The sequence below is a fragment of the Carya illinoinensis genome, chromosome 5 (genome assembly GCF_018687715.1).
Source record: "Carya illinoinensis cultivar Pawnee chromosome 5, C.illinoinensisPawnee_v1, whole genome shotgun sequence".
NCBI classification, from domain to species: domain Eukaryota; kingdom Viridiplantae; phylum Streptophyta; class Magnoliopsida; order Fagales; family Juglandaceae; genus Carya; species Carya illinoinensis.
The window spans coordinates 19,428,696-19,500,784 of NC_056756.1; the positions used below are offsets into that span (position 1 = coordinate 19,428,696).

A 72,089-nucleotide genomic window follows, 5' to 3' on the forward strand; every position below is an offset into this window, starting at 1 on the left:
GCTTGGTTAGCTAACAAATCCGGGAGGATGTTGAGGTTGCAACACATTCTTGGTATTTCCATATGAAAGATTCTCATGATTTCTAAGCCCTGGATGATAGTAATTTGGCATAGGATTACCACGATAATTGTAGTTCCGATTGTTGACATATTGAACTTGTTCTTGACTCGCCTCATTGCTTGGAACTATCATGCTTGTGGATGCAACATATTCTGTACTTTGTGGTATCCTTTTGTGTTGTCAAGGCTGAAATCTGATGAGATAGAGTAGCTACTTGAGCGGAAAGAGCTGCTATCGGCTTCAAGTCATGAATTCCAGCAACCTTCTTAGCCAAAGTCCTCTCAGTTGGCCATTGATAGTTGTTTGAGGCCATTTCCTCCAAAAGTGCAGTAGCACCTTCAGCTGTCTTCGACATCAGAGTTCCACCAGAAGCAGCATCAACTATAGTTCGAGTTTGCCCATTTAACCCATTATAGAACATTTGAACTTGCAACCAATCTGGCAATCCATGTTGTGGGCAACGTCGAACCAAGTCTTTATACCTCTCTCATGCTTCATAGAGTGACTCAAAATCATTTTGCTTGAATTGGCCAATCTCACTCCTGAGTTGGGCTGTTTTTGCAGGAGGAAAGAATTTAGCAAGAAACCTCTCAGCCATGTCCTGCCAACTAACAATGCTTCCCGGTTGTAGAGATTGTAGCCAACCTCTAGCCTTGTCCCTCAAAGAGAAAGGAAACAATCTCAGTCTAATGGTGTCTTCAGTAACACCATTGATCTTCACAGTGTCACAAATCTCCAAAAACATAGCCAAATGAATATTGGGATCATCCAGTGGCGATCCGCTGAATTGAGCCTGCTGCACCATGCTAATCAAAGCTGGTTTGAGCTCAAAGTTGTTGGCATTGATTGGCTGGCGCATTATGCTCGAGTAATTTCCATTCACAACTGGCCGCACATAGTCCTTCAAGGTGCGTGGTAGTACCTCACGATCTTCTTCAGCCATAGCTAGTATCTTATTTCTTCTTAGTGATCTAAGAGTTCTTTCAATCTCCGGATCAACAGGAATAATGTCACGAGATCTAGTACGGCGCATCCAATGTCAAAGACACACCTGTAGAACAAATTAAAACAAAATTCTAAATTAAAACCAAGATTACTTTGTATCGATATTAACAAAAAGAATAAGAATAAACCAATCCCCGGCAACGGCGCCAAAAACTTGACCGGTGCAAAACTGCAAGTGTACAGTATCGTAGTTTTATAATAAAGTGGTAAGGAGAGTATCGTCCTCAGGGATTGGTACCTTACTCTTGCTAAATACCAAAATTATACTAATCTCAATTTTATCTAGAGGAATCGCTAAGGTTTTTGTAGTTGCAAATAAAACTAGATCAACTCAAAGAGAAATAAGCAAAGAAAATAAAACTGACTTTCAAAGATCAAATTCAATAGGGAAGAAAACTTCTAGGAAATCGATTTCACCATAATTCTTCACTATGCTTTTCTCATCCAGCTAATTTAACTTAAACCTCTTTTGTCTATTAGCAAATCTCTAATTCATCCAAAAACCTCTTTCGATAGTCAATTGGAAGTGATTCTAGTTTATCAATTCACACAAGAGTATGCAAATTAAATAATCAAGAACGCAATAAGACCAATGATTTAATTACTACACAGGTTCATACAAGTCTTTCGATCTCTATACTTACCTATGCTGAAATATCCAAGATCTACCCTATGATTCCCTCTTTCGATAGCAAATCACAAGATTAATAATCATCTAATCAATGGCCAGTTAATTAGAAGCATTAAACTCAGAATAAATCAGATAAACAAAGAGAGAATTGCATTAAATTAGCATGGACAAACAAGCATAGTTCGGAAATAGGTTACATTGTTTTTCTAGAATAAAGAAAATTTAGCTCATGCTAGAAATGGAATTCAACATAAACGAATTCACCATAATTTTTCTGAGAAGATGGGAAGAAGAAAATAAACACTGAAAAATCCTCCTTGCAGCCTCAACTCGTCGTCAAAAGCTCAAGGGAACGATTCAACGCTTTTCTCTCGTCCGTGCTCGTGTATGAATCCAACGTACGTGCAATAAATTGGAATTCCGTCTCCAAAACAAATGATTCGAATCCCTCTAGCTATGTTTTTCTCTCTCAAAGAGTGTTCTCCAGTCAAAAACTCGCGGCTCTAGAGTGAAAAATGGCTTTTATATGGTCCCACGGCGGAAAACCTAAAATCTGTCAAAATACGATGTTCGCTCGAGCGGGGTGTCGAGCGCGCGTCGAGCGTTCGACTCTGCCTGATTTCGCTCGAGCGTCCTATCGAGCGCACATCAAGCGTTCGACTCTGCCTGATTTCGCTCGAGTGGCCAATGTCTCTGCTCAAGCGATCTTCGTTTTTCAGCAACCCGCTCGAGCTCCCTATCGAGCGGCAGTCGAGCGTTTGAATCTGCCTGAATTCGCTCGAGCGGCCAAAAGCCTCCGCTCGAGCGAACTTGTAAAATCTGCAATATGAAATTTTGCAAGTCATCAAATTTCCTCTTTCTTTTCTCAACTGACATTTTGGATGTAGTAGTAGAACACCTCATATTACCCCTTAACTTCATTTTCCACTTTAGTAAAGAATATGTAGAAGTATGATTAGATTCAACCATTTTTGCTTTCATCTCCATTTGACAATCATCCAATTGGAAAACAAGAAGATCCATTGGACCATTTTCCACTGCAGAAGACTTTCCTTTCAGATTCTCATGAGAGAAATCAACATTACTCTCATGAGATTCCCTTATTGGAACAACACCTTGTCTGTTAGGAGAATTAACATCAACCACTTGGTTGTATCCAAAGGTATTCTCACTAATCATTTCAGTAACATTCAGTTGTTTGTCAATCCTATATTAGAAGATCCTATTGAATGAATACCCACAAATTTACCAATTCTAGCACGTTGAAAGCTACTAGAGGCTCTTAACCAAGAGCCATAGTGTTGAAATGATGATAATCCTTCAGACTTGAAACTCCTTTACTTGGTCAAACCACTCCAACATGTGTAATTCTTCCATATTGGAAATAGAACCTAGGCAATCGTTCATACTTAAAAGAGACAAAGATAGTTTTTTCATCCAACAAGATCATCTTCCCCCTTATTAAAGGTTGCAGTACATCCAGTTCAACAAGAACATGCATGAATTTGCCCCATCCATGACCCTTAGAGTAAGATTCCACATGCAACATTTTGCCTATGGACTTACCCAGTTTAGACCCAATGTTAGAATTCATACATCCAAAAGGCAGATTGTGCAATTGTATCCAAATATAAGTATGAGAAAACAAGATATCTTTGGGAGGAGTAATCCTATCAAACCACTTCAAACATATCAAATATTGATTAAATAACCACGGTTGGCCATCCCAGATATGAGATAATTCACCCTTAGACAAATTCAACAATGAAAATATTTATACCCACTTCCACAATGTTAAAAGCAACTCCAGTTTTCCAAAGTTTTAACATTGTATTTTTGAAAGCTTCATAGTTGATACGTTTCTCAGCCATTATCTTCCCAATTAAACAAAATTTTTCACGTTCAAATGTAGATTGTATGTCATCCCAAATAATCAAAAGTTCACTTTTTTCCGATTCTATAAGGCATAGTTTATCCCACAATTGAGTGATTTCGTCCGCCATCATCCTAGAACAGTTCACCTTTTTCTGATTCTATGAGGCATAGTTTATTCCACAATTGAGTGATTTCTTCCGCCATCATCCCAAAACACACCAAGCTATATAAATAAAAATCACAAACAAAGAAAAAAAAAAACAAAGATCATGCACATAGCAAACTAGATATTCCACCAAATTGTGAAAGAAAACAAATTCCTTCTCATTCAATCTTGAGAAGAAGACCCTTCACGAAAATAACTATCCCCTTGATCACCAGAGTATTTCTATAACTGTTGTATTGTCAATATATATTAGAACTTATATAGTTAAATTCAGTACTATACTAATATGAGCTAATTATTATAAAATAATATACTTATACTGTAATATAAATAGATTAATAGTTTAGTGTATGTAAATATCATGATATTACTACAATATATAATCAATTATATAAATAAGTTAACACTAGTATAGAAATATGTCTACTATAAAAATAAGTTATAAATAAGTTAGACACTCGTATAATATAACAACGTAATACTAATATATAATAATATGTGATTAGACACTATAGTATAAGTCTAGTATGAAAATATTTAGACACTAGTATAAAAACAAGTTAGAAATAAGTTAGATACTAGTATAATATAACATGTAATATTATAGTAAATAACATTTAATTAGATACTAGAAATAGAATGTAATACTATAATATAATAACATGTAATTAGATACTATAGTATAAGTCTAATATAAATTATGAATGATAGGATATCAAGAATAGTAGCCTAAAGGGCCAACTGAATAAGTTTAATTTCTTTATATATAGCCATATATGAGTTCCCTCAAAATTTTCCCACAACAAAAACGGGTCTTCCAAACTCGAGCGCCAACTTCAATTTTTGTCAAATTTTCAGAAAACTTGAATTTTCCTCTCACTGCTAATTAACCAACCCACTGCAACTTGTCCATCCCTCCCAACCAACGTAAAACCACGGAAACAACCCACCTCAAATATTTGTACACCCACACATCTAATTTCCGTCAAAAAAACTAAGTTGGCGCCTTTAGCTCACCTTAAATTTTTATAAAATTTAAATTTCCCTCCCTAGTGTATACGGTGTTACACGCTGCAAACATTCCTCTTGATCTTATTCCTTCTTTTTGCATCTAGGTTTCAAAGTATCAGCCTAGGAGTTACCAGCACCACACATGCCTTCTCCTGGTCTCCACACCGTTCGAAACCAGCCTCCATCTATGATGCTCTGTTTTGCTGCCCAAAAACAGAGCTTTTTGATTGAAAACGCACTGCCCTGAAGCCACTGGCCCGCTGGTTGCTGCTGCTGCAAACGACGCCTCTGACGACAGTAGAATATGATGCTCATGCAACTTGATGGGGGGAAGATGAAGTGGCATGGGTAGGTACGTACGTACGTATGTGCTTGCCTAATCAATCTCACTTGCGAGTTGCACCTTCTTTCAATTTTTGAATCTGATCAATTTGAATGCATGGCCAAGGTACGGTAGCCAATAAAATAAATGCATATGCATGTCCCCTTTAAATTGTGCACCTTTTTCTTTTAAGCATTGCACCAAAAGATCATGATGAGTACTATATGTGTTGATTTATTGTGTTACGTCTTTGCAACGAAACTGAAGACTAGTACTTTTGGTTGATTCACGAGAAAGAATTCTTAAAAAACTCCCTTACAAACTGTCATAATAACTTTATTATGTGATACTTACGTACATTACATTGAAAATTTTTTAGTTTTACTGTAAAATAGATAAGGACGGAATAAAAAATTATATAAATTGTATTTTATAGGGACAACTTTATAAATAGTATTTTACTTTTATTTAAAGTAGAACGGATTATTAATTGAAGTTCTTGCATGTGAAACGTAGAGGGAATGAGGGTGAGGCAACTTGGACTCTAAGGTATGATGTGGCTACTATTATAATTAGAGGAATGATATTTGCAGATTTAAGGTGTATAAATCCTACACATTCATTTTTAAAAAAGTAAATAAATCTAGAATTTACATGAAAAAATTATTTTTTAATGAAAGATCCTTTTTTTTTTTTCAAATTGACTCTAATTGAATACGTGCAAGAAACTTGAGATGTACTGAGGATCATATATATATAGTGGATGCAGACTCATAATGGATGCAGACTCATGAGGTTTCCTAATTTAGTACAAATAAATTGCTTAAATTTATTCGACCTTTTTGGTATTTGGTAAATGGATAAATAGCCAACTTGTAATCCAGAATGACGAGATTGGAAAATCTTTTGCTTATCCAAAGTTAAAAATAATATTGTTTTGGTCATTCCTACCTACTTTTCTTTTGAATAAGATATCATATCTTGTTGCACCTTTAGCTTTCTCTTTTTTGGTTTATTTTGCCAACTTTTGCAGTAGACCTGTACGTGGGGTCAAAAGAATTTGCATTTTCTATGTTTTCCTTTTCTGTTTTTTCTTTTTGGCTTTTTCCACAAGGTTTCTAGCTTCACATTTCTACTTCTTTCTGTCTTTGTGATCTATCCAAGTCCTTCTAACTTTTCTAAACATCATTTTTGTGCTCCCGTCGCTCCAAATTATCAGCTTACAACCTAATATAATTTGATCCAGTGATTTTGCACTTAATTTGTACTCAAAAACTGATACAGCATATTCGAAATACTTTGATTTGATTGTCAATAATTTTGTACAACTCACCTTTTTTTATCGATCTTTGCGGTTGAAATTAAATGAGCGCAATTTGTCAGATTTTTATAATTAAAGGATAAATGGTTTTAGTTTTAATACTTGATATATATGTAAATATAAAATATTTGAGATGTAAGTTTTACCATGTTTTTCTTTATAAATGACATCTAAATCTTCAGATGTATAGAGTTTTCCTCAACCGCATATAAGTAGATCAACAGAAGTAAACACTATTTTTGTTTTAAAGGAAAAACACTATTACATCCCACATCAAATTATATTAGGTTGTAAGCTGATAATTTGATCTTATATAGATCTAGCTAACATCTCTAATTTGGTTATTTTATTTCATATCTTTATTTCTGTGTGTGGTCTAATTTGTTGCATGTTGCAAGTTCTTTTTTTATTTCTTCATGGTAGTCTTTTATTTGGATTGGTTTTGGTTTGTTTTGTTTTGTATTCTCACTCAGTTCAATAGTGATTTTTTGGGGATGGTTAGTCGGTTTTTTTATTCCTAGGTTTTTTATTATTTGCTCCATTGTATAATCCAAGAGTCAAGATGTAATCACAATTTTCTTCCATCATAAGCCTATAATGTATTTTCACTTAATAAGTTTCTTTTTGCAGAAGAAAAATATCTTTATTGAAAATGTTTTCATCTATTTTTGGGTTTATTTTTTTCATACAAGGGGTGAGGATTTTGAATTCAAATTTTTCATTTAAAAAATTAAGTTATATGCCTATAGGTCTGCGTAAAAAATTTCCATATTTAAATGAATGCAGTTGTGATTTATTCCTGCAGACCGTCTGCGTAAAAAATTTTCAAGTGCATGGTCTTGTTTTACCACTATCAGATCTATTTCTCTACTTGTTTCCGAACTGTCATACCAACATACAAATATATTTGCGTATGGTGAGAGGCCAAAATTCTTGGCTTTAATTATATATATATATATATATATATATATATTCATATTTTTAGAATTTTTGGGGTCACATATATATTTATTTATGCATATATATAAAAATATTATTTCTTGGCTCTTAGAGAACATTGTTTTCGGATTTAATAAAATAATAATTAAGATATCTTTATTTTTCTTATTTTTGTGGAGATTCAAAGATTTTAAATGGAGTAGTTAGAAGAGCTTTTTCACATTTTAAGGAATTAGGATAAGTAGCAATTTATATTTTTCTAGAGGGCTAAAGAGTTTTTTATTTTTATTTTTATTATTATTTTTGTAAGTTTCGATTCGAGCTAAAGAGTTTTAGACAGAATTAGAACTTTAGCTTTAAGGGGCCAAACACACAGTACATATATATTCATAGTTAACTTTAAAAAAAATAAAGGATATCATATTCTCCTTATGGAGGAACTAATTGAAGGTAATTTATATAGAGTAAAAAGTTCAAAAATAGAATATGGACATTATAAATATATCACAATGACAAATTACAGAGATTATTTTAACTTTTAACACTTATATATACACACAGAGTATATATATATTTATTTATATATATTGCAATCGCAAATCTGTTTTACAGCAATATTAAATGTAACAATTGGAAAATAATTCACTTGGAAATAAAGATGTTAAGGGAGAATATATAGAAAATAATTGCAAGGCTTTTTATTTACGAGAGAGAGAGAGAGAGAGAGAGAGAGAGAGAGAGAGAGAGAGAGAGAGAGAGAGAGAGAGAGAGAGAGAGAGAGAGAGAGAGAGAGGGAACCCTACATGCGTGTGGATGCGCATGTACTCCTTAGAATTGTAAATATCATTTGTCTTTACATGCTATGAGACATTTGGGTTTTGGGGGAACAAGATCTTCAGTTTATTTTAATGTCTATATATAAACAATTTAATTTGTGATGAATTAAATTGTGACATTAATGGATTCAGTGGCTTCTCATTTCCTCTACTACTATGTGGCCTTTCCCTATGATTCATTACCATGGTGTTATTGTTGTGGCTTAATTTGTGATATGAAGGGATTGCATTTTGATGCTTCTCCAGATTTTCCCTCCTTCGGTTTGTACTCATTTCTTTATTTATTTAATTTGCAGAATGCACTCACTTTGTCCAGCTGTGTGGTCAAAGCATAGACAAGGGATTGAAAAAAATGTAAAAGGAAGATTACATAACTCGTTGTGTAGTTATCAAGTAACATGGAGGTTAAAAATATTACTCCTATGATTATCACATCTTGTTTCAATATGTATTATTTCTTTAAAACATATTATTCTCTCTATTAATTTAGTATGACTTTTTGATATTTTCCAAGCTCAACAATTGCACCACAATTTCAAAGAACTATTGGATAAATGTGAAGAACTACCTATGAAAGAAATGCTCCTAAAGCTAATGACAAACAAAACGTGAAGAAGAAGAATTATCCATGGGGAACTTTTATGTGTTTTGATTTGTAATTTTTTTATTATATGAATAGTGGCCCATTATATCATATTTATTATTAATTAATATATTATATATTTTTTATTGTGGGATATCATATTATTGGTATGTCTTAAATTTTGTTAATTAATGCAAAGCACTGGTAATATATTTGTAGTGGTGTTTATATTAATGTCATTAATTTAAAAAATGTGCCGGCATTTATAATAAATTGCAATACAAAAAAGAAAACTCATGGTGGCGTTTAGATAAACACCGTTAATAAATTCAATTTGCCGCTAACGTATTATTAGTGGCTTTTTAATAAATGTCGCTAATTTATATAATGCGCTGGCAACGTAATATGGCGACGTTTATGTTAACGCCGTTATTTTAAAAATTGGCGTTGTTTAGATAAACGTCGTTAATAAATTTGACAAAATACTATTAGTGGCATTTAAAGAAATGCCGCCAAATTATATGACGAGCTGGTAGTTTACTTGTAGCGGCGTTTAGATAACCGCCATTAAATTAGGTCATTGGTGGCGTTAAGATAAACGCCATTAAAGTATTCAATGTGCCGCTGCCAACATATTATTAGTGGCATTTAAATAAATGTCGCCAATTTATATGATGCGTCGACAAATTAATAGTAGTGGCATTTCTCGTAACGCCGCTATTTTAAAAAGTAGTGGCGGTCATATAAACGCCGTTAACAAATTCAATGTACTGCCGCCAATTTACTATTAATGGCATTTAAATAAATGCCGCCAATTTATATGATGCGTCGGCAATTGTTGACGCAGCGGCGATTATGGTAACGCCGCTAGTATATGCCAAGGATGGCAACGATAAAGTGGCGGCGTTTCGAGAAGCGTTGTTAATGTAGTTACTGTGGTGGCGTTTCAAGAAATGCCGCTACATTGATACAAATGCCACTAATGAGATTTACAAATACCGGCGTTTGTACAAACGCCGAAACAATGAAAATAGCGACCCTCCACTACTGGCGGACGGTTGCGCCGTTAGAGAAACGCCGTGAATTAATTAGAGACGTTTTTTTGGGTAGTTGCCGGCGTATAACCGACGCCGGCAAATTTGATTTTTTTTGTAGTGTTATTATTTTAATTTTTCAATTTGCATAGCATATGAAGTATTTTTAGTTATATTTTTGATTTTTTCCTATCTAAAATTTGGTTTTCCTTTTTATTTTTTAACCGATTTTAATAAACTTGAAACTTGAAAGCTTACAAAAAATGAAATCTAAAATGTGTTAAATATGAAAATAAAAATTTCAAATCCGACTCTGTTTCGATAAGTTGGAGTCAAAGTTAGATTTAGGGGATACCGACTTCAATTCAAATCGGTGCTCACCCCTAATCATGAACGAGGGTGAGCATTTGCGGAGAGTAAGAGTCCTTGCCCTTTGGCGAGTATCATGGAAAGCAAAAATGCCTATCATCTCAGAGAGGCATCATGATAACAAAATTCCTCGCCCTAGGTGATCATTTTAGAGAGTAAAAGTGCTTGGCTCTAGTTGAGCACTATATAAAGATGAAGGTACTCGCCTTGGCCAATTTGGTGAGCATTGCAGGAACAAAAGTGCTCACTCTCCAAGGTGAGTATCATGGAGAGCAAAAATGCTTGCTCTCAGGCTAATAATGTGGAGAACGAAAGTGTTTATCCTGAAACGAGTATTATAGAGAACAAAAGTATTTGCTCTAGACAAGCACAGATCCATAAATGAGTGTTCCAAATATACAGATCTATAAATGAGCATTCTAAATGCATGCTTAACAAGTAATCAATCACGATGCATGCGTGCATAATTTCATATTATTTATTGGTAGGTTTGGATTGGAGTTTTCATTTTTAATCTATACAATAAATTAGACACGTGCCTTGCACGTGCACAATTTATTAGTCAATATTACATCATAAAGATAAAAAAATGTATATAAAATTAAATATTTATAAACTTTAAAAATATAATTTATCCATGCTATACAAATTGATTTGTAATTAACGTATTCATTAATCTTACTTTATCGAGTTAACCCGTTTTAACCCATATTATTATCTCGAACTCAAACCGATTTATTTTACGTCGTGTTCACGTTGAATTTAGAAATTGTGCTAACGAAGCCAAGCCAAGCCAAGCCATTCCAATTCCATACACGATGACTTATCGAGCTCATATCGCCCGGGTAACACAATCACACCCTCCCACGGAATTGTTGTAGTGCCTGAAATGTGCGTGTTTTCTAATTTCACAGAGACACAGAACGAGCACTCCTTGTAGTGGAAGTGGATCCAAACCCTCCCTTCTCCCTCTCTCACAGATCCCTCCGATTTTACGTCTTCGGATCTCGGGGTTCGAATTTGGACCGTTCATTCAGCTGGCTAGTTCGACACCACCGGTGTTTGATCGCGTACCGTGTTCGGATTTCGTTCGGATCTGGTTGAGCTTTCCCGGAGCATCATCACTGACCCAATCATGAATCCGTTCTCTTCCGGAACGCGCCTTCGGTTAGTTCCAAACTACATACGGTATCTATTATATGGATCAATTATACAAAATCTTACTCTTTAAACCTTGAAATTATATGTTAATCTTGGTTCACGTCGATTTTGCTAATTAAGATTGAAACAAATTGGTTGCTGCGGCTACGTAATTCGGCATAATTCAATATTTTTACGGTTGAAAAGCGTAGCGTGTATATCCGCTTTTTATTATTGGGATATTTTTGTAGTTGGAGTTACTTGCTTTTGAATGGCTTTAACCCGGGGATTCATACTGAATGTGTGAGATAGTTGAGTTGGAAGCACCAAAATATTTTAGATTTCTTTTTGTGGCACGTGTAAATGTGCTTGAGATGGGAGTTGGGTTTAGTGGGAATTTTTGAAGCAAATGTTGAAATTTAAGCTTGTGGTTTACCCAGTTAATGGGTTGCATATAGTCTTGGATATATGGTCTTGATGCGGCACGATCTTATTTGCAGAGAATGATAACTTGACGTAGAACGCCCTGAATCTTTTTGGGGCAATGTTTCGCTTAATTTAGCATAAGACAAATGTAAGAAACGTGGTGCCTGGAAAGGTGCCTAATAGGTTTAATGGAATGACCTGAAATCTGATGCTCTAGCCTCTGACACTACCTTATGATCCTTTTAATGGAGAGGTTTCTAAAGTATGTTTTGGAACGAATTGAGAAGTGGAATATCAACACTGAACATTCTCAACTTGGATCATATCCTGACAGAAAATGCCATCTTAGTTTGAGTTAAATTGTGTTCCCATTCTTTCCATATAATAGCTTGAGGTGAGATGGAAATGATAAATATGTATAGGAAGCTTTTCAAAGTCGTACAGTCAATAAAGATATTGTAATATATGTACACATGGGAGATAGTTAGGTATTTCTCATGTATACATCATGTGTACTTGGGCTATGCCGCCTTTTCCTACGAATAAAATTTCTTGATTACCTATAAAAAAAAGATTTTCCCATGTCCAAGTCAGTCTCAACCCCCTCCCCCCCCCCCCCTCTTCTCCCCTCTCTTCCTTCTCTTTTTCCCAATAAAATTATGCTATATATTAACCTAAAACAATACCAGAATCCTTCCCACAGGTTTACCGCTTAAGCCATAGCACAGGGGTGCATCCACAGTAACCCACACGCACACAAACACATAAAATCTAAAGCCATCTTCAACAGGGGCTCAAGCCATAGCTCATGGTTGCATCAGCTATATAATTCACCAAATCTACATAGCAGTCTTATCCAAGAATAAAACTCAGCATTTTTTTCCCAAAAAGTATTTAGGATATTTTGTATGTAATGAATTTTCGTTTTTCCCTTTTAACCTAAATGACAAGGATATGGAGGTTAGAGCTAGTGTATAAGTGGTAGTTACAACTTAGTCAAGGCTAATGTTATTATACTATGTTTTTTTTCGTAATAGGCACTTAAAGGTCTTTAATGTTGAGCCCCAAGTTTAGATTTCTAAATAAAGATAAAATGGTGGGAGCACCAGATTTTTTTTATGAGTAGGAACACCAGAAACTCAAGCTTAAATTCCATTTTCAGCTAATCAATCAGTGGATCATTGAGAATCTTTATCATCATCACCTATGGGCACCCATGGTGAAACTTAATTAGTTTCAAAATACTCTTCGCAATTTTTGGATTCAACAATATGGATGCTAGAGTGGGTTTTTTTTTGAAGATATTTTATTGATATAGAAATAGACATAAGCCAAGTACACAGGAAGTATACATGTGATTGCACGTAGTTAGAAACTAGAAACGGGTACAAGGAAATTATGAAAGTTGAGACCATTAACTGATTAAAGTCTATTATGATGGCCCACAAAGATAAAGTCTTTTAGAAAAAACTCATAAACTCTTCCAAACTAGAGTGGCATCTTATAAACAGTTTGTCAATTTTGACTTAATTCTACAACTTGTCTAAGCTTTTGGCATATGTCTTAGAATGGGTTGGATAATTTTTTATGATGACCAATCTTGGAGACTATGCAAGTGCAACATGTCTTTTATCCGGTTAAGTCCTGGATCCTTGTTAAGCTTCCCCATCAAACGGATAAGATAAAGTCATTGGCTATTAACCAATGTGATGTGGGCCCTAGAAATTGTTTGCATGCAAGACTTGGATGGAGCATATCACCAAGACCAAAATCCTTACCACTTGAGCCTGCACCTAGGGGGTGAGATCGGGTTGGATAATGCCAGTTAGATCTTATATTCAGTCTTCACTGAGCAACAGAAAGAATAGAAATGGAAAACAAAAGTTTCTAGGATTGGGAAACTTCTGATTTTAGTTTATGACAATGATGAAATGGCCATGTTAATTGTGTTTTTGTTTCCCCTTTCCATGAAACATGAAATAACCCATTACTCCCATATATATTTTTTTTTTGGTGTGTTTTTAAGGTGTTTAATCTTGTTCATAAAAGTGCAGACAAAACTGTTTCTATTACCTTCAATGCTTCTTCCTCCGTTTGTTATGATTTAGAAATATTCCTGTGGCATAATGTAGCAGAACAATCTACATGAAGGATTGGGTTGCAATCGATGTGCTACATTGCACTTTTTGAAGTTTTAAATTATGGATGGCCCTTGAGGTGGTTCATAAAAGTTCACCCAGATCACGAATAGAAGACCTGAGTCTAGTAAGCTCTAAGACCACGATACCTTTTGTGGTCCAATGCATCACCTTTTGCTAGTTAACTGCTTTGATCATTTTGAGTGAATGGTTTCTCATAAAGACATAAGGCAGTGGAGAAGGGTGGTCCTTTCTTTCTCATGAGTATGTAATGCGCTGTCCTTTGGTATGCACAATTAAACTCCTTAAATTTTAGTTGCTGAGCAAGAAGGCCATTTCTGTTTTTCTTTATTATTATTTTGTTCTGCAGTGCTTTATTGTATTGCTTCTATTCTGATTTTTTAGGTGTTTCATTCAGTCAGTTTATATATTAGTAAGTTATTTTTATATTTTCTTCAGAAGGCAATGTTTCATGGACCTCACTCATCTTTTGAACATGTTAAATTTTGTTTTTTGGTATATACCTATATCAATGCAGGGACATGATTCGGGCTATACGTGCCTGCAAAACTGCAGCAGAGGAACGTGCTGTTGTAAGAAAAGAGTGTGCTGCTATTCGCTCCTCAATTAATGAAAATGATCACGATTATAGGCATCGTAACATTGCAAAGCTCATGTTCATACACATGCTTGGCTACCCCACACATTTTGGTCAAATGGAATGCCTTAAGTTGATTGCATCTGCTGAATTTCCAGAGAAGAGAATCGGCTATCTTGGCCTCATGTTGCTTCTTGATGAAAGACAAGAAGTTCTCATGTTGGTCACAAACTCACTAAAACAGTATCCAATGCTTTATTTATTTTTCAGCTCTCAATTTTTCTTGGATAATTTTTTTCTGTGTAAATCCCTATTTCTTCCCTGTTTTATGGTTTCCCCACATTATGCCTACTGACTTACCGTGTTTTACTGTTATTAATTTTAAATTTTTTTTTAAGTAAATGGTTAATTGGTATGGCATTCTTATGAGAAAACGAAAGGAGAGCAATATCTATGCTATGTTGCATTCTTAACGTCTGTGCAGAGATCTCAATCATGCAAATCAGTATATTGTGGGACTTGCTCTTTGTGCTTTAGGGAATATTTGTTCAGCAGAGATGGCTCGTGATCTTGCACCAGAAGTAGAAAGGTTGTTGCAATTTCGAGATCCGAATACTCGGAAAAAAGTGAGTCTTTGTGCAGATTGAGATGTTAATTCTGTTGAAATTATTTTGCAACCATTTCTATTTGATTACTAGTTTTTCTTGATTCTAGACATTACTCCTTCCACATGGTTCAGCAGAAGTATATTTGAGAGAGAGAGAGGAAGTTTCTAGTGTGTAATCATTTTTATACAGATTAGAAGAAAATTTAAAATTTCCGACATATGTTACCCTTGATGACATGTTTTGCGACATGGGATAATCCTGCCCTTTATTTTCAGTGGCAGGACCTTAATCATCACCAGTTATTCCTACAAGGATGCTACTTGTAAACAGTTCTTTGCCAAATTCATTGCTTTTATTTTAGTCCTTAATACTCACCCTGAAAGAATCTGGTCCATGCATTTCTGTTGTGAAACTACTTATCATTAAAATGGTCCCTTTTTTTTAATTTTTTTTACTGGCTGGTTCATCCTTCCAATGTTTTTTCCCCTCTTGATGGAAGCTATTCCAACATGGTGTACATGTTTAAACTACCATGGTTTTCCAGATGTGTTTTCTTGAGAAAATAATTTGAACTGATGCAAATTGATGTTTGGAGTTCATTGACAAACATATATATTTGAATTTCTGTTGTGTGACTTCCTGTAATTTGATGTTATTGGTTAACAGATTTCTCTTTAATCTTTCATTCTTGAAAGTTGACTACACTCAATGTTTTATGTAGGCAGCTTTGTGTGCTATAAGGATTATAAAGAAAGTACCAGACCTGGCGGAAAATTTTATAAATCCTGCTGCTGCCTTACTTAAAGAAAAGCATCATGGAGTTTTAATAACAGGAGTTCAACTTTGTACAGATCTATGTAAAGTCAGTGCAGAAGCTCTGGAATATTGCAGAAAGGTAACTTGACCATGTCCCAGCCAATATGTTTCCTATTACCCATAATAGAACAAAGGCATTCTATGTAGTTTATGATTGTGAAGTTTAATGTTATTGCATGGAATAAGTTGTTTGATTAATGTACTTAACGATATAACAAACCTACTGTTTTTCACTGGATACGGAATGGCTTTAGTAGATCAATTTTATTTTATTTTATTTTTTTTATAAATTTTCTTCTAAAATTCTAACAAGAGGTGTTTCTACCATTATTGTAGAAGTGTACTGGGGGTTTGGTCAGAACTTTAAAGGATGTTGCAAACAGCCCATATGCACCTGAGTATGATATTGCTGGCATCACGGACCCTTTCCTCCATATTAGATTGCTTAGACTTTTGCATGTGTTGGGCCAAGGGGATGCAGATGTTAGTGACTTGATGAATGACATACTTGCCCAGGTAAATTGTCACTCAAATGCTAACTCATGCTATCTTTATTTGTTCTATGAGGTATGATTATTGGATTATCAGGAATTTTTCTTTTGCAAGATTGTTGACCCCATACTTAAAAGAACCTATTGACCCCATCAATTAGCGGGGTTCATTGGTTTGAGTTCTATGGTTGGTATATAGCGTATCTAGAACTCTTAGGGGTTTGCTCTAGTGATAACGGCCTTGGTCTTGGTGGTTTGCTTCCTCCAGGTCTAAGGTTCAAATCCTCTTGGGTGTAAACAATTTTTAGGGGCTATCGGATTGGTGGAGTTTTCCCTTGAATTACCTGATGTGCACTTACGGGAAACTCCTTGCCGAGGGTCTGTGCACACCCGGGATTAGTCAAGACTTTGTACTTGGACACTCGGTGCCGATCATATATAAGTTGTATCTAGGATGAAATACTAAATTCTTGCATGGAGTTTGGAACCTTGATTGTTTTAAATAAAAGGGAGGGGTGGTAAAGGAGGTTCTTAAGAGGCATGTTTTATTAGTAGAAAGCAGCTTAAAAACCATCGGAAGCCAAGTTGGAGAATCTTAATGAAATATAGTTGATAAGTAAACATATTCTGTGGTTGGGCTAGAGGCAGATGTGTTGTGTGTGGTTACTCAAGATTTTTAACAATAAGCATCCCTGTTATGGTGGTGGCCACCACCATGCCACCCATCCATGATTTTTTAGTTTTAGTTTTTTTTTTTTTTTTTTTTTTTTTTATATTTATTTAATTTTTAATTAAAGAAGTGAAAAAATTGTTTGAGGGACTTCTTATGGGGGGATGGATGAGTTGTTTAATTATCATTTAGTAAGAATGAAACTGAAAGAATTTGCAGGAAACCTCATATATGGGTCCATTATCACAGCCTTGTTCAGTGATCAATCTGCCATAAATGGGAGCATGTTGTCTGTGAGAATGTGAAAGGTAATCTTTCAGCTGCTAGTAGTGTGACCGAGTTTTTTTCTCTTCAAAATGGGTCTCAAGGGGACAGTATTACACCCTTGTGTTGATTGGACCAGCTGAAATTGCTTGATCTTTGAAGCAATTTTTTTTTGGTGAAGCTTTGGTGATTGTAGAGGAGAGTCAGTTAAGATTAGTTGAGTTATGAGGAAGCGGGTGGTGATTGAATCTAAGATTTTTGAGGTAGTAAGGGAGGGAAGTTGGGTTCATCTTACTGAGAAAGGTTGGAAGTTGGTGAAAAAGGTTAGCATAAGAGTAGGCACGGCAAGGTGTTTCTTAAAAGCATTAGAGGATTGTTTGAACGCTGGTAGGAAGGAGTTTTTTTCTGGGCATAGAGAAGGAGATAGGGGGTATGTTGCACAAAAACGTACTAACTCTAGAGGATGTTTCTTTGAGCTGATGGAATATTGGGGGGGGGGGGGGGGGGGGTGGATACTGGAACTTCTTGTTTATTCCAGAGGATAGGGAAGGAAGGGGGTGGAGGAAAATGGTGGAGGCACTGAGGGACGCTGGCTGTACTGGTGGTGCAGTTTCACAGCCACCACAAAGCTCCTCTTACAGGTCTTACAAGGAGGTGCTCCAAGCTAGAAGTAATGTCAGGGGTTCACATCACTCTGAGGCATTGGCAGGCGCTAGAGGAGGGGTAGGTATGCAAAGGGATGGGTTGCAGGCTAAGGGGGAAGCTAGTAGAGCTAGTGCTGGTCTGAATGAGGAAAGTGTATTGAGTGCTTTGCAGGGGATGAAGTGTCAGGTAGAAGCATTGCAAGTCAATATATGTTGGCTGTTACGGTGTGCTGAGGAGAATAAAGGGATGGAAGTGGATTTGGGCCAGATAGTGAGCTGTGGCTCATGAGCTGGAAAGCAGGGATAGAGTGGGATTGGGGCTGGAAAACAGAGACAAGTGGGCCAGGAAGGAGAGGCGGATCCAAAGGGCAAAGGGGTGATTCAAGGGCTGGGTATGGACAAGGGGGTACACGGGCTGAGCTTGAGCAAAGACCCAAGCCTGCACTGGTGTGAAAAAGACCTGAAACACACTGTTTTGGGTCTGCATGGGGTATCCGATACTTCTACTATGGGCCCGAGTCTTGGGGTGGTTTTGGCATAGAACCGGCCGACTATGTGCGGCGGCTCAGGCGAGGCCCCGCCGGTGGTCGTACAGTCGCCAGTGGCTGGACAAGGGGGTACACGGGCTGAGCCTGAGCAAAAACCCAAGCTTGCACTGGCGTGAAAAAGACCCGAAACACACTGTTTCGGGTCTGCATGGGGTATCCGATACTTCTACTATGGGCCCGAGTCTTGGGGTGGTTCTGGCATAGAACCGGCCGACTATGTGCGGCGGCTCAGGCGAGGCCCCGCCGGTGGTCGTACAGTCGCCGGAAATGGTGGTGGATGCTCTAAACAACAGGATTGAGGGTCTTCTTGGGGAGCCCAATACTACACTAATGGGCCTGAGTCTTGGGGTGGTTCTGGCACGGAACCGGCCGACAATGAGTGGCAGCTCAGGCGAGGCCCCGCCGGTGGTCGTACAGTCGCCGGAAAGTGAGGTGGAGGCTCTAAGCAACGGGATTGAGCCCAATCTCTTCAGTGATGGTTCGGGAGCTGACCAAGGAGGGTCTTCTTCGAGTGGGTCTTCACAGAATATTTCGGTGACCTGTTCTGAGCCACTAGAGCAGGTGGCTACACCTTTAGATCAGTTTGAAGAGGTACAAGAGGTCTTTGGGGTGCCGTATGAGGGGATACAAGACAAAACAAAGGCTGAGGTGGATGGAGGGTGTTCTTTGGGAAAGGTGGAAGGTATGTTGATGTTGTATGATCGTACTAATTTTCCAACAGAGGTGGAGGAGGTTGTAGGAGAGGACCCCACACTTTTAAACGTGGTTCCCTCTAGTATTTCCATTGATTGGCTATTAAAAAAGGTTGAGGACCTTCAAAGCTGTTTGGGGATATCATGTGAGGGGTACGAAGAGCAATTTAAAGCTTTAATTACAGCCATTGCAGCAGGACATCAGGGTGTAGGGTAAAAAAGAGATAGGGAGCTGAAACGCTTGACGTGGTCCATAAATTATGATGGAAAGGAGGGAAGTGCGAGTAGGGGAAGAAATAAGGGAAGGGCTGGACCAGTTTGTTAATGAAGCCAAAAATTTTGAGTTGGAATGTTAGGGGGTTGAACGAGTTGAATAAACGTTTTCGTATAAGAGCTTTGTTAAGGCAATGGAAGGCGGACGTCATTTGTTTGCAGGAAACAAAGCTGAAAATCATTAGTAGACCCAAACCCACATCTACTCAACATGTACATCAGAAAGTCCCAATTAACATGATCGTATGCCTTTTCCATATCTAGCTTACAAAGAATACCTGGAATTCCTGACCTGATTCTGCTGTCTAGACATTCATTGGCAATGAGAACCGAATCTAGTATTTGTCTCCCCCTTATAAAGGCATTTTGCCATTTAGAGAGAATCTTTTCAATTAAAGTGCTCATTCTATTTACCAGCACCTTCGACAATAACTTATAAATGCTGCCTACAAGACTGATCGGTCTGAAATCTTGTACCTCTATTGCACCAGCCTTTTTAGGGACTAAGGCGATAAAGGTAGCATTTAGGCTTTTTTCGAATTTTCCATGAGTGAAAAATTCCTGAAAAACCAGCATAACATCTTCTCTCACCACCTCCCAACAAGTTTGGAAAAAAGCCATATTGAAACCATCCGGGCCTGGAGCTTTATCTTTATTCAATTTCCTAAGAACGTTATGTACCTCTTCCTCTTCAAAAGGTCTCTCCAACCACACCATACTAACTTGGTCAATACTCTCAAAAGTTAGACCATCCACCTTAGGTCTCCATGCAATAGGTTCTGACAATAAGTTTTCAAAATAGCCAGCTACATATTCCTTCATTTTTGCCTGATCTGACGAGGTAATACCATCAATATTCAGAGACTCAATGGTATTGAACCTCCTATGTGCATTAGCTATGTGGTGGAAAAACTTAGTACATGTATCCCCCTCCCGAAGCCATAAAGCCCTTGACTTTTGCCTCCACGAAATCTTTTCCAATAATGTCAATCTTTCGAGTTCATTTACTACTTTCTCTTTTCGGTTGTTCTCGTCGTCTACTCCCTCCAAGCTTTGTAATTCTTGCAATAAGCAATTTTTCTGTTTAGTTATCTCACCAAACTTCTGCTCATTCCAATTCTTCAAATCCTTCTTCAAAGCTTTCAACTTTCCAGCCAACACCTTATTCGGATTACCCTCAAATACATAAGAACTCCACCAATTTCTGACCAAATCCACAAACCCCTCCTTTTTTAGCCACATATTTTCAAACTTAAAAGGCCTCTTACCCCCTTGCACACCACTCTCATCTAGTAAAACAGGAAAATGGTCAGAGCATAACCTCTGAAGCCTCTTCTGGGTCAGATCTGGAAATTGCAGCTCCCACGAAGGAGAAATAAGAAACCTGTCCAGTCTTGACCAAGTGTGATTATTAGACCAAGTGTACTCCCCTCCCATTAGGGGAATGTCCATAAGGCCTAGCTCAAAGATAAAGTCCGAGAACTCCACCATTGCTGAATTTTGACATCCGCCCCCGATCTTTCGGTAGGAAATCTTGTTACATTAAAATCCCCTTCAATGCACCATGGGACCTACCACCAAGAACAAAGTCCAGCCAGCTCATCCCACATCCTTTTCCTCTCCCTATCCAAATTAGGCCCATAGACCCTAGCAAAGGCCCATAAAAACCCATCTTCTGAATTTTTGACAGTTCGTAAGGGCTACGACAAGGAGATCCATTATCACCACTTTTATTTGTAGTAGTTATGGAGGCTTTGAGTAGAATGGTGATGGTGGCAGTAGGAGGAGGCTTTTTTTTTTTCTGGTTTCTCACCTTTTATTTGCAGATGATACCTTGCTGTTCTATGAGGCAAATGCAGGACATATTCAATCACTGAAGGCCATTCTACTTTGTTTTGAAGCTATTTCCGGATTGAAGATTAATCTTGATAAGACATAAATGGTCGCAGTAGGGGATGTAAGTAACATAAGCAGATTGGCTAACATATTGGGATGTGTGGTCTCTTCCTTGCCGATGAAGTATCTTGGGCTCCCATTGGGGGCTTCTTTCAAAGCTAAGTCCATTTGGGATGGGGTTTTGGAAAAATCTGAGTGTAGGTTAGCCGGTTGGAAGAGGTTATATTTATCCAAAGGGGGGCGGCTCACTCTTATTAAGAGCACTCTTTCAAATCTTCCCACATACTATTTGTCTCTGATCCCTCTTCTTGCTAGCATTGCATGTAGAATGGAAAAATTTCAACGTGACTTTTTATGGAGTGGAATAGGAGAGGAGTTTAAGTTTCATTTAGTGGGCTGGGAGAAGGTGTGCAATCCCATGAGAGATGGCGGACTGGGGATTAGGAATGTGAGGATTCTTAATAGGTCTTTACTAGGTAAATGGCTATGGCTTTATAACAATGAGAGGGGAGCTCTATGGAAAGGGGTGATAGACTTGAAATATGGTTGTGAAACGGGGGGTTGGTGTTCAAAAGAGGGAAGGGGGTCCTATGGAGTGGGGTTGTGGAAGTTCATACGGAAAGGTTGGGATTCTTTTGCTAGTAATACTCAATTGAGCTTGGGGGATGGAAGAAGGATACGCTTTTGGAAGGATAATTGGGTGGGTGACACAGCGTTGTGGGAGGCTTATCCTGCTATTTACAGTATTGCAAGGGATCCAGATGCCATGGTGGCTTATTTGAGGGTTTATACAAGGTTCACAAGAGTGGAATATCAGCCTAAATCGGGGAGGTACATGACTGGGAAGTGAACATGCTGGTGGATTTTTTTAACTTGCTATATAAGATTCCTGTTGCTTCCACAACTGAAGATGTGATGATTTGGAGACCCTCTAGGAAAGGAAAATTCACGGTACGCTCGTTTTATGATTCTATTACTAGGCAACAAGGACATGCTTTCCCTTGGAAGAACATCTGGAGGACTAAAGCACCTACAAAGGCCGCCTTTTTTGTGTGGACAGCAGCCTTAGGCAAGATACTGACTAATGATAATTTGAGGAGAAGGGGCCTTGTTATAACGGACTGGTGCTGTTTGTGTCAAAAGAGTGGGGAGACGGTGGATCATCTACTTTTACATTGTGAGTTTGCTAGAGACATATGGAACTATTTTTTCAGCAAGATGGAATTAGCGTGGGTGATGCCAGGCCGGGTGGTTGATCTTCTGGCATGCTGGAGAGATATTACTGGGACACCACAGATTGTAGCTGTTTGGAAAATGGCCCCTATTTGTATTCTTTGTTATATTTGGAGTGAACACAATGAGAGACTTTTTGAGGATCATGAACGTTCCTTGGAAGAGTTTAGGAGTTTCTTTTGGAAGACTTTGTTTTTGTGGGCTATTGCGTTGGATTTAAATGGGCTTAGTTTTCATGATTTCCTTGTAACGGTTACTAGTCCTTAAAAAGGTGTATGCTTTTGTATACCTCTAGTGTACTTGGGCTATGCCTATTTTTTTATCAATGAAATATCATATTACTTATTAAAAAAAAAAATCATTTAGTAAAATGGGCCACAATATGTTCTCCAATTTCAGAAGGTAGACTGGGTAGCAGGAATTTGCATATTATTAAGAGGGTTTTATTGGGTAAGGCCTTGTTTGGGAACCCATCTCATCTCATTTCCTTTGCAAACATCACTCAAACACAAACATTTTTTAATTTCAAATATTCAACTTTTTCATCTAATCATTGCTTAGTCATTGCAATTTTCCCAAACTTTCAAACAAAATACAAAAAATAATTCAACTTTTTCAAATTTCAAAATAAAAATAATATTAAAAAAATTAGATTCTAACAATATTTTAACTTTATAATATTTTTATTTAATTTTTTCTCTTTCCTTTCCCAAAACCCAATAAAATATCTTAACTCAAACCGTTTCACTACTATTCATAGATTTCTCTTCTCATTGCATTTGCCAAGCGAGGCCCAAGTGGTTATAGAGATACCAACAAGAAAATAAGCGGCTTTGTGGTGGGGCTCTAGAACCAACCAAAAAGAGGACGGGATCAATTCTTTATATAGACCCGCTTTGAAGTGGGTGATGGGTTTAGTAAGCTTATTCAGGAAGCCTCGATTATGGATATTTTAGACATATCCAATGGTGCTCACCAATAGAACATCACATTCTTTAGAGAGAGTCTATCCGTTTGGGGGAGGGGATGAAGATAAGATTAGGTGCCCTTCTAAAAAAGGAAAGTTCACCATCCGCTCATTCTACGAGTCCCTTAGTATGAAAAACGCAAGTCCATTCCTATGGAATAGCATTTGGAAGACAAATGCTCCCCATAAAGGCAATCTTCTTTGTTTGGACTGCTTCCTTGGAGAAGATTCATACACTAGACAACCTAAGGAAATGCTGAATCATTGTCGTGCATCGATGTTGCATGTGCAAAAAGAGTGGAAAGTCTGTTGACCAAGCGTAGATATAATTGAACTCAATGGCTTTTAATTCTATTACTGTCCTCTCACAGCCGTCAAAGGATCAGACATTGTGTTCTTGCCAAATACACCACATGACGCTCAAAAGGACCATCGTCCACTCTGCTAAATTATTATGACCACCACAAGGAGTCTGCCAACATCCCAGCAACTCACCACACGTGGGGAATAACCCATTCAAACCCAAAAGTGTTAAATATTGCTGCCCATAAGCTCCTAACCAATTTGCAATGCATCATAAAATGATCTATTTTTTCCTCATCTCGCTTGCACATGTCACACCATTCCAGCACTACAATATGCCTCTTTCTCAGGTTATTTATCATTAAAATCTTTCCTAGAGCGAACTTCCAAACAGAAAAAGCTATCCTTGAAGTTGTCTCCAAATACACTTCAATGGAAATCAGAAGCCAACTGGAGGGGTGAGCATTTTGAAATAACCCTGTATTAGGTATATATGTCTCTGTGTCTATTTATGTATCTGTTGCCTGAGTAGTGTTCTATGGCAGTTTGCAGAATTAAGGTGCAAAGTATCTCTATGAAACCCTTGCATTTGTGCTTCCTTAGATATATTAGGCCTGCTTGGTTTTATAAATGCATAATCATCTACAAATCTATTACTTCAACTCCAGTCATATTATTGGAACGACCCCTTTCTTGTGATTCCTTAAAGTGGGTTTGGGAAGCTTGTTGCTTTTACTCTAATGTCATCTTTTAGACAGTTTTAATTGCCCATAATTCTTGACATCATCATGCTTCATGATTTAACAATACCTGACAAAGTTTGCACTTCTCTATGTTGATTGACATGCCATATTTTGTCTTCCTAGGTGGCAACAAAAACAGAGACAAATAAGAATGCTGGCAATGCTATTCTGTATGAATGCGTTGAAACTATCATGAGCATTGAAGATAATGGTGGTTTACGTGTGCTTGCTATCAATATCTTGGGACGATTCTTGTCAAATCGTGACAACAATATCAGGTTTTGTTATATTATTTGAAGCTTGGTTGCTTTTGAGTCAATTATGGTCCTTTTTTATTTTCAGGTTTTGGATGAATTTTTTGTCACTACAATATGGATATCTTTCTTGGCACAGTATGTATTATCTGAACCTAGTTGTGTAAATGTGTCAAGGGGTCTATTATTTGCCTATACAATTCCTTCTTTCATATAAACTGAGCCAAGAATAGCTGATTAATGATTCAAATCATAATTAAGGGATGCAAAAAGGCAAATTAGTGTGATGTTTTGATAGTTGCAGCCAATAAAATGAAGGCTGTCTCCCCTATTCTGAATTCCCGCCCTTCATTGGACTGTACTAAGACCTCCTTACTAAAGGAGATTGCATTTTACTCACCTACCTTAAATGTATATTTTTTGATAAGTAAATATATGAACTAGAAGGGAAACGTGGGTTGTTCATTTCAAAGTCTGACAATTACATGATGAAAAATCGACCATTGATATCAATGCTATCCGCTATATGATATTAATGGTACCATAACTTGCAGGAAATATCCTATTTCGCTCTGCCCATACGGAACATGATATCTGTAGGTGATTATTAATATATATCAGAGGAGACAATCACCTCTATTTTGATCATAGTATCGTGCGCACATAACAGAAATGAAATTATATTTATTTGTAGAGGGAGTGAAACTGCTAGAAAGTAAATTAAGGTATTATATATCTATTTTTCCAGCTTCAATAATTGTTTACCCAGTCACCAAGATCTAATTGACCGCATTTGCATGCTGCTATACCTGCTTTGAGATTTCCAACCATGTAGACATTCTTCAATTTTGTTTGGATTTTCCGTAGACTTTTGTTCTTTTGCTTTTTCTGGCCTTTTTGAAGCTTCGGACTAAAGTTTTACTTTGTTATGCTTCAGCCAAAAGCTTTTAGTCCTTGTATGTAATTATTTTCTTTGATTAATACCTTAGATGCTTTGTTCCTTTACTCTATCTCTCTCTGTTGGCAGTTTGATCAGCTATATTACAAAACTTAAATTTGTGTTTCTTCAGATATGTTGCATTAAACATGCTGATGAAGGCTATAACGGTAGATACTCAAGCAGTGCAGAGACATCGGGCAACAATCGTGGAATGTGTAAAGGTATTCCATAGGTGTGCTTAGTTTTTGATTGACAACAATGAAAAAGTCGAGAAAATGGTTTTTTCTTGTTAAGCAATAAAGAAGTCTCTGTTTTGTTATTCTTTTAAATTTTCCTTTCTTCTTGGTGGTTGAAATATACACGGAAGCTTTCTATAGTCTTCCTGCCCTTTTCCTTTTTTGACTTATTTACTGATGTAAGTATGGAGGGTTTGGATTGAGTTGTTAGATAGTTTCCAACGTTTTCTGACCTACAGCTTTATGTAGAATTAATGCATTGCCTTGTCGTTCAAATCTTCTGTATTATTATTGGGGAAAAATGATTTCTCTAGCGTACCATCTCATTTGACCTTTCCTCTTTCAGGACTCAGATGCTTCAATTAGGAAAAGAGCCCTTGAACTTGTTTATCTTTTAGTAAATGAGAGCAATGTGAAGCCTTTGACAAAAGAGCTGATTGAATATCTAGAGAGAAGTGATCAAGAATTCAAGGGAGATCTTACTGCCAAAATTTGTTCCATAATTGCAAAGTAAGTTACATTTAATGAAATTGAAATTGATGTCTTTCTCTTCTTCTCTTTTAATATACCAGATTATATTATCCTTGTATTTGCTATATAATTTGTGGCAAACATGAATATGGCTTCTTAAAAAAAACATTATGCTAGTAGCTACTAATAGGAGCAGGACTTGGTATTCATTTCGAAACATCTCGTCTCTAGAGGATCCATCACCCAATCACGTGTTGCTCTTGTAAATTCTATTTACTAGTGATTAGTGCTATCAACCCCTGTTAATTGTCAGCTATTGGCACATCCTTCACCCATGTGATATTTTGATCAAAACTGGGAAAGGACTCCTCAGAGGTTAGTCCCACACCATAAGATCATGTTACTACATTGTGATGCAGCCGGTGCTCTGTAGCAAGCTGTCTAAGAACTTTCTCTATAAATGCATCATTGGGTGACAGCAAACTTATGTTTTTCTAGCCTTAACTTTCAGATTTTTTGTACCTTTTCACTTTTTCTACTGTAGTGGTTTTTATGTATAATCCTTGTCTACTTGGAAAGTGCCTTTGTTCATTACTAAAATTATTCTCTCTTATTTATCAAAAGAAAAAAATTTTTGAACTTGTCTGCTTCCTATAACTTTGTGTGTTGGTGATGGATGTTTTCTAAGATGTTATTGGAGCTTTGTTTAACTGAAAATGCCTTGGTTCAGTCTTGGTGACCTCCATGCTGTTAATTTATTCTGTTATGCACTTGCAATGTCTACAGTTCCTTCACTGTTACTTGGTAGGCATACATGTGACGGGGAAGTATTTGTGAGCTTGATATTTATTGTTGATCCGCTTCCCAATGGTTTATACTTTTGGGATTGTTGTTTTTTCCAACATAGATATTATTTCCTTTTTGTGTGGCATCTGAAACGGGGCTATCTACATGCATAAAATAAATGGATTACTATCCAGCAACAGTTGTTAATTTTCACTCTTTGGTGTTTAAGGTTTTCACCTGAGAAAATATGGTACATTGATCAGATGCTCAAGGTTCTCTCTGAGGTACAAATCCTGACAATACATTCTCTCTGTTGTATTATATTTAAGGCTGTTTGTTTGATGCTTTTCTGGAGAACGTCATTATTTCCACTTTGATAAGTCCGTATAAGTACCCTAGATTGGTTTCTTGTGTCAATGAACATCTTTAGATCAAAGATCAAAAGGACTGTTGTCATACACGTAGAGCTAGTCTTGAATTGTCATAATGTGGTGTTATGAGAACACTATTTATTTTCGGTTATATAAATATCTCGTTTGTTAATTTTATTAATAAAATTGGGGTATTTATTTTGGATCTCCAATTACCTGGTGCTAAGTTATTAAGTGGCATTCCAAATTCTGCTGGAATGGGGTGTTGCAACTTACAAAATGAACCCACTGTCCAATCAATACAAGTGGGCAGTAAGAGAATATAATTGCTAATTAAAGCTCAGCATACAACAGCAACCAAGAAACTCCTAACAGACTCAACAGCCACCACCAGCGTAATTCCTTTTCACCACCATGAGCCAATAGATCTTCTAGCAACTGATAGGGGGATTTACACTGCATGTCTATGCAAAAACTTGACCTTTTTTTTTTTAATTTTTTAATTTTTAATTTTTTCCTAGTTTTTTGAAAACAAAAAGGTATTCAACTCATCATTTTCACTTTGATATCTTTTGGATAAGAACCCGTAATTCATTGGATAACTTATGTTCTAAATCTCCTTAATGCATATAAGGGCTGAGGGCTATCAAAATTGATAGGGCATCACCCTATTGTAAGTTAACTCTTCTCACAAAATATACTATTAAAATGCCAATCGGTGGATCACGTCTTACTTCACTGCAAGGTAGCCACCTCTTTGTGGCAAGTTATGCTTAATTGACATGGGCTAACCTGTGTGGTACCCCAACGGGCAGTGGGTCTGTTAGCTTGCTGGAGGGGGCAGATTGAGAGTCCTCACGGGGAAACAAAAATGATCCCCGTTTGCTTGATGTGGTGCTTATGGAGGAAAAGAAACGATTGCAATTGAAGATAACTTGAGGCTTTAGTTTTTAACCCTTTACCATTCAATGGCAGCTTGCCTTCGTATTCCTAGTTTTATTATTAAGGAGTTTTCCTAGCTCTTTTTGTGCCTTAATTTTGCCTATTCTTCTCCTTATTGGTTATGAATAAAATTTATCTTACTTACTAAAAATATGTGAATTCCAAGTTAGAACCATTCCCTTCCTGTTCCCCAAAGCAATAAAATGAATGCAAGAATTTGCAGATCCTGAAACCTGCCCATGGCTGTCCTTTTAGTTATCCATCATTTTTTGTAGAAACTGCAGATGAAAGTGATGGTGTTTGGGGTGTTGCACCTCTGCGGACACTTGTGAAAACCTTTTTTGAGTCACATATTTGATCACCACCTGCTCGAATGCTTCTCCTAAAAACTATGTATAGAAAATTGGACCATGTAATTCGTTTTGGTATGAAGTACCACATCTAACTTTAATCTTTCCATTCATGTAATCTTCTAATTTTCTCAGCATACACAACTATATATGTCGTTTTCTGGAGGTACTCATCTTTATACTATGCTTGGTAGGCTGGAAATTTTGTAAAAGATGAAGTCTGGCATGCACTTATCGTTGTGATAAGCAATGCTTCTGATCTCCATGGATATACTGTAAGGGCCTTATACCGAGCATTCCAAACTTCGGCTGAACAGGTACTTGATTTTTTCCCCATTAGAAGAGATGAGCAATATACTAATCAAAATGGAGCTCCCTATTATCTTGAGTATTTAAGCATACGTGCCATGTATACACAATTGTTCTTCCTAAGAGGATTAACATTTTCAGCAGGAAACTCTTGTTCGAGTGGCAGTTTGGTGCATAGGAGAATATGGTGACTTGTTGGTCAAGAATGTTGGGGTGCTTGACATAGAGGATCCAATAACTGTGAGTTCGACCTCATTGATGTGTTAGTTTGTATGAACTTCCTGTGGTAGTCCTGGCCATATTCTTTCAGAGCATGGAAAGAATGACAAAGCAGCATGTAGATAATGTGTTCGAATAAGTCCTTTTTTCTTCGAACTTTCTGCATCTTATTTTGCCTGGGTGTGGAATGTTGAAACAATGGTTGTGATTTGTTAGGAGCCTAATTTTTTTGGGACAAGTGAAATTCCAAGGTAATATCAGAGCAGGAAGTCCTCAGTTTGAATCCTAATTCCACTTTGCCTCTCTTTTATAAAAGAATTTTTTTTGAGTGATTAAATTTATAATTTCCTATAAGCTAAGTTTTTGGGACTGGTGACAATCTTTTTCCTTTAAAGTACGAACAGGTGGCTATCTAACACTGAAACATGGGCAAAGGAAGTTTCAGCTTCTCCGTACTGTTGTGGAATAAGTTTCTGCAACTGAAATGGTAGACAACTGAAATATTTTTTGCTCATCCCCACTTGCTCTTATTGCCTAGGTTCAAATTGATTTTTTTTTTTGGGTAAGAAATTTATTAAACCACGTAATTAGGCATAACCCAAGTACACAGGCAGTATGCAAGAGAAAAACACCTAATTACAAACTAAAGCTGAAAAACAGCATGGAAGTCATTTAGACTAGACCCATCCATTACAATAATCGAAGCCCAAAGCAACAATGTATGAAAAAATGAGTCTTTAATCCCTCCCACCGAGCGTTCTCTATTTTCAAAACAGCGCTTCACATTGAACTTACTTGTTAAATGATGCCATAGACGAGTTGTCCACATTCTGCAAGGTCATTTGCTTTATGCTAAACACGTGGGGTAAAATCTACAATAAGGCTGTCTACTGGCTTCAGCTTTTACCGTAACATAACCACAGGATTGAGTAACATTGTTTGGTTGCAAATGAATGTTTATACCCTGTTAGCTTGTCATCCTTGCATTCGTTTTTTCCAAATAACTCGGGCTTTTCTATACAGGTAACAGAATCTGATGCTGTGGATGTGGTAGAGGTTGCCATTAAGCATCATACATCAGATCTCACTACTAAAGCTATGTCTTTGATTGCTCTGTTAAAGCTCTCTTCTCGCTTTCCATCTTCTTCAGAGTATGTTAATGCTCTTTCAACTTCTATTTTGATCTTCATTCTATTTATTTTCTGCCATGCTTTACATTTTTTTGTTTCTAGTGTTCCTGATTTTTTTGTTAGAGGTGTATAGAGTTCCTAGTAAAATGCCCACCTTCTGCAAATGCATCGCTGATGACCTTTTTGTTTTGGGTTTGTAAACTCGTTGCTCAACCTAATATGAACTGTTTGCTTTTCATATTGCTGGTTATTTATGGGCATATGGTTGGTCTTCTGATATGAATATGGTTGAGCCTCTCTCTCTCTCTCTCTCTCTATACATCTATATATATCTTGCACATACTGTTATATGTATTGATTTGTGGATTTTTTGGGAACAGTGTGACGTTTTTGGACTTGGTCTTTGCTAGATTCCTCAAGTCTTCCAAAGTTAGCTAATCTTTTGAAGTAAATGAATAAAAAAAAGTCCTCATCTTGTTTGTTATGAAAGTGTGATTGTTCTCTAAATTATATTGATAGGCGGATCCAAGATATTATCATTCAAAACAGAGGAAGCCTTGTGCTTGAATTGCAGCAGAGATCCATCGAATTCAATTCTGTTATTGAGAAGCATCATAATATTAGGTATGCAGTAAATGTATTTAGATTTAAATCATTAAGAGCTTAAAGTTTCTTTCCCACCCTTTATCTTTTTTCTCCCCTCCCTGCTTCCGTTGGGAAGGGTTTTTTTTAATTGAAGCAAATTTGTATATCATAAAGAAAGCTGATGGATCAACTTATGCAGGTCTGCGCTGGTTGAAAGGATGCCTGTCCTAGACGAGGCAACTTTCATTGGAAGGAGGGCTGGTTCGACACCAGCAACAGTTTCAACTTCCAATGGGCCATCACTTAATCTTCCTAATGGAGTCACTAAACCTCCTGCAGCCCCTCTTGTAGATTTACTTGATCTAAGTTCAGATGATGCCCCCGCACCTAGCTCTTCTGGTGCAGATTTTCTTCAGGATCTTCTTGGTGTTGATCTTTCACCAGCATCAAAACAACCTGGTTAGTATTGGAATGTATCATGGCTTAAATGTAGCATAAAAACATAGGAAATAAATTCTTTTATTTTTCTAAGCATTTTCCATAATACTGGCTGTTTTTGAGATCCCTGATCTGGAAAAGTTTTCCTTCTGCGGATTGGTGGAGGATTTGCCAAGGTTCAGCATAATTCCTAGAACACTCATACATGTGTGTATGTAGATGTGTAGTATTTCATTGTATGTATACATAGGCATGTAGCATGTTGTTGTTGATGAATCAACTAGTCTTAATACATGCATATAACTTGTGTTTTTCTTTCAGGAATTTCTGGTACAAATCAGGCTCCAAGAACTGGCACAGATGTTCTACTGGATCTCTTGTCTATTGAAACACCTCCTGCCTCACCTATAACTGACATATTATCTAGCAGTCAAGTTTACAAATCACCACATGCATCATTGGAGGGACTCTCCTCTCCATCTGCACTCTCTACACGAGCTGCTACTCCTGCAGGAGCTGCTCCTATGATGGATTTGTTGGATGGCTTTGTCCCCAATTCACCAATATCTGGTAAATTTTGGTTTCCCTAGGAGATTTTTTGGCTGATATGGTTTTCATCAAAATAGTGATAGCTGTTTCTTTCTGAACAGAAGACAACGGTCCAGTTTACCCATCCATCGTCGCGTTTGAGAGCAGCTCCTTGAGAATAATGTTTAACTTCTCTAAGGCACGTGGAAACCCACAAACAACATCAATCCAGGCTACTTTTACAAATTTGTCACCAAATGTCTATACAGATTTTATTTTCCAGGCAGCAGTTCCAAAGGTAATGGCAGCCTTTTTTTTTTTCCGGGCCAAAGGCAATATCAGTTGGTAGGTTGCTAAATATGCCTATTCTGATACTGTATATTTGATAGGTAATCAAGAAGTTTTTATTCATAATAAAAGGCATAGTCAAGTACACAGGATGTATACATGAGTAATACCTATCTAGGATTTACAACCAAAAAAATATATTCATGGACATTAAGCCCATTAAAATCTATTGCCCCCTCCCAAAGGAACAAATTTTTAAAAAAGAAAATTTTAAATTCAGCCACTGTCCTCTCATGGTCTTCAAAACTTCTATCGGTCTATTATGATGTTGTTTAATATATAAACTTATCATTGGAGCCCCCTTCATTTTATAAGGTATTTTACTTGCTGTTTTAAAGTATGTCCTCCTGCCTTCTTTTGTATTTATATGAGATATTGTGTTAGTTCTCTGGTTTCTAGGTTCTTAAATGCTCTATGTTTTCTTCATGTTAGTGGTTCTGAAATCTCCTGTTGATGTAAATCCACAGTTTCTTCAACTGCACTTAGATCCAGCTAGTAGCAATACTCTCCCTGCAGGTGGTAATGGATCCATCACACAAAATTTAAGAGTCATTAACAGTCAACATGGAAAGGTAATTTGCATATTCTCTTATGTATCTGCATGGTCCTGAGCATGTCTTTTCATGACTTCCTTGTATCACTAAGCTAGCATGCATAGGCGACGCTCTTGTATATGTCCCGTATACTTGGGCCTTTGTCTACTTTATAGTCAATAAAATTTTTTTTATTGATAAAAAAAAAAAAAATGTAGCTGCATGGTCCTGAACCTGAATTTCATGACACTGAATGGTATCTGCAGTTTGTTATCCAAGTGGCATCAATTTTTTTTATTTTTTATTATCCCTGTTTTAATTTAGTTACACCCTTTTGTAATGGGGAAACATTACATGGGTCTGGGGTTTAACCAGGTAAAAGGTATGTTGCGTTTGCATGGTCTCTGGGATTCATTGTCATAAAAAAAAAAAAAAAAAAAAAAAAAAAAAAAAAAAAAAAATAATAATAATAATAATAATAATAATAATAATAATTAGTTATTTCCTTTTACAAAAATAAGTAAAATAACTATGCCTCTATAATCTAATTTATCCAGATTGACTCTTTCATTGTCAGGCTGTTTTTTACTTCTATTTTGGGTCTCCCATATGGAGATTTATGTTAGTCTGAACTTGTTCTGCAGATTGTTTCCTTGCTTGGTTATGTGTATCTCCCCTCCGTGCCAATATTCTTTGTGGAACCTCTAAAAATTCAAGCTATTATATGTTTAAATTAGCAATATTTATTTATTCATTAATCAAATCACTTCGCCACAACAAAAATAGTGTTAGAAATCCATTTTTATTGGTGGGCACAATCATTCTCATTTTAATAGAAGACATTTAAGGAGCCCCATTGAGTATAATGATATGTTAAAGAGAGTTTAAGGACTCATCAGATACACTGGTACTAAATGATTTAGAGAGGTTGTTAGGAGCTGAGTCAATGTGCGGAGGCTGTAGAGTTGTTCATTCTAATATGTTGTTTTGATAAATGAAGTGGTGGTTCTTACTTCATGATCATCTAGATTAACAACTCACTAAAACTAGAAGCCTTGAACTTATTATTATTATTTTTTTTTACAAGTTACTTTTTTTGTGTATGTATATGATTTATATTATGCCTTGTAAAAGCAGCGCTGGGATGTGGATAGCATCATAGTAGATGAGCTAGTTTATTTATGTTTGGAGTTCCAGACTTTCTATTGATAGCAGTGTATGAAGTGAACTTAAATTTTTTATTTTTTTTTACATGTTACTTTTGTGTATGTGTGTTTGTGTGTATGTATAAAAATTATATTATGCTTCGTAAAAGCAGTGCTGGGATGTGGATGCCATCATAGTAGATGAACTAGTTTATTGATGTTTGGAGTTCCATACTTCTATTGATAGCAGTATATGAAGTGAACTTTAAGTTTTCATTTTTACAAGTTACTTTTGTGTGTATGTGTGTGCTGGGATGCGGATACCATCATAGTACATGAACCAGTTTATTTATGTTTGGAGTTTCTTACTTTCTATTGATAGCAGTATACATACCTTTAATAGGAGTTAACGGTATACATACCTAAAATGGCCAGGGTTATAGAATTCACATTATAGGTGTTATTTACCCAAGAATACAAACAGCCGACAACAATGTCGGTGAAAATCGGGATCTTTTTATCCTTCTGTTTAGGTGGAACCTCTGAGGCCGCATCAAATGTCTTTTGAACCTCAAACGGACCTGTTGGTGATAGAAGTGCCCTGTTAACTCATCATGGAATGTCTGAGATGAATTAGCGAGATAAGTTATAATGGTTTCTAATTAGTTTTATGGAAGTTACTTGATTGTGTAATCTAGTGAGCTCTACTCAACAAAGACTTTGACCTGCTACTTGGTTTTGGATATCATGACTTTTTATGGGGCCCAGGATTCTGTGGCTTATGTAACTATGTTATTCCGCTGGATCATATCTTAAGGAATCTTCACCTTTTTATTTTGTGTGAGATACTTATATAGTTACAGAGTTTATTTTATTTCCAGAAATCTCTTGTCATGCGAATGAGGATAGCTTATAAGAGCAACGATGAAGATATTTTGGAGGAAGGGCAAGTCAGCAATTTCCCTCGTGGTTTGTGAGTTTGGATGGCCTTTTTGATACATTAAAGATTGTGATGCGGTAGCACATCTATGTCACGGCATGTGGTGTTGGTGCAATCTTCTATTTCAATTCGCTGTATGATTTGTAGCAATTGGGATTTGGGACTGATTTTGATTTAATTTGGGATCATGGCTTCACTACCTTTCCTTTTACATTTTTACTTCCTTTTTGTAGGTGTTCTATGTACATTATTATTACACAACATTCCATCAAGGAATTCTGGTAATTAAATTTTGCCTTTTAGAGGCAGAGAGAGGAGTGGAGGGAGCTCATGATGTCATATTGAGTACTTGATTTTCCAGTTTGAATTATTTATTCACGAGCTTTATATGGTGGTATCAAAGTCTCTGCAACATGATTTTGTGTAATATTTCTTCAACATTATCAGTGAGATGTCATCAAATATTCTTTGTTTATTTAATTATTTTCCCTCCGAATTTTGAGTTTGACATAGATATATCTTAGCTGGTTAAGATGACATGCATTGTAGTTTAGAGTTATATTCTCAAGTTCGGGTAACAGTTATCAAGTGAAAGAGATATAAATCGGGGAACTGAAATGAATTTTATAATATTTATTATTTTCTTTATGAATTTTTTGGTCTGTATTAAACGTTAAAAAGAATTAAGAGTTTACTTTACATTAATCTCTCTCTTAAAAAGCGATCTGGACATGAAATGCATGAATTTCTGTAACTTTTAGTTATTTCGATTACTTTTGTTGTACTGGTAAAGTGGCAAAGTGGCTTTAGAGTTACGCTATCATGAGCTCATGGATTTGTCATGAGCTCTCTTTTCTCCCTCCCTCCTTTTTAACCATCCCACTGTCCGTCCAAGTGGCAAAAACTCATTCGTTTATCGAATTTATTAAGGCTTTGCTAATCATAGACTTAAAAAAATATATATATATTTTCATTTCATCTGTCGACACGGACCGTTTAATTTAGGTGACTTTTTTTATACAGAAGGTAGGAGCCAACATGGTCCCTAAAATGGTTTATTTTAATGGATAAGATCATTCATCATTTCCCATGTTAGATTGACCTAACCTGGTGTAAGCCAATAGGGAGGCCGGCAAAAGCGACCGAGTATCATCTTTTTTCATTTGATTTTGTAAATTTTGAAATGATATTCTCATAGTCATGCACCGAAGTGTGATGAAGACCCTCGGATAAGACTCTTGAACCTGTTCCTCATCTCTCTCTCTCTCTCTCAGCCAGCTTGAAAAAGATGGTATAATAATTAAAAAAATGCATAACTTTATATGTATGAGCTCGTGTCTCCTGCGGAGTTGGTATTGTAATGATCTCAGGCTCACCAACTTCGATACAGATAACTTGACTTTTGGCTGGCTTGCTGTCAGTTTCCTCAGAAACCAGCTTGTGATTCTTGCCAACTTCGCAAATCACGTGCCATCCATTACCGTCGGCAAGGCGGCGACCCCACCCTCTTCCCTCACACATTTCAATTTGCATCAGCTTGGTCACCGTTCATACTATATTTCTCCCAGCATCACATGCCTGCCCCTTCCTTCCTCCCTCCCTCCCTCCTAAACTGGGGTTGATCTAATTTTTCAGAAAAGAGTCAACTTTTTTTTTTTTATTATATTTAGCGTCGACAGATTTTTCCGATTAGTGTTCATTTTTCGTACAAATAAACAACAATACACCAACATGCCTAATCTTACCTTTTTCTATCCAACTCTGTTTTTACCATTCCCATCTGGATACCATAGCTTTTAAGGTTATTTCGCTGTTTAGTGCAGGCACTGCAGGTGCAAGGAGAACTTAGCATTGGATTCAGGTTCTTAAAATCTTTCTCGAGGATAGATTCCATCATATGATGGGGAACACACAGTTCCAGCCTCACCGGCCAACCCACCACCACCGGTTAATGTCAACGTTTCAAATAATTGTTCTTCATTACAAGCGTCCCATACACAACTTTTCATGGATCCCACCATGAATTGGGTCTCCACTAGAAAGATCAAAAAGAGGGAGAATAATTTCTTTCAGACAAAAGCAAACTTCTAGAGAAACTCCAAGCATCCAAAAAGCAACGCGTGATTTGACTCCACTGTCAATCCTTTGTTCACACAAAAATCTCTGCATGTAAAAGACTCCTTTGTCGTTTGAATGAAATCACAAATGGGAAGTTTAGATAATGAGCAAAGATGTTCATTTTGTCTGATAAATTATCAGACAAGCGAGACATGGTGAGGATGATCCTCTCACGGCTGTGGGTCCAGTCTCACCCAGGGAAGAAAATAGCATAACTTTAACAGTTAAAGATTGATACCTTACTCAAAGTTCAATAGTTCGAAAAAAATATAGCATCTCTCAAAATCACAAATTTATTATATCGACGAGAGAAAGTAAAAGCCATTTGCCAGAAAGTTCAATAACAATGAGCATAACTTACAGAGTTAGCATGTAGAAAGGAATCACCCAGAAGAAAAAGCAAAAGCTGAAAGTAAAAAGTTATGAGAATCGGATTAATTGAAAAAAATGCAAAAATTACAATGCACCCTGAGATCTATCAGAAGACCATGGCAAACCCACGGTAACAGAAGATGTACCACCCATATGGTTTTCTGAGGAATTTGTGAATTTACTTTTCCTAGACCATTGCCAGATCTTGGAAACAGAAAAGCTTTCACCTTTACTTCCAATGTTAATCTTCTTCCCCTCACCGTCCCCATCAATTGTGGAATTCCCGTGTTGGCCGCCTCTCCCTTTCACAATCCTCATACTAGCACCCACTCTGTTGGGGCAAAGGGCAACTTGCAGCTCTGAATCGGCAACCACATATTGATATGATCCCATAGAATAACATCTTCTTGCGTCCAAACTGCTGCTACTTGTCTCTCCCACTCTTCTCTCAACTCCTCCTCCTCCTCCCCCTAACCCTCCTCCATCATTCGAGCTTCTAAATTTGCCAAGTCTTACAGAAAATACCCTCTTTTCACTCATAATCTCATTCTCTGCAGGCTTTTGCCCAGAAAGAGCCCCACTTCCCCCATTAATCGAAATTCCATCTTCTTCCCTCCGATCTTCAAAATAAAAAACTGGGTTTTCAATTGTAAGCCCAGGTGTGTAAAGGTTCCCTCTACAAAGAGGGCAAGTTGAATTAGATAGTAGCCATGTGTCTATACAATCAATGTGAAAAGCATGACTACACATGGGAAGCAACCTCAACTTATCCTGTTCTGAAAATTCACAGAGGCAAACAGCACAATCAAATGGCTCTTTCAGACCCATTATCTCTTTGTAAAGGAAGACAGGGAGGGCATCAATGAAAGCTTGATCTAGGCCAGAATCATGAAGATGAAAGAGTTGTTGCAACTGTCTCTGGAAAGTATCGGACTCAGACATATCTGGGTATCCATTGGATTCGGTAATTGATGATGAAGATCTATGCTTCACGAGAAATCTAATAAGCAAGTGAAGGAGACCAGATATGAAAAAGATGACAGCTAGAATAATTATGATAAATAGTATTGCTGGGCTTATTTTACCTCCGGATTGTTTCTGGTAACCACTATCATTTGGCAATGGAGGAGGAGGAGAAGAAGAAGGGGACGAAGAGCGAGAAGAAGATAACGGATGATTGAGAGGGGGGCTGGTGAGAAAACCATATCTCAGCCTGTCTTTAGATTCAACCCAAGACATCTTACTATACAGGCATACTAAACACCACCGCTTTCCTCAACTATCTTGGATCAAATGCGCAGTTACCTATATGAAACCTCAAGACACGGTTTTCCTTGCTTCCTCTGAGATTAAAGCCAGCTCATGTGATGCAGTAAACAAGCAACAGTCACATTATTTCTTGCACTAGCAAGAAACCCAGTATAGTTTAATCACTAAGTCACTAATGGGAACAAAAAACCTACGTTTTGACTCAGATTTGAAAGCAAACTGATACTTCGGAAGGAAATATTTACTTGTACCTAACGCACCACCTCCTATCTTCCGCATTGACATTAAGCCAGAGATATTGGCGTGTAGGAATATTGAAAGGGAACACACTTTAGAGATGTAAAGGTTGCAGTTTACCTACCTGACTCGGCTCCGAGAAAATCTTCCATTAATGAAGCAATTTTTCATGGTCCTCGATGAGTCTTTGTCTTGGACACTGTTTTTTCTTTTGGCAGTGAATAAAGAGAAAGGAAAAGAAAAAAGAAAAGCCCCTGAACAGAAAATTGGCACGCCTCGAGTACTAGGGGCTTTGATCTCTTTTATAATGGAAGCAAGGAAGTGAGCTTTAGAGGAAATGAGAAGAATGGTAGTAGCTTCCAAAAAGCAACAAGGTGTAGAGCATCGAACGGGAACACCAGAGGCAAGTTTGTGATGTAGAACGGTAAGGTCATTGACCTGTACGCGTGACACGACGACGCCACTTTTCACTGGCGGATTGGACGTGACGTGTGCACACATTTCTTGGCTTACAAATGTGACCAGTTAGACCAAAATAATAGTAGCTTAGGAAGAAGAAGATCATAATAATAATAATTATTACAAAAAAAACGTGATCTCAAAGTATAGAACATTTTTATTGGGCAATTGCCAATCTTTATTGATGAAGGAACATTGTAGAATTTGCTTTAAAGGATGAATCCGAAGAGTTCTTTTAGAGGAAATGCATCTGATTAATTCATGTGTTTCTATATTTGTAATTTTTATGGCTTTCCATTAGAGGTTTTTTGGGTTTTGTTGAAAATTGGTTTCCATAAGGATAGGGAATGTTATTTGACAATTTTCGTAATTTCCTTTGTTAACATAGATCGAGGACCTACAAAGACAACCAACGTTTTACTTTCATGAATTGTTTTATTTTCAAAGCAACATATATATTTTAAAAGTAAATTTATAAATTAATTTGACTCAATATGAGATATCAAATTTACTTTACAATAAAAATTTTTAATATAATATATCATATCAATTTATAAATTTAATTTGTAAGAATTTTTTTTTTTTTTAAATTTAAATCAAGCATTTATAGTAAGCTAATTTTATGCTGAATGAATCTTTAGGAAGGAAAATGCTAATATGACACCTAAACGTGATCACTTATATATATATATATTTTATTTTTTCTTAATAATTAAGAAAGTGATTCCTAGTGAAATGTTATATTTTTTTTTATTGGTTAAGAATGCTTAAAAGAAAAAAAAACTATTTGCATTAATGTGTATATTTGAAATGCACATTTGATATGCAACCTAGCATTAATCCTTTAGGAATGGGCCCAGCATGAGGTATTGAGTTTTGCGTCAGCACTGTTTGGTTCGAAGGTTTGTCTAATTAGCTAAGGATCGATTCCATCTGCTTGTTTGTGGGGAGACAAAATTCTTGACTTGGATGAAGGGGTTTAGAATTTGGATATCCGAAGGAGTACTGGTATGGGTTTGAAGGTACATTCATATAGGGTTGGATTCTCCAACTGCAAAAACATTTTCTTTTGTGGATGGAATAGCAAACTCCTTCCCCCCCCCCCCCCCCCCCAAAAATAGCAAACTCCTTCCCCCGCCCCCCCCCCCCCCAAAAAATAAAGCATGTTTTAGGATTAAAAACATCAATATTAACACCCTGATCTCTAAAATTTGCATGGTCGAGTATCTTGATAGTCTCTCCGTCTACTCTCTTTTGATTGGGAATCCTCACATTCTTTGCTCATACGTGAGAAAGATTAAGTGCATGTTTGAAATTATGGTGAGAAATATAGTTTATAACTGTAGGATGTATAACTTATAGTTTAAGTAATAATAAGTTATATTATTAAAAAGTTATTTACTGTTTGATAATCTTATGTTTAAAACACTTTAAAATGTTATATTTTTTTGGAAACAAATAAAAAAAAAGTAATTTTTGATGCAGAAATGATGATCATTTGATTTTTCAAAAATGATGATCATATATTTAAAAGTTTAAAAATTGTAATTATCTGAAAATTGTATAGGTATTTTCGCCATTTGATAGAATTTTTAAAATCTAAACTACATTCCAGATTATTCAGAAAACCTCAAACGTACTTTTTAACTTATTTGAGATTAAAAAGTACTTTAATATATAATACCTAAACAACTTAATTTTTTTTAATAAAGAATTTTTAACACTATTTAAGCACTTTTTAAGACTCTTACCACAACCCCAAACAGACCTGTAAGAGTTTTTCATATGATGTATATGAACAATGTAAAACCTAGAATTAAGAGTAATAACTTAGCTCTTTAAAAATTCATCTAAAATTTAAGTGGGTTTTAAGAGCTCATCGGTTACAAAACTCAAAAAATGAGTTGAGAAAATCAAGAAAACAAAAAGTACATGTTTTGGAAAACTAAAAGCTTTAATTTTATTTACTTTAAATAAAAATTACTAACTTAATAAGTTATATGATTTCGCATTCAATAATTTTTAACTTTAATTACATGTTATTTGATTTTTATTTAATGACATATTTAACAGAGAAGTTGGTGACGTGGCTAAACATGAAGAGTAAAGTTCATACGTCTTAAATATTATATTTTGTAATTATAGGAGTCTTGCTACATGTAGCACCCAAATTGATCCAACTCCATTATTAACGTAACAGATATTGATAAAACCATTACATTAACCATAAGAAAAGTAGTTTTTAAATTTTCATGTAAAAGATATAATGGGTTGTTTATATGATTTTCATTTCTATATTATATCTCATTCTTCAATGCAGTGTTGATCCCTATAGTAAAGATGTAGATATTAAAATATCTTCAAAATCCTCTTCTGTAAAAGGTAAGAATAATAATACAAAGCGCATGCCATTTGGTTTGTATATGAACAAATTGAATTTAAATTATGAGCCTAAAGGGACTAAATTAGATATAGTCCAAAATCCTCTCCTGAGAGTTGGGTTCCGACAATTTTTATTTTTTATTTATTTTTACATAGTAATCAAGGACGTATTTTTAAATGATATTATGATTTTAAAAAAAAAAAAAAAAAAAGGAGGAGGAGGAAAGGATTTGACCTTCTTAAGAACCATCCTCCCTCGGACCACACCCAGCACTTCTCTAGTCCCAAAATCCTTGGGTAATCCGATTTTAGTGGAGGCCCAAGGGCCTTAGCTCCTCACCCTAGAAAACTTTGTAAATCAGGAGTAACTTCAGTTGAAAATGAGGAATTAGGTAAAAAGTGTTTATGGAGCGGATGGACTTACGATCCAATCACATTTTATTTATAATTCTTATTAAATAATATTTTTTAAATATTTAAAAACATTACATCAAAATAAAAATCAAACTAAAATTTTAAAAAATATATTATTTTAATGCATAGTTGTAAACAAGTTGTTGGTGTATCACTTATATATATATATACTAGTAAAGCAGAACGTGTGCCCAGTCAATATTTTTCTTAAGTGTAACAATTTAAAAATTTTTCAATTTAGCTATAAATAAACATAATTTCATCTATATTTTAACAATTTTCTTTCTCTTCATAATAAACATTATATATATTATTTGCAAAATATTCATTGCTATAATACAACACTCTAATAAACATAACTACAACTATATACGAGTACCCTGTACTTATATATTACAATAGTCAAAAGTTTAAAAAGAAAAGTCTGGAAACTCATTCTGCTGTTCCTGGGACGTTATTTACAGATAATACAGTAAGTTTGTTTTGACGTAACCTTCCAGATTCATTCATTTGCGCGCCCAAGACTACAATCCACTCATTATTTTCAATGTTGTTTGTAATGTTTTCAATATAAGGCAGATGTTCCTGTAACAATGAAAAAACATATAAAAAGATAATGTATCAAAATTTTTAAACGTATTTAAATGTATAGATTTTACCTCGTCTGTACGGTCTATAAGATCAACAGCTGTGCATCCCAAAATTCCTCTGCCAAAGATCCAAAAATAATAACGGGTGTCGATGTGGTATCTGTTAGATATTTTAACATGAACGTTAATAAACGGATTTTCGATTTTATATGATCTATAATAATAAACAGTGATGAATAATACGTACCTTTGTCCATTAGTTCAATAAAGAAATAGATCTGACTATGAGGAAAGGATCACCCTAACAACTTTGCCTCACAAGTGTTTCACGATGACAAAATGCACTCTTATGTTGTAGGTGAGAACCCTTTAACTCCTCAGTGCTATTTATAGATTTCTGACCATCAAGAAATCTCAGAATTTGTATCTGACTATAATTAGAGATAGAGTTTTAATCTTATCTCTTAAGAATATTCTTATCCCGTTATCACTCATATTTTATCTGATAAGTTTAAGCTATCTCAAACTTTATTGAGATGGGTGTGTGGGACATAGAGTTTTAATAAAAACTCTTACATTCTCCCACTTGGCCCATACGCCCATAAAATAATATTTTCTGTTCATGGGTTTATTATAGGAAATTAACCATATTGCGCAAATTCATTTCCTGAAACTTTTATAGCTCAAAGTACATTACATGAGTTCTGTAATATCAATGTCAAATAAACTACTAATGCGAGTCATGGCGGTTCTCTGTTATATAATCAACAAATTCTCTTCCATGTACCACAACACCAGCAACCAATTTAACATGATCTTTAATTGGGATAATTAAGGCTAATACCGTGATGCCTTGGGTTCCAATTCATGTCTGTTGCAGACATTATCTTGTCATCATTCTTCCAAACTATTCAATGTACAAAGAAATGGAAAGACGAGAAAACAGAAACAACCATAATAAATATCTTTCAATTTCCATTAACAAAATACTCAGCATATCAATGATCTATATAACATGTTCACATTATGGGTATAAGCATTTGACCCATATTTTTAACATGTTTTTGAATTATAATCATTAACACACTATTGATATGGACATATTTGTTTATGTATTTTCTCCTTAACACTTGAGTATTTAAAATTTTATTAAATACTCATCATTCGGAGAAAAATACTCTGAGAAATTCTTGTCATACATTCTTAGCGGCTTGGCTATAAGTCGACAATTTCAAGTTCTAAGATAAATTTCCTCAGTCATATACTATAAACTGCGGCCTCAAAACATACCACAAACTCAGTCTCTATTACACATGAAGCAGTAAAAGATTTGCCTCATACTTTTCCATAAATAACTCTACTAGATAGCAAAATACATAACCATAACTGTATTTTCCATCATTAGATTAATTCCATAAAATAGGGTCTGAATATCCAGTTACCTTAAGAATATCAGTTTTTCTTAAGACAATAATATAATCTTTAATTTCTTGCAAATAACATTGTACTCTTTCACAGCTTTTGGGTCAAGTATCCTTGGGTTACTTTAGCAACAATCAAGGATGTTAACAATAAACCAATGTTCAGTTGTATACAAATTTGTGCAACCATCAAGTTCCTTATAACCATCTTATACAAATTTCTTTAACGACCTAATCAATTCAAGAACACTGTAAATATTGAGCATGTCACATTTATTTTTAAAGCATCCATTTACCAGTAATTTTTCATGCAAAAACTTTCCAAACTTTATGCAACTGTACTAAGACAATCCTAACAATCATTGTCTTGGTATTAAATTCAATCTCAATTACGAATGATGTCTCATTCATAAATTTCATTTAGAGACGTAACTTTAATGTCATACTACTAATGATGACTCATACTTGCCAAAAGTCATATACATACATGACCATAAAAACAAATATACTCCCACTGACCTACGAGTATAATAAATATTTTTCTTAAACCAAAACAGTATTGGTATTATCAAATTTCATATACCAATCTTCAAAAAACTGTTACCTCTTCTAGGTAACCATTTTATTCGTTTCTTGTAGATTTCAGACTTTTACTCTACAATTATTTTTACATTCATTTAATGTAACTGTAGACTATAATGAGTTACTAATGTCATAGTGATCCTCAGTGAGTTCTTTTAGATTTAATAGAAAAAAAAATCTCTAATTAATACTCATTTCTGAGTGAAATCCTTAATTACAAGTCTAACTTTATATCATTCAACATTGCCCTTGAAGTCAAGATTTTGTCTCCAAAACCCATTTCCTTTCGACTTTTCGTACATTTCAGACAATTTAAACAAAATTGCAGACTTTACATTGATTCATGGATTTCAATCACTCTTTTATGCATCAATCTTTTATAGAATCACTTATTTCTATAATTTGTGAAAACATATGTAAACTTTTATTTATTTCTATATCACATTCAAATTTTGAAGATACACCACATAACTTAACCAAATAGCAAATCAAGAAAATTGCATGAGGTTACCTGTTCTGATGTCTCTATGGCCAATTCTTCAGTAGTGTTTCTTTGATGAGGTGAATGATCATTTGCTTGTTGTTCCATATTATCATTAAAATAATCATAATAGGAAACTACAAAAATTTTCAAAAGGACGAGAATGCATTTCACAATAATCACATTTCTATTTTCCATACTCCCACTGATTTTGCCAACCATAAGAAATTTGATATTTCAATTTTCTCAAAATTCAAACCATAAGTAGAAAAAATACAACCTAGATCATTTGAATTTCCTTAAGTAATCGACAATAATAATGTACCCAATAACTATTATAAAATTCAACAATTTTTCATTTGGGTTATAAACTATTACTTTAATTTGACCACCCATACATGAATATGCCTTAAAACAATTCATATTTTAAAAATGAATCATTAAGGATAAAAACACAATATAAATTCTAAAGCATTATGATATAAGTTCTAAACCATTATAACTCAACTCTTAATATTTTTCATGACACTATTTCAATCCAATTCAATGATTTTCACATTTCTATCTAACTGCAATTCTTCTCCATGAGAAGTACTACAAGAATTACTAATGGCTTGAGACTTCTCATGTAATAGATAGAAACATTCATATCATGAAAAACATCTATAAAAGTAATGACATACTTATATCAAATATTATAGGGAAAAGATTTACATGTGTCTATATGCATTATCTCAAGAAAATCTCCATTTCTTGTGGCATCTTTTATTGACATGTTTGATTTATTTTCTTTTTATATAAATCAACACACATCCTGAGATTAGAAAACCTAAATGCGGAAAATATTTTATTTATTAATCTCTTTAACTTTTCTTGAAGATATTCTCTAAACTTCTATACCACAAATTATATTTCAAATTCCATGCCATAAATTGTAAAAGTTTTCATAAATCATTTTTCCCTTTGGCTCATGTACATACCTCATGAGTGAAAAAAAATTTTAACAAAAAAATTATTATGAAGGCATGACAAATAAAACTTTATTGGAAAGAAAAAGGAACCAACATAAGTGAAATATTGAAACAAATTGAAATTTGAACATTTGTACTCGAGTTTAATCTAAAAGAATGCATAAACATGTATAAGATCTGATTCGAAACTTATTTGGTTTATCCTTCCTTTTGAATCATGTCTTATGCTTAGGGCACGTAAACTTTCATGTGTCACTATTTCTTTTAAACTTTAATTGACACAATTCTTATATTTTCAATACAATCATTTCCTCCCTTTCCCAAATGATACAAATGATTTTTCATACAAATGATCAAAATAAATTTGTATCTAGCTAACAACCATGCTACTAACATGTTCATATCTTATTATTTTAATAAAATAATAATGCCTTTGAAGTAAACAATCATGTACAAAAAATTCATACAGTTTAATATGGAAGTAGTTAAACATTATACTTTTCTGGCCTTTATCATTATTCTCAATGATAATTAATGTTTAAACATAAAAAGCTCTTAGTGTAAATTTGATATGCTCATGTTTCTCTATATTAGAGTCCATTCTATAAATGAAACTTGTAATGATATTCATATGCTTACTGCAAGAAAAGCATTTTGATCACTTTAATACTTTGAGTTCGACACTCATAAACAATAATTATGGATGAACTAATAGTGTCATCGAGATCCCTTCCCTCATTTGGGAGTGAATCTCAATGCACAGAATGTTCCCTCCAGTCTTAATTTCAGAATTTAAATCATGCATTATCAAGAATTTAAACTATTATGAATGAACTAATAGTGTCATTGAGGTCCTTCCTTTGGGAATGAGACCCAACACACAAAGTGTTCCCTCCATTTTTAAATTCTGTAGATGAACTAGTTGTATCATCAGAATTCTCCTTTGGGAGTAAACTCTAACACACAAGTGTTCCCTCCAATATTAAATTTTGTGGATGAACTAGTTGTATCATCAGAATTCTCCTTTGGGAGTAAACTCTGACACACAAAGTGTTTCCTCTAATATTAAATTCTGTGGATGAACTAGTTGTATCATCAAAATTCTTCTTTGGGAGTAAGCTCTGATACCACATGTTAGATATTTTAACATGAACGTTAATAAACGGAACTTCGATTTTATATGATCTATAATAATAAACAGTGATGAATAATACGTGCCTTTGTCCATTAGTTCAATGAAGAAATAGATTTGACTATGAGGAAAGGATCACCCTAACAGTATCATCATACACATCTAAGTAAACTCGACACCTGACAGCAATAAATAAATTATCATTCGTTGATATCAGCAAATAAAATGTTCTAACTACCATGTAAAAATTTTTAATTTCAAAATATGAGGAAAATGTTTACCTTACCCGTGCAATTGCTTCATTCTTGCAACTATAACATATGAAGTTTTCACCGAGCTCATAGCCAGTTGCCTTGTTGCAATTCTCGCATGATATGTAGTGGAATGACAGGTGAAAATCAACCATTCTAAATTTGCCTCTAACCAAATATGTGGACCTCTGCATTAAGACAGAATAACTATGTGCACTAATCAACATCTAAACAATACCGTATAGAAGGATTCGAAATTCACCCTTATTACATAAATTAAATCCAACAAACAATCAACATTTCAAATTGAAGCATATGCACAGTTTTGAATCCATAGCACACAATTCACAAATTCTCATCCTCCATCTCCATTTCATTTCAACCAACCTCCAATCTCCATGTCCCAAAAACTTAGAATAAAATTAAACGATTCCAAAGAGTGAAAAAATGAATTGTATTATTTAAAATAAGAAATTTGGCTTTAAAAAAAAAAGAAAAATATACCGCCATTGCCGGAGCAGATATCAGTTTTTCTGCGATTTCAGATACTTTTATGATTGGATCGGTAGAACTACTTGAAGCTGATCCAAAACTATTTCCAATGATTTCTTCCAGCAATTTATCATTTTGTGCTGCCCTGAAAATTTGAATTAGTAAATAAAGTTAAACATCAATAGAAACAAAGAAAGATTTACAATGAAAAAAACAACATTAAATTTATAGTGTATTTAAATAAGTTATTTACCATGTACGTAATGCAACAGAAGATGAAAGAAGGGGTTCAACAATAAAGACACTAGTCGGTCTTGATGATATTGATAGGCCTATATTATAAACATGAATGAATAAATATACAAGTATAAGATGTACAATTAACAACAATGTTAATATTAACAGGAAGTACCATTATAAGAAGAAACTTTGATCTGTGTTCCTAAAATAATCGGCTTTGCCAGAATAAGGTCAGAAATTTCGCGGCATTCGTCATGAACAAATCGATTCCACATTGTTAAACGCAGGAGTTTTAGACTATTAAAAATGAGAAATGATGTTAAATTCATCATAATAAAACAATTATAATATATTAATCTAAAAATTTTACTAATGTGAGACAATATACGTTCATACCCTGGATCAATCAAGCATATCTCTTGGATCAACGATTTTCCATGGTTCGTATTCACTTCATTTGGCGGGTTCATATGAATTGCAAGTGCCAAAATATCTAGTTTAGGAAAAAAGAAATTGTTACTTTGCAGTGAGAGGGAACTATATAAAAATATTGACATTTATATAGTAGTTACCTATTTCAGCATCTGTGTCTATGTGTACGCCAAGTTCATTCAAAGGAACGAGGTTATATTCTGGCAGTCTAAGTGCTGGCTCATCTTCTTCGATCTTTTCAACAATGGTCTTGGAGTTTATTGTCCATTGAAACTGATATGGTCCTCTTTGATGCCTTGGATCCATTGTTCTTACCAAAGCATTTGAGATATAGTATGATTGGTAGATATACAGTGTATCATTACGTAGATCGATGTCTTTCCCAAAGATCACTGCCTGCACGCGATTTCCCTGTAAGAAGCCAATGAATAAATTTAATTGTTTAATTTTGAACCATACACAAAATAATGATAAGTAATGAAGAGTAACGTTTTAATACCTCAGAATCTAAAAGTATCAAATTTTGGTATTTTGTTGCTGAATTTTGCGCCGTACGTTTTGGTGACTTTTCTGTAACGATCATTTTGATCTTTCAATTTCTTGTGGTTGGAGTAATGTCCCTAACAGATGTATACACGGTTCGCATGTTCACTGTAATTAAAAATTAGATGACAAACAGATGTGAATATATAACAAAAAAATTTATAGAATTATAAAATGAAAAAAAAACAGTATATGAATAATAATAACATAAAAGAATTGGAACACTCACATGATATTACAAAAGACATCAAAATAATTAGAACACTCGCATGATATTATAATGAATTTGTTAATCTTAAAAAATTTCTATATACAATGTTTTTTATATAACTTGTTTCATAAACAACATTTGTCGTTGGTCTTATAAGCATTTTGACCGAATCAGCAGTCTTAGCTCTTGAAAGTGCAACATATAACTGTCCATGAGAAAAGACAGGTTCTGGTAAGTATATTTCGACAGAATTTAACATTTGTCCCTGTGATTTATTTACTGTCATTGCAAAACTTAATCTAACAGGAAATTGTGTCCTCTTAAATGGGAAGCCGTTATTTTCAGTTGTTTCTGATAAAAATGCAATTCTAGACATAAAAACTCTTTTACCACTGTGGTGACCAGATGAAATTTGTGCATCGATCAGATTACGACTAAAATTGCAACAAGTTAATCGTGTTCCATTGCAAAGACCTTCTGAAGGATTAATATTTCTAACTAACATAATAGGACAATTTCTTTTAAGTAACAATTCATGTGGTGGCAATCCGTTCGGTGTCAATGTATTTAAAAAATCTTCCATAATACCTTGTTCAGATACATTAATTGTTTCATCAAAGCTATAATATCGTACAACGCCGCCAGGGAATTTGTTAATGAGAATAGTATTTATTTCATCAACTGACCGATTTTTTGGAGTTAATACAGCTCGATTTGACATTTCTATTAAATTGTTTGGATAGTTAGAAATATTTCCAAAAACAGCATCTAACAAAGAATTTAGAGAGTCAAGATCATTGGTATAGGGAATGGTCATTTCTTTGAGAATTTCGATTTTTTCGTCAATAGTTATGGGTGCGTTACCATTGCCAACTTCAATTAAATAATGCGAGAAATCTGGATCTAATTTGGCTCTCATATTTTTTGTTAATTTTATTTTTTTAAAAATAGACCATAAATAAGAAGAAGCTAAGCTTGAATCAATCTGTTGTTCTTTTGTGCTATTACGAATCACAGGTAATACTTGTCGAAAGTCTCCACCAAAAACAATAACTTTCCCACCAAAAGGGAGATCTGTATCGTTAATATCTAGCAACATTTTATCTAATGCTTCTATTGAATGTTTTGTAGACATGGGTGCTTCATCCCATATAATTAATTTTGCAAGTCGTAATAATTTAGCAAGATTTCCCTGTTTACTCACATTACATGTGCTGCTTTTATCTGCATTTAATGGAATCTTAAATCTTGAATGTGCTGTTCGTCCTCCAGGTAAGATGGAGGCAGCAACACCAGATGACGCAGTTGCAAGTGCTATCATATTTTTCGATCTAATTTCTGCCAGAAGTGCTCTGTATAGAAAAGTTTTACCGGTACCAACAAGGCCATCAACGAAAAAAGCACCAGCTTCATTTGATACTAATGTTTGCAATATCAAATCATATGCATTTTTTTTGTTCAGAATTTAGAACTTGTGATGCAAGTAGATCTTCAGTTGGAATTGTGACTACTCGTTCGTCGTCAATTTCTCTATTTGTAAATTCATCTTGACCGTAAAATATATCAACAGGAACAAAACTGTGATGACCCGCTTTTGCGTGTATTTTCACTGAAGGGCTGTTTTTAATTTAATTAATATCTTGGTTTATTTATTTTAAATTATTGCATTTTAAATTTAGTTTTTATTTGTTGGATGTTGTGTTTCATTTATTTATTTGTTTTACTATTTTTAATCTCGTTCTCAGCGGATTTGTTTTGTTGTTCGGAGTGAGGATTGTACCTCATTTCTTCCTACATCTCTTTTTTCCCTTTTTCCTTTTTCCCTTTTTTTCTTTTCTTTTTCTTCTTTCTTTTTCTTTTTCTTTTTTTCTTTCTTTTCTTTTTCTTCTTCCTTCCTCTCTCCCGTGCGTCGACCCTCTCTCTCTCTCCTCTCCCACGCCGGAAGCCACCCCAGCCCCGACCCACCGCCGTCCGGCCACCGTGGTCGACACCACCCCCACCGGTCGAACCCCCTCCCTCCGGCGCACCACCCCACCGAACCTCAGCCCCATCCGGCCAGCTGTTTGGCCGAAAAACGCCCAACAAAGCCCCACGGATTTTACCCCGATCTGCTGCCGTTGCTCCACCTCCGGCCACCACCTCTTCACCACTTCATCACCGGTTCCTTGCCGTCCTAACCCACCCATTTCCGGTCTCTAATAGCCACCGGAACAGCTCCCATGAGCTAGCTTTCCATTTTGGGAAATCCGGCCATCAACCACCGTTTTCGCCGCCACCCACGGCCAAACTTCACTTCAACTAGCTTCATAATCATCCTTAGACCATTCCCTATCAATCCCAAACCTTGGTTTGTCCCTGTTCAAAAGTGGGTATTTTACAACCCACGGCCACAGTGAATTTTCACTGTTACGTTGCTTTTTCTCCGCCGTTTGCAACGCCGCAAGTTTTCTAAAAATACCGTATAGCGCTGTAAGTATTTTTCAAACTCTACTTTTAGATTTAATTATATTTTGCTCATTCAATAAATATTTATCTGTTGGTTGGCTGATTTCGGACTGAGTCCGAGGAGTTTGGGGGTCGGATGGATGGAGGACGGAATTGCTTGATTTATTGATTTATGGTTGGTTGATTGTTTTGTGCATTGAAATTGCATTTACATGGTGCATGCACGTGCATTTTATTTTATTTGAGAAATCCTGTTTTGTTGGCGTGAATGGATTTTCGGGTGCGTGTGTCTCACGAGCCCAAGACGGGATGGGTTATTATCTCGGTGGAGCTCCTCTGGTCACTCGGGAGTGGATAATACTAAGTGACGTCCCCTGAGTTGTCGCTGGGCGACGACGGGAGCGGGGCTAGAGGATGGCCTGGCCAGGTACGCGTTGGGCGCGAGTCTGGGCATCGCTCTACTCACCGACTCCGTGGCCCTTCGCTGGTGAGGGTTAGAGGATGGCCTGGCCAGGTACGCGCTGGGCGCGAGTCTGGGCATCATTCGTTTAGGTGTCACATGCGTAGTCGTTACCTGCGGTGTGGCACAGAGCCAGGGTGTGCGGATGATTCCTAGGGGAGATCATGGTGCATGCATAATTGGATCGTTTTTATGGTTTTCGGATGCGAGCCATTTTCTGGAAAAATGATGAGATTTGGTTTTGAGGCTTTTGATCCATTTTCTGGAAAAATGGTGGTTTGGGCCATTATTTGGGATAATGGTGAGGCTTGGTTTTAAGCGAGATGTTTTTGGGCCAAATGGGTTTTTGGCGTGCGTGGAAAAATATGGTTTTATGGGTTTTGTGCATTGGCTTTTCTTGCATACATGTTGTTTGAGTTCTATATGTTTTTATCTAGTAGTGTTTGGATTTTACTTACCTGCGGCACCATTTTTGGTACCGTAGATTTTGGTGCAGAGATCGAGGATGAGGAGGATGCGGGTGCGCCGGGTTGCTGATGTTATGTTTTGTATTTGGTATAAACAAAAATTATATTTGTGTCTTGTAATATTTATTTATGTATGTTTTAAACAACTTGTATTATATTAAGAAAAATTCTGGTACTTAGTTATTGACTTGCTTTTTGCTGCGTATTTCTCGTGCACTTTTGTCGCTTTTTCACACACTGGGCACGTCGACAGGATGGTGACCTGTGATGTCATCATCTGAACGTCTCAATTTCCCCGTGTACATGCGTGGGGATTTGGGGGCGTCATAGGTGGTATCAGAGCGGTTTGACTCTGGGTACAACCACATGTCCCATAGGTAGTACCAGAATGCTTTTAAAGTTGTGTTTTAAAATTTATGTTAAGTAAAGTTATTTAAGTTGTTTTATTTGTTTGAACTTGTTTGTTTGTTTTTATTTATTTAGTTATGTTTTTGCAAGTTGGTTTCTTCTGTTTTGTGTGATGTGGTGTTGGTCTTTGGTTCTGTTTTGTTTATTGTTGGTTTTATTTGTTTTTATTTTCTGAAAGGGGGTCAAAGGTTGTGGTGACAGGAAGATGGGGAGACCAAAGAAATCTACTTAGGAGCCACGGGACAATACATCAAGAGATGACTCCATAGCCCAAGCCATACGGCAGATGACGGAGTTTATGCAGCAAAATTTTAGGCCACAACAGACAGGGCCTTGGCCACAACCAGGGGGCTTTGGCCACAGCCAGGGGGACCTTGGCCACAACAAGGGGGTCCTTGGCCGCCACAAGGAGGGCTTTGTCCGCAACAAGAAGGACTTTGGCCTCAACCAGGAGGTCCTTGGCCATATCAGGGAGGGCCTTGGCTTTACCCGGGAAGATCTAGTAGCATGGTGCAAGCCGGATGCACCTATGAGCGCTTTCTGGCGCATAGGACCCCACACTTCACTGGAGAAGAGGACTCGCTTCAAGCTGGAAAGTGGATCAAAGACCTCGAAAGAACTTTTGAGGTGTGTGGTTGCACCGAGGTGCAACAGGTACTCTACGCCAGCTATCTGATGCAAGGCACCGCTTTTGATTGGTGGGATACTAAGAGGGTGATGCTAGAAGCAGAGTTGGGTTCATTCGCCGCTGTAACCTGGCAACGCTTCAAGAAAGAATTTAATGACCGCTTCTTTCCCGCATCGGTAAGGAAGCAAAAGGCAAGAGAGTTCTCAAATTTGGTTCAAGGAGGCATGACAGTGGAACAGTACGCCCGAAGGTTTATAGAACTTGGGCGATTTGCTCCCCACCTTATTGCCACAGAGGAGATGTGAGCTGATCGTTTTCAGGAGGGACTACGCCCTGATATACGCCGTATGGTGGTCAGCCATCGGATATCCACTTTTTAGGAATTAGTGGATGTGGCCACCCTTGTGGAACGAGAAAATAATCTGAGTATGGGCTCCCCTCCGGGTCATAAGAGGCAGAGTTTTTCTGGTGAAGGAAGCAGCTTGGGTTCGCCTCAGAAATTTGTTCAGAGGACCGGAACTCGACCGCAAGCATCCTCAGGTGTTCGCATGAGAGGACGTGTGCCTGTTTGCGAAGTTTGTAATAGAGCCCATGTGGGTGAGTGCCCTTCTGGTGGGACTCGATGTTATAATTGTGGCCAGCAGGGTCACTTTGCCCGAGAATGTCCAAGAACAGCTCAAGGAAGCCGTGGATGTAGACGCGGTGGAAACAAATCTAAGGCAAGCAGTGCAAGCCCGGGTTTATGCTGTCACACCCGGAGATGTGGATGATGAGGCGCCAGCGACCCATGATGCTGGAGTAATTACAGGTATGGATTAATTTGATTCTATGTTGGATTTAATTTTGATGTATTTGGTTTCTTCTTTGTTTTTTTTTTGGATTTCATGGGTTGTGTGTTTGGTTCAGGGAGAGTTCGTTTGTATGAGTTTTATGCTTGCACTTTGTTTGATTCCGGTGCTTCACAATCATTTGTATCTTCCACGTTTGCGCAGATGTGTAATTTGGTCACGGAACCTTTGCCAAAGTCATTGGTGGTGGCTTTACCCGATGGTGAAATGGTATGGTGCTCCAAGGTTGCGTTGGGATGCCCGTTAAATTTTGATGGAAGGTTCTTGGATGCTGATTTGGTTGTGTTTAAGCTATTGGGTTTTGATATCATTCTCGGGATGGATTGGCTATACCGATATTCTGCGACTATTAATTGCAGAAGTCAGGTAATTACCTTTCAGCTTCCAGATGGTGATTGTCTAGAATTTGCAGGGAGTAAGTTAAAAGAAAAACCGGTAATTATATCGACAATTCAAGCAAGAAGAGAGATTGCATGAGGAGCGGATGCATTCTTAGTTCAGATGGTGTCCACGTCGTCCGAGGAGAAGTCTTTGGTAGACATTCCAGTTGTGGAAGAATTTCCCGATGTGTTTGTGGATGACTTGCCCGGACTACCCCCTGTTCGGGAAATGAAGTTTGTTATAGACTTGGAACCTGGAGCGGCTCCTGTACATAAAGCTCCTTATCGCATGGCACTGGCTGAATTAAAAGAGCTGAAGACTCAGTTGTAAGAGCTGGTAGATAAGAGATTTATTCAGCCTAGTACTTCGTCGTGGGGTGCGCCAGTGTTGTTCGTGAAAAAGAAAGATGGAACCCTCCGTATGTGCATAGATTATCGGGAATTAAACAAGGTGACCATCAAAAATAAATATCCTCTCCCGTAGATCGACGATTTATTTGATCAGCTTCAAGGAGCAGCCGTGTTCTCGAAGATTGATTTGAGGTCGGGATACTACCAGCTGAGGATCAGAGATAAGGATGTGCCTAAAACTGCTTTCAGGTCGAGGTATGGGCATTATGAATTTAAGGTGATGCCGTTTGGGTTAGCTAATGCCCCTGCTGCTTTCATGGATTTGATGAATCGAGTATTCCGATCTTATCTGGATTCCTTTGTGGTAGTGTTTATTGATGATATTTTAATTTATTCCCGAGATGTTGAAGAACATGTGTATCATCTTCGTCTGGTACTTGGGAAATTGAGAGAACACCAGCTTTATGCCAAGCTTAGCAAGTGTGAATTCTGGCGGGAGGAAGTCAGATTTCTTGGGCATGTGATTTCCAGAGACGGAGTGGCTGTTGATCCTAGTAAGGTGGAAGCCATTTTGTCATGGCCACGTCCGACTATAGTGTGTGAGATCCGGAGTTTCTTGGGGCTTGCTGGTTATTACCGAAGATTTGTGGAGGGATTTGCTCGCCTATCCGGACCTCTCACAGCTCTGACTCGGAAGAATACAGAATTTGTTTGGTCAGATAAGTGTGAGAAAAGCTTCCAAGAATTAAAGAACAGGTTGACGACGGCACCAGTGTTAGCGCTTCCAGAACCGCATAAGCCATTCGTAGTCTTCAGTGATGCGTCTAAGTTTGGTTTGGGTTATGTCCTTATGTAGGAAGGACGGATTGTTGCCTATGCATCTCGTCAGCTAAAGGACTATGAGAAAAATTATCCGACACACGATTTGGAATTGGCTACGATTGTTTTTGCACTCAAGATCTGGCGGCACATTTTGTATGGGGAAGCATGCGAGGTATACACTGATCACAAGAGCTTGAAGCATTTGTTTTCCCAGAAAAATCTTAACATGAGGCAGAGGCGATGGCTAGAGCTAATCAGTGACTACCAGTGTGAGATCAAATATCATCCGGGGAAGGCTAATATAGTTGCTGATGCTTTGAGCCGAAAATTGCACTTGGAAGATGGAGCCGAAAATCACACTTGGAAGATGAAGTCGAGCCATCGGAATTGAATTCGTTGCTTTGTGGGATGAGAAGGCTCCTTATTGAGAGTTTGCAGCAAGAAGAGATTTTATCTTCAGTTCTTGATATTCGGATAACTGATTTTGAAAAATTGAAGACTCTTTAAAGGAAGGATCCAAAGCTGCTGAATATCAGAAAAAGGGTCAGAAAATCTCGAGGGCCGGTGCATTATAGCATGGATAAAGATGGGATACTTCGGTTCCGAGATCGCAGAGTGGTCCCCAAAGATTTGGAATTCAAGGAGCGGATCATGGCAGAAGCTCATACGGCTCCTTATTCAGTTCATCCCGGCAGTACAAAGATGTACCGAGACTTGAAGAAAAATTACTGGTGGGATGGAGTGAAGAGGGATATTGCCTTATATGTTGTGAAGGCCGAGCATCAAAGACCTGCTGGTATGCTCCAACCCCTCCCTATTCCTGAGTGGAAATGGGATGACATCACGATGGACTTTGTAGTGGGTTTGCCGAGAACGCCTAGTGGGAAAAATTCTATTTGGGTGATTGTTGACCGGTTAACGAAGAGTACTCATTTCCTGCTTGTTAATAACACCGATTTCTTGGGTAAGTTGACCCGCTTGTATGTCAAGGAGATAGTGCGGCTGCACGGCATACCAAAGAGTATAGTGTCGGATCGAGACCCAAGGTTCACGTCGCAGTTCTGGAAAAGTTTGCAGGCAGCTTTGGGTACTAAGTTGAAGTTCAGTACTGCTTACCACCCTCAGACAGACGGCCAATCAGAGCGCAACATTCAGACCCTTGAAGACTTGTTGCGAGCGTGTGTCATGGAATTTCAGGGGAGTTGGGAAAACCATTTGCCGCTCATAGAGTTTGCTTATAATAACAACTTCCATGTGACCATTCAGATGGCTCCCTATGAAGCTCTTTACGGGAGGAAGTGTAGATCGCCCTTGTGTTGGGATGAAGTCGGGGAGAGTAAGATTATTGGACCCGAAATAATTCAAGAGATGCAAAGCCAAGTCCGGATCATCAGAGATAAAATGGCGGCAGCTCAGAGTCGCCAGAAAAGCTATGCTGATACCAGGAGGAGAGAGTTGTCTTTTGAAGTTGGTGATTGGGTTTATCTCAAAGTCTCTCTCATGAGAGGTGTTAAGCGTTTTGGTAAGAAGAGGAAACTGGATCCGAGGTATGTTGGTCCTTTTCAGATTCTGGAGAAGGTAGGGTCCGTCGCCTATAGAGTTGCTTTGCCAGGGTATTTTGGGGATATTCATGATGTCTTCCACGTATCATCCCTGAAGAAGAATTTTGGACAGCAAGAGCCACGCTTCGTCAACCTAGAGGGTATTCAGTTGCAACCGGATCTCACTTATGAGGTTGTTCCGTCGCAGATTATAGACTGGAAGGAGCAACAGTTGAGGTCCAAGACGATACCTTTAGTTAAGGTGGCGTGGGGAGATTCGTTAGCTCAAGACTTCTCTTGGGAGCGAGTAGCGGACATAAGGGAGCAGTACCCACACTTGTTTGAGTAATGAAGGTACGTATCTTAATCTTGGTCACAGTTGGTTTATGTGATTTTATGTGGCTTGCTTTAAGTTGGTAGTTGATCTTGCAAATTTCGAGGACGAAATTTGTTTTAAGGGGGGGAGGACGTGATGATCCGCTTTTGCATGTATTTTCACCGAAGGGTTGTTTTTAATTTAATTAATATCTTGGTTTATTTATTTTAAATTATTGCGTTTTAAATTTGGTTTTTATTTGTTGGATGTTGTGTTTCATTTATTTATTTGTTTTACTGTTTTTAATTTCGTTCTCGGCGGATTTGTTTTGTTGTCCGGAGTGAGGATTGGACCTCATTTCTTCCTACATCTCTTTTTTCCCTTTTTCCTTTTTCCCTTTTTCTCTTTTCTTTTTCTTCTTTCTTTTTCTTTTTCTTTTTTTCTTTCTTTTCTTTTTCTTCTTCCTTCCTCTCTCCCGTGCGTCGACCCTCTCTCTCTCCTCTCCCACGCCGGAAGCCACCCCAGCCCCGACCCACCGCCGTCCGGCCACCGTGGTCGACACCACCCCCACCGGTCCAACCCCCTCCCTCCGGCGCACCACCCCACCGAACCTCAGCCCCATCCGGCCAGCTGTTTGGCCGAAAAACGCCCAACAAAGCCCCACGGATTTTACCCCGATCTGCTGCCGTTGCTCCACCTCCGGCCACCACCTCTTCACCACTTCATCACCGGTTACTTGCCATCCTAACCCACCCATTTTTGGCCTCTAATAGCCACCGGAACAGCTCCCACGAGCTAGCTTTCCATTTTGGGAAATCCGGCCATCAACCACCGTTTTCGCCGCCACCCACGACCAAACTTCACTTCCACTAGCTTCATAATCATCCTTAGACCATTCCCTATCAATCCCAAACCTTGGTTTGTCCCCGTTCAAAAGTGGGTATTTTACAACCCACGGCCACAGTGAATTTTCACTGTTACGTTGCTTTTTCTCCGCCGTTTGCAACGCCGCAAGCTTTCTAAAAATACCGTATAGCGCTGTAAGTATTTTTCAAACTCTACTTTTAGATTTAATTATATTTTGCTCATTCAATAAATATTTATCTGTTGGTTGGTTGATTCCGAACTGAGTCCGAGGAGTTCGGGGGTCGGATGGATGGAGGATGGAGTTGCTTGATTTATTGATTTATGGTTGGTTGATTGTTTTGTGCATCGAAATTGCATTTACATGGTGCATACACGTGCATTTTATTTTATTTGAGAAATCCTGTTTTGTTGGCGTGAATGGATTTTTGGGTGTGTGTGTCTCACGAGCCCAAGACGGGATGAGTTATTATCTCGGTGGAGCTCCTCTGGTCATTCGGGAGTGGATAATAGTGAGTGACGTCCCCTGAGTTGTCGCTGGGCGACGACGGGAGCGGGGCTAGAGGATGGCCTGGCCAGGTACGCGCTGGGCTCGAGTCTAGGCATCGCTCTACTCACCGACTCCGTGACCCTTCGCTGGCGAGGGCTAGAGGATGGCCTGGCCAGGTACGCGCTGGGCGCGAGTCTAGGCATCGCTCGTTTAGGTGTCACATGCGTAGTCGTTACCTGCGGTGTGGCACAGAGCCAGGGTGTGCGGATGATCCCTAGGGGAGATCATGGTGCATGCATAATTGGATCGTTTTTATGGTTTTCGGATGCGGGCCATTTTCTGGGAAAATGACGAGATTTGGTTTTGAGGCTTTTGATCCATTTTCTGGAAAAATGGTGGTTTGGGCCATTATCTGGGATAATGGCGAGACTTGGTTTTAAGCGAGATGTTTTTGGGCCAAATGGGTTTTTGGCGTGCTTGGAAAAATATGGTTTTATGGGTTTTGTGCATTGGCTTTTCTTGTATACATGTTGTTTGAGTTCTATATATTTTTATCTAGTAGTGTTTGGATTTTACTTACCTGCGGCACCATTTTTGGTACCGTAGATTTTGGTGCAGAGATCGAGAATGAGGAGGAGGAGGCTGAGCCCGAGGATGCGGCTCCGCCGGGTTGCTGATGTTAGATTTTGTATTTGGTATAAACAAAAATTATATTTGTGTCTTTTAATATTTATTTATGTATGTTTTAAACAGCTTGTATTATATTAAGAAAAATTCTGGTACTTAGTTATTGACTTGGTTTTCGCTGCGTATTTCTCGTGCACTTTCGTCGCTTTTTCACACACTGGGCACGTCGATAGGATGGTGACCTGTGATGTCATCATCCGGACGTCTCGATTTCCCCGTGTACGTGCGTGGGGATTTGGGGGCGTCACAAAAACGATACATATTTATATCTTTTCCCATAGATTATAGTGTGGAGGCAATATCTTGTAGAACCATCTTCCTAACAATTGTTGACGACACGTTTCTTATAAGAAAATTTGTAGACATTTCTTTTTCAAATTGCTCCCAAAGTTCTTTTGGGTTCGTAGGATTGCAATGCACCAAATTTTTTGAGAAAAGGTGTCTTAAACTACTTGGTATTTGATATAGACAAGCTTCTTCTAAACAATCTTCTAAGTTACTATTTTTGTTTAACAAACCATGAGAAGTAGCTGCTTCACGATAAGTTGGTAGTACAACACCATTAACTGTTCTTAATTTCTCAAATGACATTGCTCCTCTGATGTGATTCAATAACATCTGTAGATAATATCTTTCACCTTCAAATGGATTGGCTGTAACAATTCGGCCTATAACAGTTTTTTTTTTCCTTGGAGTCCAAATTCTACATTGTGAATCCCAAATAAATTTTTCAGGAAATTCTCTATACAACAATTTTTGTGCATTCTCGTCAATTTGGTTTCTATAAAAGAATTCTGTCAACATCGATTTTTTGGATGTATACGAGTTTAACACATTGTTTAGATCTTCGTGTGCACGGAAAGACACCAAATGTTGATCTTCTAGGTGTAGGTGCAAACTATAAACTGATGGATACATTTCGTTAAGTGTGAAACCGTATATTCTCCACATTGCTTCAGGTGGAGTAATCCATCTTCCTGATTGAAATTGTTCGATTTCATCAATTTGTTGGTTATTTTCTTTGCTAATGATATTGAAAGCAACACGATCATGTCTTTTATAATTATACTTGTATAAATATTTAACAGCTTTAACTGTAGAACAAATCTCAATGTTAATATGACAATTATATTTGGAAACAAGATACGGATTGTGTGGAACAACCCACCGATTGTCTAAATCTTTTCCTCTAATTCTAGTAATGACTCCATTGTTAGAACATTTGTATAACGGGAAACAATCAGTTCCAACAGTTGTCTTAACTGTAAATTCTTTGGGGTATCGATTCTTACAAATGCCGTCTTTGTCCGTACATATATTGGCTAGATTTAATATTCCGCAAGGACCATGCATCATGTGTCTAAGGACGATTTTATATAAATGTAAATTTTTCATTTTGTTAGGTATTTCTGCTAAAACAATTTCGTCAAAAGTTTCAGGTGCATAAATTCTCCAGTCTTTCTGAAGTATAATTAAGAAATGAACATGTGGTAGACCTCTTTTTTGATATTCGATGGTATAAACATATGCTGCAACCTTACCAAAACTTTATCGCTTAAACAGATCAATCTTCAATTCTTCTAATTTTGCTCTAAAGATTCTTGCAACTAAATCAGGGCGGTTCTGAACTTCTTCATGTGGATTTAGTTGTTCTGAGATTTCTTCCCAATTTGGATTACATGTCATGGTTAGAAATATATCAGGCTTGCCAAAACGTTGAACTAATGCCATTGCTTCCATATATCTCTTACGCATATCTCTTGGACCTCCAATAAAAGATGAAGGTAGAATAATCCGTTTTCCAATATTGGATGCGCAAGTTTCTCCAACTGAAAGACTATCTACAATACCTTGATACACATCTGATCTAATCTCATGTTGTTTTGAGCGAAAATAATCTAATCTTGACGTTTCAATTTTAATGTACATATCGACAACAAATTGTTGCAGCAAACGACTAGATAGTAACAAAATCGACATGTACATATCTCTTATTTGTAATTTGAAACAATAATATTCACGACATGAAACCGTTGGTACTTTCTTCTTATTCTTCAAAACTGAAAATATGATAAAATATAGTTTAGAAAATTTAGATGAAACTAAAATACATAATTAAATTTACATAAAGTTTTTATTACCTTGGCCTTCTTTTCGAAGAAATTCTTCCGCGCTATTTGAATGTTCAATAAAGTGTGATTCTAAAGCCTGGGCATTTAACGATATCGTTCCTTTTTCTACTTTTTTGATTCCCTGATGCCAACCCGAGTCATCGAAAGGAAACAATAATGGGTATTGTAGTGGATCATAACATCCAAAATAATACTGAACAATATGACTGCCTCCTGCTTCGTTAAAAACAATAATGTCTTGGCCTTTTTGTTATGTACAGTTGTCAGTTTCTGTCCATATAGTTGCTACTTGTGATACCGACGGAGCATTGTAAACACGTTGGTCTAAATCAATATCTGATCTTATATGAATTGTATGATTTTCAAGACTTGAAATGTTGCTGAGGGTTCTAAAGAAGCGACAGTATGGATTAACCTCAAGTATATCCATTAATCGAGCAATGATAGAAGGATCTAATCTTTCTGCGTCATGAATACGATTTTCTAACTCGTGTTCCGTATCGAAGAAATATAGTTGTAAATATGAAGGATGCCCATCTTGAGGAACTAAATCCTCAATATAATGATACATCTGTCCCTGAACTCTAAACGTGTAGATTCCTCTATTTCGTCTGCATAATTCTTTATCAAATATAACTCCAAACGATGTGAAAGTGAATTTATTATTGTATGTGCGTGCATATGTACAAAACTTTTCAGACTCGACTGAATTAGAAGTGAATAATTGATAAAGCTCATCTGAAAATTGATTACGGCTCAACGCTATTGTCCCATCAGCGCAACAAAAGCCGTTTGGTTCATGGTAAAATTTTCTTGCTCCACAATATTGGCACGAAAGCACAAAGGGTAAGTGGTTTGCCTCCAAAATGTCAGTTTCTAATATTCGTCTGAAAGAAGTACCAACTCATGAAGTTTTCTGAACATTGCCAGAGTTGCAAGTTTCTATTCTAGATAGAGTAGATGCGGTCCTATGTATAATGTTACCAGAAGTGTTAATATTTGACGAAGATCCGATTTCTCTTGTACAAATAATTTCATCATCGTTTGAATTATAAGATACATCACGTTGAAATCTTGTTTCTGTTTGTTTTTTCTTACTTTTGCATTCTTTCAGTTCAGCATACCTCTGCCGCTTTTTTTGACATAGTTCTTCTTTCTTCTCCTCTGATTGAGGAGCGTACCAATTTTTTTTTCAGTACCATTTCCAGATTTTTCAAAATTTATTTTTAAAGAATTTTAGATACAAATTAGTGAAAATACAATTTATGAAATTTTAATGGTCTATGTAATAAAATCGGCTTACCAATTAGCATTCTCAGAACGAATCACAAATTTTGTAGGAATTTGACAGACTAAGAAGACATAAATAACAACTTGTCAAACACGCAGACATACAAAACATAAAAACGAATATCCAAGGAAAGAAAAAAAAAAACAAGCTTGCAATTACGTATCTCTAAAGCATAAAGAAATATTATATATAAATAATAGCATATGATTAACATTCATATCAAACCAAATATTAAATAACAATCTTATTGATTTGTAAAATAACATACACAAATGAATTCATAAAATAATACAAAATAAATAGAGGAACATTTATTTATATGGGTAACAACAAAACATACCTGGAGATAGAGGAGAAACGAAAGATCAGTGGCAAATGAGGAGATCACGACACAGCAAATTGAGGAGCACAAAGACAAGGACACACGCAACAACTTTGCTGTAAATGAATATATTATAAAACATTACACAACCACTTTGATAATATATTATCATTTATTAAATAAGACTATATTAACATATCAAAAATTAATCTGTTAATAACGTTAATATAATTTAATTTGTTAACACTTATTTATTAAAATTTTAATAAGATTTGTCATATTATTAAGACAAAATAAATGATGTAATGAGTATATATTTTTTTATGATCAAAAGCAAGATTTATATACCAACTGAAAAGAACGAGATAGCACATGTCGCACATATAGGATAATATATTAATAAAAACATAAATGCAAATTATAGTTTGTTTAAATAACAAGTGCAATTTAATTGTTTGGATAAATTTTCTATAAACTTTTTTCGAAATGGAATAAATTTATATACTTTATTTATATAAATGCAAGGCACAAAGAACTTTTCAAAATATATTAACATTTGTGTATCTAAGTTAAAAAAATTGTAGGGAAAAGACGATCTACTGTTGACAAATATACCACCTCATTGTGAATACTGTAAAAAATTAGTATAGTATTTTTATTAAAAAAAAATAAAATCGGCCAATGTAACCTAGCCCGAACCAGCCGGCACAGCCCAAGAAAAAGCAGCAAAACGGCACCGTTTGCGGCCAAAAATACCCCACCCTCAAACGCAAAAACAACGCCGTTTTCATTTTAAACGTAACCCTACACCAACACTATAAATCCATCATTATCACCCCCAATCCTTCCAGACCCTTCTTCCCCGTCTACCCCTCTGCCTCTCTCACTCTTCCTTTCTCTCTCACTTTGTCTACCTCTCTCTGATTCTAACCTTTCTTCTTCCCCTTCTCCCCGTCTTTTCCATTTGCATCTACACTGCCTTCCTTCCCTCACCTTCTTCTCAAAAAACAAACGAGATCTACCATGAGTTTTCGTTTGTTTTAGTTGTTTGTGCATCCATTTATTTATTTGTTACACAGATACGTTGATTTACATATTTGTTTCGAATGTTCTTGTTTCCGCATAGATCCGAACAGATATACACTCATCTGAACACAGCAAGTCCAGATCTCACAAATTTGACGTTCTACCTCATATATGGAAAATATATATATATATGTTTGATGTATATTGGCTTCGAAGTTTTGGTTTCTTTCATCTGTTTTTGCTGCCATTTATTTATTTCTTACACGTATGAGTAGATGTACATTTTTTTGCTTTTCCTTTTTTTTTGTTGCTTGGATGCCAACAGATCCACACATACCTGAACAGAGTATGTTCAGATCAAAATTTTAATTTTTTTCCCTTTCAATTCATCTTTACTTTTTGTTTCTCCCCTTTCTAACTCTATTGTTCGGCGTATCCACCCTCTAATAACTAATTTTTTTATGTATAGCAAACAATAAATCTTAATATTTTCTTGTAGATTATTTCTTTTTCCAGATCTTCGGTTCATCTTTATTTTTATCTTCCTTTCACTATTTTTTTTTTTTGCATTTTTCTAGCAGATCTAGTTTTTATTTTTTTCTTTTTCGTTTCAACTTCTATTTCTGTTATCACTCGTATAGTTCCTCTCCATTAATTTTTTTAAAATCATTTTTTCTTGTCATTGCAAATTTTTTTAAAAAACTATATATCATCATAGTTCGGGCCTTTTTCAAAATTATTTTTCCCCGCGCAGAGGAAATAAAATTCTTAAATTCCTATCTAATCTTTTCAATTTTCTACATACACATTAGATTCTATTGTTTTTTTAGTTACACGCACATCTCATCCTCTCCCTTACATCACTGTGTACTAGATTTTTTTGTGTTTTCTTATATTTATAGTTGACAATTTCTTCAAACAATACAATAAATCAATACTATCTTTTTCATGTAGATCTCAGCATAGCAAGAACCGTCTACGTGTGTGCCAAACCAAGCACAATATGAAAGATAAAGCAATCAAAAGCAAGAGTACATTCACAAATGCAAAATTTGATAAGATTTAGTCATCTCTTTCATTTAGTTATTTTAAATCCAAATATTGATGTAACTTTTTATTGTTCTTCTTTCCTTGTTATATTTCTGTCCATCAATCTCAACAAATTTTAGATTAAGATTTTTTTTTAAACAATTTAATACTCTACATAAATGAATAACTCAATAAATAGCAAAAAATATTCTATTCAAAAAGCCAACATTAAAAGAAAAATACCTGCGAAACTTTAGATTTGGGATCCAAATTCAGAATCGAGAAGCAAAGAAAAATATTCTGCAAAGCCTAAACAACGAGAGGAGTGTTTTTTACCAGACAGTTAACAGTATAAAATGAGGTTAAATCTGCCTTATGGCAAGAGGCAAGCGGTGGAAGCGGTGGAGAAATAAAACAGAGAAATAAACAAGTTGGAATCCGATAAGAAGAAAATCAAGAAAGATCCAAAAATATGGTAACCAAAGCAAGGATAAAAGCGTAAAACACATAATAATGTCACTACGCAGAACGGCACAAAGGGCGCCACCATGAAATAAATACAAAATGTATACCAAGAGGCAGGCGGTGGAAAAACAAAACAAAAAAAAAATCCAATAAGTTGTCAGAAATTTAGACTGAGGGACAGTAAATGGTTACAAAAAGCAGGGGTTTAAAATGAGGTTAAATCTGCCTTATAGCAAGAGGCAAAAGGTGGAAGCGGTGGAGAAATAAAACAGAAAAATAAACAAGTTGGAATCTGATAAAAAGAAAACCAAGAAAGATCCAGAAATACAGTAACCAAAGCAAGGATAAAAGCGTAAAACACATAATAATGTCACTACATAGAACGGCACAAGGGGTGCCAACATGAAATAAAAAGAAAATGTATACCAAGAGGCAGGCGGTGGAAAAAAAAAAAAAATCTAATAAGTTGTCAGAAATTGAGACTGAGAGACAGTAAATGGTTACAAAAAGCAGGGGCAAAGTTAGTAAAAAATTTATACGACAGTTGGCACTTATTAATATAAGATATATATATATTATATATATGGGGAGTACAAAAAATAACCTGTTATACCAAATCATACTGGTTGGGTTGGTTTTAGGTTTTGTTTGATCATTGAAATTTTTTAGATGAAGATTTTAAATTTTAAGATTAAATATTAAAATATTATATTTTAATATTATTATTATTTTAAAATTTAAAAAAGTTAAGAAAAAGTTAAATTGTTTATTATATTTTATATAAGGATTTGAAAAAGTTGTAATGATGAGATGATAATTTTATATTTGAGATGAAAAATCTCAATGGCCAAGCCGAACCTTAGTTTCCAAAAATTGAAACCAATTAAAATCTAGTTTGGTCCCCATTTTCATGATTTGAAAAGCGAATTGGACCAGTAGAACTGAAATATATATTTTGAACTTTTTTATATTATATATATTATACATACTAAATTAATATAATATGAATTTTGAATCTTATTATTTATACTTATTTATATGAACTTACTCTTAAACATGAACATTAATATAAAATTATTAACATGTTTAATAATATAAGTGTATTTATAATATTTTCAAGAAAAACTTTCTGGATTTGAGTGTCCAGATTCTGAGATCTGATATCAAAATTTTGAGATCTAGTTATAGAGATTGAAGTGAGAGTAGATCTGGTTGTATAATAACTAGAGGATGCTGGAGATGAGTAATGAGATATTGATCTTCTAAAAGGTTGAAAAGCTATTGGGATTGTTCCATCTTGCTTTTGGTTTATATAATCCAAATCATCTTTAGAATTATTTTCTATTTTTGGTAATGAAATAATATTTTCTAATTGCCATTCATTAAAAAGAGTAATTTGATTCCAAAGGATCTGTTTAGGAATCTGTATACTAGAATTTTGTGTATTAGATTGTAATAATAATGTGTAGTCTTTTAGATTGGCAATAAGATCTTGGGGCTCTAATGTTGTTTTTAATAGTTTATAATAGATTCTATATACTACAGTTAAAATGTGTGATCCTTTCATCATATGATAACCATTTATCTTAATATTTAATGTTAAATCATGTAAGATATTAATATCGAATAATGAAAGTGAATAATTTGGATAACAATTGAAATAAACTAGGTCTTGGAATAAGCTAGATTCTACCATATCAAGTAATGAATCATGAAAATTATAATGTCTTCCGTCTCTTAGATAGAGTAATACCAATGCATTTAATCTGCTTTTGGTGAGTGGTTTTACAACTACTTGTACTAATCCAATATGTATAAAGGAATATTTGTGTTCTTTATTATGTTTAATGGTTTCTTTTGTTAATAATTGTAATGATTCATAATCATTATTTAGACTAATAGTTTTTACTATAGTGTCAATAGTATAATTAGTAAGAAATGATAATCTGCTTTTAATAGTATAATTGGTATTACTCTTAGACAGAGTAATACCAATGCATTTAATCTGCTTTTGGTGAGTGGTTTTACAGCTACTTGTATTAATCCAATATGTATAAAGGAATATTTGTGTTCTTTATGATGTTTAATGGTTTCTTTTGTTAATAATTGTAATGATAGTTTCTACTACAATGTTAATAGTATAATTAGTAAGAAATGATAATTTAGAAGAGAAAGTTGATTGTTTGTAGATTTGGTTTTTAGGTATATTAGAAATTGTCCAATCTCGTAAATTTCTTTCTATATCTATTATATTATAATCTTCTTGATTTATGTTATTAGGTTCTATATGTATACTAGTACTACTAATACTGGATGTATCAAATTTGAATAAAGAATTCATTAAGAATGATTTTTAAATAAAGATTTCCTATAATAAAAGAGAAATAAGTATATTAAGATCTTGATGGAACACCATCAAGACTACCTTTAAGGCCTCCCTGGCATGAATGAGCTGACTAACGGATTTTTATGGTTTACCAACACAAGACTTTCAATATACTCAATTTTCTTTTAGACTAATGCTACATACAGTCATTTTTGCGCACTCCCTGCGCACTCCACTGATATGATTGGCTGGATTAATTTTTTTTTAATACACAACCAATCATATCACTGGAGTGCACAAAGGAGTCCGCAAAAATGACTGCACATAGAATTTTCCTTTCTTTTATATGAGTTATTGTTGTTAAAAATCTGTATATGTATCAGTGAACTTTTACTCTTTTTTATTTTTTATAAAACTAGAATATTTAGGTGATATCTTACACTTTTAATTTCTTTTCTTAAGAAATCGCAATAATCTTCTAATCTTTCTTTAGTAGCTTGTCTACTTTGATATATATGATATCTTTCTATCATTGAACAATAATCTAATCTTATTAATAATTGTTCTTCTTTGAGATGCTTAATTCTTTCTACTAAATTACTTAATTCAAGTTTTAAATTACATTCTTCCCATTTTAATTCATAAAGATCACGAAAACCAACATTATGAGCATAGTATTCCATTATGAAATTCAACTTAAAACAATAAAATTACAATAAGATATCACAAATATATAATAATAATATAATAGCCAATGGCTCTGATACCAATAACGTATACCAGGATATATATATATATATATATATATATATAATAAGAATAATTAATAATTAGAGACGGTATAACCAGCTTGATAATATAAAGAACTAAAACAAATAATAAAAGGCAGTAGAACTTGCCCTTTGCATAAATAAAAAAATAGAATATGATAAAATAGACTTCATCGAAAATATAATACTCACAAGGAGATTAATTCTCAAAAGAGTTGAGAGCGGAAGACATGAAGGAAAGAAGGTTTATAAGAAAGAGAGTATTTTGAGAGTAAGAAGGAAGAGAAAATGAATGGCTTTAGATGAGAAATTCTGAATGCTTTCCTCACTTACAAATTGTTTATTTATAGACACCAAAACAATAACAAACAGTATTTTACAATAATATGTCTGATATTTTTGTCAACAGATGAATAATAACTCAAATAATTCTTAAGCAGTAAATAGGCGGCTGGGCGGCTTTGCTTGTCTTTTTTCTAAAGAGATAGTACTTCTGACATAATTCTGATGAGCATCTTAACTTCTGAAAGCAATCCGATAATGGACGAAGTTGTTAGTCTTATTTAATAATTGTGAGAACGGTAATTTTTTGGAATCACACAATTTGAGGGTCATAATTTGCTAATTTCATATCAAATAGATTTTGAGAATCCATGAAATGTGAATGATAATAGGATGAGTTGTCTTGAGAATGAGAGGCTTGTTAGGAATGAGAGGCCTGCTGGGAAGGAGAGGCCAGTTAGACTGTTGCTTATTGTAGTGGAGATAATCTGTGTTGGCGATCTTCTTCATCATCACTATCTGAGACTTGTGACATTGCCTCAGTTGATTTTTTCAAGTTTTTTTTTACTGATAATGGAAGCTAATTGAGTTTGAAATCTATTCCGTTAGACTAATACTTTAGAAGCCTTGGTAATTTTTGAAAACATTTTAACAACATGATTATAGTTGTATTTTTTCCACCATTTGATAGAAACTTGGTGGACCAATAACATAATATTTATGAGAGAGGGATGAGATTTAAAGACATATTCCCACCTCATAATATAATATAATTTTGTCTTGAGGAAGAAAAGAAGAAGTGGAGAACAGTACGATAAAAAATGTGGATAATCATTTTGTAGAGTATATGTAACGCTCATCCTTGTGGTGGGTCTTTTAGAAAATAATATTAAGAAAATAGAAGGGAATTACAGTTCCTTTTCAAATTTCTTTTCTTTTTGTGCGAGGATACAAAAGATTCCATGTTTATAAATAAAACGTATTTCTTAATTTAAAAAGATTACAACAAAAAACATCAAATTTTATAATTAAAGTCTCTAGTACAAAATAGCATGCCTAGGTTTTCGTGCTCTTCCCCTTGGGTTGTATCCGTCTTGACGCGTCATGCTCATCTTGTCCCTAGGAGGGCACACATAAAAACTAAAATGAGTCGACGACTTGTAAGCATTACTTCATACAATTAAAATATAATAACATAGGTTTTCAGTCATATATTCATCACTCCATACATATCATACATAGACATTCAATTCATTTTAAAACATTGCAAGGTAGAGTTTTTCTTTAAAAATGTTTTCTTTCGTAAAACAGTTCCTCACACCTCACTACCTTCATTTCTTAAAGAGTTTGTTCATGCATACATATTTTTTTTACATATATACATTATTTCTTATCACTTTCATTGGCCGTAGCACACTGTTTGGCCTCGTGCGCTGGGGTTAGTGATCTTTTGGACCTGATTCTTCTCGTGGCCATGGGTTGGGAATCCATTTCCGTTAGGGTGCAGCACTGGATGCACTATCAGTACCACTTAACCGGCATTGCAATCTACCAAGTCCAATCCTTTGGTACCATTTTCTATTCATATCGCCGTTACGTATTTTCATACATTAAACATTCAGTCCTTTACATTTCTTTCAGTCATTTCTTTCAATTCATTCATAAAAGTCATTTAAAAAGCATGGACTTAAACGTCATCTTTCATGGCATCATTTAAAACGTCAGTTCATGCATCCTTTAAAGCATCATCTTTCATATGGACATTTTAAAACATTTTCTTCACATCATTTAAAGCATCACTTAAAGCATGAGGCCTAAGCCTTTCATTTTCTTTTGTAAAAATACATACAATACTTACCACGTATACCATCCATTCACATGCACACACTTACATACTTTGGGTACATAAAAAGGGACTGCCAAGGAGGGTCGTTACATACTTATACTTGAAAACTTATATTTAAAGTCATTTGTAAACCTTGTTTCGTAAGAAAAACATTTCATTTTTGTTTTCA

General features: G+C 35.9%; 2 protein-coding genes and 1 non-coding gene across 8 annotated transcripts; 2 read left to right on the forward strand and 1 right to left on the reverse strand.

The window, feature by feature from the left end:
* The first annotated feature begins 503 nt into the window (after positions 1 to 503).
* On the forward strand, positions 504 to 610 carry LOC122312059. Its single transcript, XR_006242973.1, has one exon. It is a non-coding gene; the product is annotated as a small nucleolar RNA R71 (small nucleolar RNA).
* A 10,311-nt stretch (positions 611 to 10,921) lies between these two features.
* On the forward strand, positions 10,922 to 35,524 carry LOC122311481 (AP-1 complex subunit gamma-2-like). 4 transcript variants are annotated; one of them, XR_006242799.1, is made up of 19 exons: positions 10,923 to 11,319; positions 14,395 to 14,697; positions 14,939 to 15,080; positions 15,784 to 15,957; positions 16,215 to 16,394; positions 24,726 to 24,880; positions 25,927 to 26,017; positions 26,379 to 26,542; positions 27,519 to 27,573; positions 29,147 to 29,269; positions 29,403 to 29,501; positions 30,504 to 30,631; positions 31,130 to 31,234; positions 31,395 to 31,654; positions 31,955 to 32,203; positions 32,284 to 32,459; positions 32,977 to 33,081; positions 35,069 to 35,261; positions 35,361 to 35,524. XR_006242799.1 is itself a non-coding variant. In XM_043126050.1 (18 exons), exons 1-18 carry the CDS (start codon positions 11,288 to 11,290, stop codon positions 35,162 to 35,164), a joined length of 2,634 nt encoding a protein of 877 aa, XP_042981984.1. In that variant the 5' UTR covers positions 10,922 to 11,287; the 3' UTR covers positions 35,165 to 35,524. The 4 variants fall into 4 exon arrangements, 3 of the variants coding, with proteins under 3 accessions (XP_042981984.1, XP_042981982.1, XP_042981983.1); XM_043126050.1 differs by having other exon boundaries at positions 10,922 to 11,319; positions 32,287 to 32,459; positions 35,069 to 35,524; XM_043126048.1 differs by having other exon boundaries at positions 35,069 to 35,524.
* A 1,998-nt stretch (positions 35,525 to 37,522) lies between these two features.
* Positions 37,523 to 39,536, reverse strand: LOC122311482 (RING-H2 finger protein ATL47). Of its 3 annotated transcripts, none has more exons than XM_043126052.1 (2): positions 39,248 to 39,536; positions 37,523 to 38,599 (listed from the first exon to the last, which is right to left on the reverse strand). In XM_043126052.1, exons 1-2 carry the CDS (start codon positions 39,292 to 39,294, stop codon positions 37,702 to 37,704), a joined length of 945 nt encoding a protein of 314 aa, XP_042981986.1. In that variant the 5' UTR covers positions 39,295 to 39,536; the 3' UTR covers positions 37,523 to 37,701. The 3 variants fall into 3 exon arrangements, with proteins under 3 accessions (XP_042981986.1, XP_042981985.1, XP_042981987.1); XM_043126051.1 differs by having other exon boundaries at positions 37,523 to 38,617; XM_043126053.1 differs by having other exon boundaries at positions 37,523 to 39,532.
* Positions 39,537 to 72,089: the final 32,553 nt, after the last annotated feature.

What these genes read in the sequence shown, in the direction of transcription:
- LOC122311481 (XM_043126048.1), top strand. Translation starts at nt 11,288, where the DNA reads ATGAATCCGTTCTCTTCCGGAACGCGCCTTCG. An exon ending in TGCTCAAGGTTCTCTCTGAG is followed by an intron (nt 27,574 to 29,146) that starts GTACAAATCCTG and finishes TATGCTTGGTAG; the next exon opens with GCTGGAAATTTTGTAAAAGA. An exon ending in ACCAGCATCAAAACAACCTG is followed by an intron (nt 31,655 to 31,954) that starts GTTAGTATTGGA and finishes TTTTTCTTTCAG; the next exon opens with GAATTTCTGGTACAAATCAG.
- LOC122311482 (XM_043126053.1), bottom strand. Translation starts at nt 38,856, where the DNA reads ATGTCTTGGGTTGAATCTAAAGACAGGCTGAGATATGGTTTTCTCACC.